Source organism: Hesperophylax consimilis, chromosome 25, assembly GCF_061612785.1.
Source record: "Hesperophylax consimilis isolate HC1 chromosome 25, BYU_Hcon_1.0, whole genome shotgun sequence".
NCBI classification, from domain to species: Eukaryota; Metazoa; Arthropoda; class Insecta; order Trichoptera; family Limnephilidae; genus Hesperophylax; species Hesperophylax consimilis.
This window is the reverse complement of record NC_142860.1, coordinates 23,904,675-23,976,763: the sequence shown is the minus strand read 5'-3', so window position 1 is coordinate 23,976,763 and position 72,089 is coordinate 23,904,675. Positions and strand designations below refer to the sequence as shown.

Sequence of the window (72,089 nt, the reverse complement as noted above, 5' to 3'; positions counted from 1 at the left end):
TGGTGCTGATGCTGGATGATGATACATGCAATTTTAGTAGGGTTTTTAGGTAACAAATTTTTTCCCTACCGAGAAAATACAAGGCCTCTAAGTCTATAAAAGCCAGGTAATATTTGAATAAACCCATATGAGGTAAAAATTGTGAGGCGCATATGACGCCGTTCTATTTGTATAAAGAACATTAACTTTAAATTCAGTAAATTTAAATGATTCACCACTTCATGGAATATAAGAATCTAGAAAAAAAAAAAAAAAAAAAAAAGCTTGGGCCGAAACTATTGATTGACCATGAGATTGGTTGATTGATTGGGTTGAGAACTTATGACTAGTTTGTATTTTCTGGTGGTTTGGCAAGTTTGGTTCCACGGCGGATTGGGACACTGTCAGCACAGAAAATAGACCAAGTTGAAAGGAAGATTTGTAAGGTGGCAAAAACCGACGCTATTTGGTGCCGCAAGGCGCCCGAGGCAATCGGTCTAGCCGACTTTCAAGTCGGCTTTAAGGATCTAACTGAGACTTGCGATTGTTGCGAACATTAACAAATATTTGCGATTAGCCTGATTCTCTGGCGGATTAACAAGATCGGTTCCACGGCGGATTGGGACACTGTTAACACAGAGAATAGGCAAAATCTAAAGGAAGACCTGAATGGTGACAAACCGACGCTAACTGGAGCCGTAAGGCGCTAGGTGCAATCGGTCACTGCCGACATTCAGATCGGCCCAAATTATAATCTTACTGCATTTATTTCAGAAATCCCCCCTACCCCTCCCACGTACGGCAAAATACTCATAATATCGATAAAATGACCGGTCACGCTAAGAGAGCCTTTTTGGATGCCACAATAAAGGAGCGCAGGAACAAATGCTCTAAGAACCTGCCGATGGAATTCCCGGAGGGAGCTACCGGATATAGGATCAACATACTGACAAACAGGCCAGAATTTACATTTGCAACGTCGAGGGCCACTAGCGCTGGATCACGTTCACCGTCAAGGCCCGGCACCAGCGCCGCCTCAGGATCACCGTCGAAGCCCGGCACCAGCGCCGGATCTCAAGCATCAAGACCAACGTCACCAATGGAGGTACAATGGACCAGGGCTACGGCCTCCAAGCGCCCTCATTCGCCTCCAAAGCCCGTATTTCGGCTGGTTCACCCGAACAAGTATGAAACGCTACACGAGGTAAGCGAGCCGAGCCATGAGACAGCGCCGCCAGCCCAAAAGAGACGCCCGACGCCACCAGGACCAGTGGCGTCCTCCAGCCGTGAGCAAACAACAACGAGCACACTCAGAAAGAGTACTCGAGTACCCCCAATCATCATGACAATTGGATCCATGACACATGGACAAATTACCAACGAAGTTCAGAAGCATATAGGAAATGCAAACTTCAACTTCCGCTACAACAAAGGTGGCAAAATTAGCGTTGTGGTGAGCTCCGTAGAAGCCCACAAACAGCTGTCAACAGCTCTACGAGGCGAGGAAAGGCCTTTTCACACCTTTACCACCGAAGCTGACAAAGTCAAGAAGACCGTCATCAGGGGACTTCCGGATATGACTTCAGACGAAATTATGGAAGATCTGGAGGCCCAAGGATTCCCTGCAAGGACAGTCGTCAGAATGACCACCCCGGGATTGGAATACCCGCTATACCTGGCCCACTTTGGCCAGGAAACAAATATGGGCCATCTGAGAGCCGCAGTGGTCTACCTGTGCCATTGCAGGATCTCAATTCGTAAATACCGGAGCAACCACCTCCAATACGGCACACAGTGCCACAGGTGCCAAAATTTCGGACATGGGTCCAGAAATTGCGCCCACGTAGCCCGCTGCGTAAAATGTGAAGGAGCTCACGCCACACCGGAGTGCCCCAAAACGAATAGAGAAGAGCCGGCCGTCTGCTGCAATTGCGGTGGAGCACATCCCGCTAACTACAGTGAATGCCCCAACAGGGTGGCATATGTAGCTGCTCTCCAACGCAGACAGGAGTACACCAACGCCCAGAGGCGCAAAGAGGCAGAGCCTCGTGTACAGATCCCCTCGGCCCGAGTAGACGGCCGGTCCTGGGCCGACGTAGCGGGCCGAAACAACCACCAGCAACAGGCTCCTGAACCTCAAGAACCACGAAGGGCCCCACCGCCCACACCGGAACAACGCCAAGCGCCTCACACACAACGCCAAGCGCCAAACACCGGAAACTCCTCTGATGACGAGGACATAATGTCATTACTCCGCAACCTCATCAGAGTACGTGGAAGACTGGCTTCTTGCTCATCCAAAGAGGATGAGATGACTCTTCCTTTCATCCTTTGAATTTAATTTTTTTTGTAATACCTAAGTGACCTTAGGCCACTGGCATTAAAATATCCCTAGAACTCGTTCTCCCTTCGGTAGCTGCGAAGGCTACTCATGGTTCTCAAGTAATATATATATACATTTATATAAAGACAAATGTACTTAGTTAATTAATACGCCGGTTACGACCTTCAACGTAACTCCCTCGTATTTAGTTGTAATTAAATCCCACCAAACGTTGTGTGATTTTTTGCTTTATGGTATCGGGTTTTTAATTACTTTGTTTGGTAACCCCTAGTTCTCTTTAGGACAGGGATGAAGTCAGAGTTGTTAATTTCAAAGTTAACGAATCGAAATTGGATCAAAATACCTGAAACCCCCGCTTTCTCCATACTGTCTACCTTCCCTAATCTGATCTCCTTAGAAGTTCATCTAAGCCGTCCTCCCGACCTGCCATAAAACCTTAATACACAAAACGAAAGTCAAACATAATTTGTTAGTACATTACAATCATAATTTGTCCTCCGGGACCTCTGGATCGCCGACCTCTCCTACTAGATGGGATAACATGGGACTAATTTTCAGCGTGTTAGTACGATTCGGTTATTGCATATATGACGAACTCGGAATATTACTTTGCTAGCAAAAATCTGGCTCCTTCCTCCTGCAAGACGTGAAAATGATCCGTATCGATCTGGGTTTGGCATGATCACTCGACCCAATCTCCTAGTTGGTGCCTAAGTCACCGTGTCCTAGTTGACCATTCCTGTGGTCGTCACATACTACGTCCAGATCTCAACAGGTTCTCACGCTCCCAGATTCCAACTCCTCCGAGAATTACGTCTACTTAGTACGAACCGGCTTCGTTCTATATGCAAAAATATACTTGCGGTCTTTGTGGAGAGCAGTTTCCTAGGCTGCTTCCCATCCTCTGAGAGGGCGTGTATGCAGCCGTAGTGTATCATCCCGATAGTTACCAGACCACATACATCCCCCCTGCAGACAGTACATATCAAGAAATATATATAAATTTACTTTGTTTTGTTTTTATAATCTGCAATGTACTATTTATACAGTACATTCCAGACCAAGCATCGCCAAGAAGGAGTTGTGAATTCCAACCAGTTCGCTTGATACATAAATACTAATATAAATGCTAATAATTACGATACACATAATATATTATGGTTTTGTTTGTTTGATGATTTTATTTATAGAGATCACCAACTCAGGTATGACCTTTAGCCATGTTCCCAGACTCCTCCGGTCTCCAGTCTGCCGCCCTGTTTATTCAATTTCCCTCAGGCACCACCTGATCTTGGGATCCTCCCGTTAAGTGAATTTAGCTATGCTCGTAGACTTTCAATTGCAGCTCAAAATTTCTTCAATTATTCTCAGACACCGTCTGACCTTGTGATCCGCCCGTTAAATGGTTTTAGCTGTGTTCGTAGACCCTCAATTGCTGCTCAAAATTACTTTAATTATTCTCAGACACCGTCTGATTTTTTGTTCCTCCCGTTGAATGACTTTAGCTATGTTCGTAGACCCTCAATCGCTGCTCAAAATTACTTTAATTATTCTCAGACACCGTCTGATTTTTTTGTTCCTCCCGTTGAATGACTTTAGCTATGTTCGTAGACCCTCAATCGCTGCTCAAAATTACTTTAATTATTCTCAGACACCGTCTGATTTTTGTTCCTCCCGTTGAATGACTTTAGCTATGTTCGTAGACCCTCAATCGCCGCTCTAAATTACTTTAATTATTCTCAGACACCGTCTGATTTTTTGTTCCTCCCGTTGAATGACTCTAGCTATGTACGTACCCTCGAAGCAAGTCTTTATTACCCAAGCCGCCATTCATCCATCCGCCGTATTTTTTTGGAACCAACCCTACATTTCCGACTCAGCTGTTCCTAGTGTCCCATTTAATCTTCCAGGCCGTTTGCACTTTCAGACCCTAATAAATCAACCTGTCCTCCGCCCAACTCGAGTCAATGCCCTGTCTATTTTAAAGCCGGTTTGAAATGGATATATTTTTTTTCTTCCTTTGTATTATCGTGTTGCGAGCGTTGTACCCAATTATTTGAATTATCTCCACGATAAATAGGTACTTTACCTACAATGAGCCCTAATGACGGACTCCGATTACGGTCCTAGTCCCCATAATAATTGATAATTGTTTCGTCATGGAACAAATGATATTTATTTTATCAGCTTATGCATTCATTCGTACATACACGTACATATGTCATTTGATAATACGTACACAATTACGGTCCCAACTGGCGCCTTCAGATAGCTGCAGGAACAGTAACCTCCACCCTTGGCCTGCAAATATATTATAATTGTGCAAATCACTTACCTGAGCCCGCCCCTCCTCTAATCCACCGGGATAATCGACGGCAAAACAACCTGTTCTTTTGTCTCCGTCCACCTATCAATAATTTCTCTATAAGATTGTAAATGTCTAATCTAAACGCGCAACCTGATTATCTCACTGAATTGAGTCCTCTAATCTCAGTAATAACTTTTTTTTTGTTCTTACTATTTGCTATTTTTGGGTTCTTACTATTTCATTATAGCGAGGTATGGTTATTATTTATCGAACGTTAATCGAGTAAGCGATTTAAATTTTATCCTTTTCATACCCGCATTAAATGTATTATTTTTTTTTTTTTATCATTTTTCTAGTTTAAATTCGTAAATCGTCATGAACACCGAATCTGAATAATTCCCCGAGGTTCTAAATTCTCTGGTTCCGATATTAATATTATTTTATCTTTAATTATTATTATTATCATTTTTTTTCTAGTTTAAATTCCTTACAACGAAGGATCGCGTTAGTCTCGGATTATAACCGTTTTCCCTCTCCCTTTCAACACTTCGTATTAACAGCTCGGCTTATAACGCGACACCGTAGTGTCGTTACTAATCTTTTTTTTTCACTGAATTTAAATTAATTAAATTTTCAACCTTAATTTACTATCACGCCAAATACTGTGTTTAACTAATTCTTTGAAGTTCTAAAATTCTCTAAGGTCCGATGCGAATATTATTTTTTTCCAAACACTGAATCTAACCGTACGTTTTTGACTAGAGAATTTCCCTAAGTCCACAAATAATTACCAAGCAGCGCGACGTGTTTGAACGGTTCCCGGCGATTTTCAACTCCCTCAAAATTCACGAAAGGACTCCCCGTTTTTTCTAAATTCAGCTCTTTTATAGTCCCGTTTCCTCATTAATCACGTCAAATACATGCTATTCTAACCTTTATCGACTCGTATGTTCTTTTCTATTTAGTCCATAGTCGCATCATGCTAATTAGGCCATTCTGATCATTTCAAGAAAGTTAACACCCTGGCATTCGTCTCATGCGACAAAAAGATCAGACGCGGACTGGGGAGCGGTCTCGTATTCCCATACGGCGTTTTCTATATTACGCTCTAGCGCGAGCCGTCTTTTTTGTAATGTGAATTCCGGCCTTTTATTTTTAAATGCTACCGTGTCCGCACAATTTATTTAATGGCCGTCGTTTATGGTGTGATACGCTTTGTCCTTAACGCTTTCACGAACTTAGTTTTGGTCTTCTTCCCTATGCCTTCGACAATTTAAACGGTGTACACGTCCGTTTCCCCCTCTCAGTGTGTTAAATCTCCCGCGTACGATCGTCTCCTACTTCTAACATTTAGTTCTCTTCCCTTACAAACGGTCTAATATAGCTATTCTATTTTTTTTTCGATTATTTCTATTTAAGGCTTCCATCGATACTTGTGTTAGTTGAGACGTCCCAGTTTACTTCATCTCGTTTATTTTTTTTATTCCACGTTTTAGTCCGCATCGGTTTGATATCCTGTCTATTCCTTCGACCAACTTTATCCCAAGAATTATTACTGGATTCTTACAACCCCTCTCTGTAATTCTGGGTGTAACTTCGGGTGGTACCTCCAAACGCCCATCTCCTGTCCTTTTCTCCTACTTCATCTCGCATCGATCAGAGGCCTTAATCACCTGTCATAACAAACCCGGACGTACTCTCTCATAATTTCCCCACTAATTGTTTATACATTAATTTTAATGTATTTTCGTCTCCATAAGACGTGGGTTAATTTTATCACCTCGTTGACTCGTTATTAGCGTCCTAATGGCCCAAGACCATGTCCGTATTTTTTCTCAAAATCAGCGCTTTCAAGTGTCTGACATCGCCAACCTTTTTTTCCTTGGTATCCCTTTCATAACTGACTTCGCGCCATCATTCTCTCGTAACCTCAGCTGTTTCTTTGCGGTTCCACGTCATGCTTACGATTGAAGTTCAATGTTTGCCTTTTTTTTTCCACTTTTCTTACGTAATTTGCCTGTTTTTTCCTTTATTTCTGTTGTTTTCTTTTAAGTGACGCGTGTAACTGCCCTCTCCCCCAATGATTTCCACTTCCGGCATGTCTTAACGTAGGATTCTACCAATTTCTCTCAGTCCCCAGTTCGTTTCGTGTGGTGTCCGTTACCCTTCTTGAAACACGTCCCCCTCGTCCGTCGATGGTTTACGATCCCGTTCCGCCACACCCTTGCATTCCAAACCCATGACGTCATCGCACTACCCTCTACCAAGGTTCCCGTTTTTTTCCTGTAATAAATCGAGGTAGCCCCTCCCGGTTCAAAGTCCATTCCTTTGTCTGTCTTGGTAAAACACTCCCACTTGCCGCCCCGCTTTCTCTGGATCCTCTTGATTGGTGGGAGATTAAATCGAGGTCTACGATTGGTCCACCTCTCCACCTCACAGAGACATCTGCCTTCGATCCTGTAAAGCTTCATCCACCCATCCATTTGATCGTAATTACTTATTTTTCGACTCTGCCGCTAGAGGTCTCCGCCTGTATTATCTCAGTAAAAGTGCATCATATCACAAGGAAAAGCTGATCATTCTCATGGAACTTCTCACCGACACCATCAATGGATAAAGAGGGCCCAGAGGTAAAAATCCTAATGTGGAATGCTTGGAGCATCCGAGCCAAGATAGAGGAATTAACTGAGCTCACAAGCAGCTTACAGACTGACATTATTCTACTTTGCGAAACGTACCTCAAAGAAGATGACCGACTCAGAGTGCCAGGATTCGACGTACACAGAAATGACAGATCCTCTACAACATCGACTCGTAAAGGAGGCGGAACTGCTATACTCACTCGCCAGGGTCTCCGGATAACGAGGATACCCACGCCAGTACTAGAGAATATGGAAGCCACCGTAATCAGGATGGAGATAAATAACCAGATGCACACTATTGTCTCGGCGTACTGCCCTTCAAACAAAAAAAACATCACGAGAGGCGATCTTAACAAACTACTGGCACTAGGTACGAGAGTACTCATAGCAGGTGATCTAAACTCCAAACATAGGTACTGGAATAATTTCAGAGCAAATAAGAACGGCAAAATCCTATATAATCACATGGAAAATCACGAATATAGATTACTCGCACCGGACAGGCCAACACGTTACGATAAAAGAAGCAAATATCCTGCAACTCTCGACATTGCACTGGCAAAAAATATTATAAATATTTCTCCCCTGATTACACAGGATAAACTAACTTCCGACCACCTACCTGTGAGCTTTTCGATAGGCGGAAGTCACGTGAGAATAACAAGGACTCAACTCGACTACAAAAACGCCGATTGGAATGGGTTCAAGAAATTTATTAATGAAAAAATTTATCTAACATCCGAGACACTATCAACTACGGAGGGCATAGAAAAAGCCGTGTCAATCCTCACAAAATGTATTCAAGAAGCTCGAGATAAATTCATCAAGAATAAGAAAATTAAACCCTTCCAAGTAGAGCTCACACCTCACATAAAATTCCTGATCACAGAAAAAAATAGACTACGCAGGATTTACCACAATACCCGAAAGGCATGCTTCAAAGTAGCAGTAAATTCTCTCGGAAGGGAAATAAAGGAAGAAATTGCAACGTTGAAAAATACTCTGTGGTCAAAGAAAGTCGAATCTCTCAGTACTCAGGACAACTCAATATGGCGAATGTCCAAGGCCCTGCGACATCAAGATAACAGCATCCCGCCCCTGAAGTGGCCAAACTCTCCGGTCCTGGCACTCTCAGATGAGGAAAAAGCAAATTTATTGGCAGACGGATTCGAAAAAGCATTTTCAACAACAGACGGGATGGAAGACCCGGAAACAAACATCCTGGTGGCAGAAACGGTAGAAGAACTGAACCAAAAAACGCAGACCGATACGGAGGATATAAAACTTTGCACCCCGAGAGAAGTGGCCCTTATCATAAAGTGCCTCAAACCAAACAAGGCCCCAGGCGAAGATCAAATAAATAATATCCTGCTAAAACACCTACCGCAGAGAGCAATAATTTATATTGTAAAAATATTCAACGCCTGCCTTCTACTCGGCCACTTCCCGACATCATGGAAAAATGCGTCAGTCCTACCGTTTCACAAGCCAAACAAAGATCGATCGAATCCGTCAAATTATCGACCTATCAGCTTATTACCAACACTGAGCAAAGTCCTTGAGCAAATCGTCCTAAACAGGTACCTACCTCACCATGAGCAAAATAAGACCCTTCCTGACGAACAATTCGGTTTTCGAAAAAAGCATTCTACAACCCACCAACTTACGCGAGTCGCAGAACAAATTATTAGAGGATTCAATAATAAACGATACACCGTAATGGCGCTATTGGACCTCGAAAAAGCCTTTGACACGGTGTGGATAGAAGGCCTCATATACAAAATGTACATTACCAACACGCCAACTTACATCATAAGAATTGCGCAATCGTACCTAGAAAACCGAACCTTCACAGTCAAAGTGGGCGATGCTACATCAACAAGACGAAATATACCTAAAGGAGTCCCGCAGGGAAGTTTACTCGGACCGCACTTTTTCAATCTGTATACCTACGATATACCTCCGCTAAATGAGAAATGTAACAAGGCAATTTATGCGGACGATGTGGGAGTCTACGCTACCTCAAGAAAGCCTGAAATGGCCGTGAAATACGTACAGAGAGGCCTCGACACGCTCACCGAATACTACAAAAAATGGCGGCTGAAACTAAACGAGACTAAAACTGAAGCGATAACATTCACGCGAAAACTCAAAAATAACATCCCGCAAGCCAAAATTCTCATGGGTGGAAAGCAACTAGATTGGAAATCCGAAGTCAAGTACCTGGGACTCACAATGGACTCAAAACTAAATTGGAAAGCTCACATCGCCATAGCGACGGCGAAAACACAAAAAGCAATAGGATCGATAAGCCCAATATTCAACAGAAAGAGCTCGCTAGCTAAAAGGAAGAAAATTCATCTGTACCTCAGCCTAATACGCCCTGCGCTAACATACGCTTTACCGGTTTGGAGTAACATTGCACACACTACATTCAACAAACTTCAAGTTACTCAAAACAAATGCATAAAAATCGCCTACAACACACCACGATACACAAACCTAAAAAGAATACACGAACGAGAAGATATACCTACATTACAGGAGCACGCATACCAACTCACATCACGATTCTACAACACTCTGAACCCGGATAATCCGTTAATTAAAGCGCTGGGTAATTATAACTCGCCAGCGGATCTCGCATTTAACTACAAACATAGGATGCCCAAACACCTAATCATGAAGTTCCATGAGAATGATGACAGCGCCAGTGAAGAATTAGAAGAAGAAGATGATAATTATTAGCGCAACGTATCCTTTTTAACATAATAAAATGTTTTTATCCCACACGTTTTTTCCCTCAAATGCTTTTTCTCACCGCAGGTAGATGTACAGACCACCGAAGTGAAAAGGACGCAGCCAAATTATGAAAAAATGAAATATTTACATTCAGTAATTCACAAAGGTAAAACAGCGTAAAAAGTTCAGAACTTATTGTTTTTCTTTTTCTTGTCATTTGTATGAGGTTTTTTATCCAGTTAAGAATTTTTCCTCATAAAACTCATTAATGTAATATAAAATCAGTCAAGTAAATACAACCATCAGATGGTAATAGTAATAAGGCCAAATGAGCCGCAGTACTAGTCAGCTAGAAACATGAAGGGTATTGTTATAAGCCCTAGCTAGTTAGAGGATTACGAAAGAATCCATAAAATTTAAAAAAAAAAAAAAAAAAAAAAAAAAAAAAAAAAAAAAAAAAAAAAAAATCAAAAAAAAAAAAGCTTGGGCCGAAAATTGCACAAAATGGCCAGTGGCGGGGAGTGGTGATTTTGCCAGTGGCGTGGAGTAGGCACATTTTATAAAAGTAAAACAATTTTTATGAAATTAAATAATGTGGTCAACTACGTCCGTTACACTCCCCCCGTTTAGCTATGCTAAACTAAAAAATAGGACGTTTGTTGGTACGGCGCAGTCCGCGGCGGCCAGTCCCTCTGGGATGGTGCTGGGCTGGTGGTACTGTTGAGGTTGCATCGGTAGGTGGAGCCGGCAGGATTACAGCGAGCTTCACATCGGGGTGGACGTAAATTCCGGTGCTTGTCTGGATCCTGGCGGTCCTCACTCGGCCGTCTGCAGCAGGGGTGAATGGAGGAACATGGTGGGCTAGCCTTGATGGCGGCAAGGGCCCCATCAGAGGGGGGGCTGGCTTGCTCCTGCGCATCTTGCAGGTGGGGCAGTTGTGGGCGATCTTGCGAATATTTGTTCGCAGTCGCAGCACATGGTAGCTGTCTCGCACCTCAGCCATTGTTCTCTCCTTATTCGGATGATCGTCTTCCTGGTGATGATATCTCACTAGAAGTCGTGCATATGCATGATCACCATCCAAAATTATAGGTGTCCGCACTGCTTGGGGCACGTTACTGAGGGCTCGTATTCTTGAGTTCATCCTCAGTAGGCCGTCAGGTCCAAGGAAGGGGCTCAAGGCTTTGAGCCGACTGTCACTTGGTAGTGGATCTCCTTTCTGGAGCGCATTTATATCATGATAAAATGTTTCTTCTTGACATTTTCTTGCCCATCGGGCCTCTGCTTCCTTGATTTCATCGGTTCTTAAATGTTTATCAGGTTGTTCGTGGCTTTTTCCACGACACCTTTTAATAGAACGATGTATCCGGCAGGTAGTTAGAATAAGATGATTAAATGAGGAAAATTTCTTGATGTCGGGCAGTGTATCTGCCACAGTTGAAGTAAGGCCAACGTTTTGGCGCCTTACTTCAATGTGCCTGGGAGACCCTTTCGCGGGGCCGACTGATTTTCTCGTACCATTTGCAGGCACAGATCCAGCTGGTACTCCTCGTACGGCCGCCTGTATAAGAGGTGCTCGCGGTACGGGGCCAGATGGTCCATGGGGCGTGGTAGAATGCCACCGGGCATGGTGCCTGGGTGGTCTTCTCTGCAAAGATGCTGGCACAGATCCAGCTGGTACTCCTCGTACGGCCGCCTGTATCAGAGGTGCTCGCGGTACGGGGCCAGATGGTCCATGGGGCATGGTAGAATGCCACCGGGCATGGTGCCTGGGTGGTCTTCTCTGCAAAGGTGCTGGCACAGATCCAGCTGGTACTCCTCGTACGGCCGCCTGTATCAGAGGTGCTCGCGGTACGGGTCCAGATGGTCCATGGGGCATGGTAGAATGCCACCGGGCATGGTGCCTGGGTGGTCTTCTCTGCAAAGGTGCTGGCACAGATCCAGCTGGTACTCCTCGTACGGCCGCCTGTATCAGAGGTGCTCGCGGTACGGGTCCAGATGGTCCATGGGGCATGGTAGAATGCCACCGGGCATGGTGCCTGGGTGGTCTTCTCTGCAAAGATGCTGGCACAGATCCAGCTGGTACTCCTCGTACGGCCGCCTGTATCAGAGGTGCTCGCGGTACGGGTCCAGATGGTCCATGGGGCATGGTAGAATGCCACCGGGCATGGTGCCTGGGTGGTCTTCTCTGCAAAGGTGCTGGCACAGATCCAGCTGGTACTCCTCGTACGGCCGCCTGTATCAGAGGTGCTCGCGGTACGGGTCCAGATGGTCCATGGGGCATGGTAGAATGCCACCGGGCATGGTGCCTGGGTGGTCTTCTCTGCAAAGATGCTGGCACAGATCCAGCTGGTACTCCTCGTACGGCCGCCTGTATCAGAGGTGCTCGCGGTACGGGTCCAGATGGTCCATGGGGCATGGTAGAATGCCACCGGGCATGGTGCCTGGGTGGTCTTCTCTGCAAAGGTGCTGGCACAGATCCAGCTGGTACTCCTCGTACGGCCGCCTGTATCAGAGGTGCTCGCGGTACGGGTCCAGATGGTCCATGGGGCATGGTAGAATGCCACCGGGCATGGTGCCTGGGTGGTCTTCTCTGCAAAGATGCTGGCACAGATCCAGCTGGTACTCCTCGTACGGCCGCCTGTATCAGAGGTGCTCGCGGTACGGGGCCAGATGGTCCATGGTGCACTGTATGATGCCTCCCGGCAGTGCGCCTGGGTGACATTGTGGCTCGTATGGCCAATGTGGTAGCTTCATCTACATGTTCAGAGGTCCCTCCGCCATGGGTGGTCCACCCCAACGCCGTTCGTGATAATATTCGCGTAGAATCACGAACGTCGCGCACTTCCCTCGAGACAATAAGGTGAGCATTGTCTTGCCCGATGAGAAGTGTGGGGGTGATGAAGCGACCGTGGTACCTCTGTACAGGAAGGCTGAGCTGCTTGATGGTATTGGCTTTGATGACGTACTCATCAGAGATTCCGGCGCCGCGTAGGGTGATTGGCACGCGGCGGGACGTCATGTCTGTTGAGCACATGTTTTTTGCTCCGTGTAGTCGTAGCTCACGGGTAGGTCCGGTTGTGCCGAGTTTTTGTGCTGTGGTGGCGTCAATAAGGGTGACTGTTGAGCCCTCGTCCAGAAGCGCAAAGGTTTTAATCTGCCGCTTCGGGCCCGACAATATGACTCCCACCACTTTTAACACGGCACTTTCGGTGTGGCGTCACATATTGTGAACATCTGCCACAGTAATGTCATTATCACGATTGTTATTATAGTTGTGAAGAAGTCGGTGGTGGGGGGATCTGCACTCCCCCACGCCGCACCATTCACTAACTTTGCACTGTTTTGTATAATGTTTGCCATTGAGGCACAATCGGCACAAACCGGCGTCGTTCACTGTTTCAAAACGATATTTTAAGTCTTTCGCGGCGAAAGTGCGACATTCGCTAAGTTGGTGGCCATTTTCACCACACTCGACACACCCGGCGCGGTTATCGAACTCGCGAACTTCACCGTAACTGTTTTGCACTTTTTCCCCGCTTCGATTATTTTCTCGATTATTACCAGACAAAATTTGGGGCATTCGATTATTACCAGACAAAATTTGGGGCTTTCGATTAATTTTCGCGAACTGTTGTTTTTCACTAGAATTGTTGTTGTAAACATTGTTTTCCCGCGATAAAAACCGTTCTGACGCGGCAGACGTGTTTAAACTGTTGTCACAAGTGTCACTTTTGTTCGAATTGTTTTTTCGCGAAAACTTTTCTGACTCGGCAGACGTATTTATGAAACTGTCACAGGTATCACGTTTTTTAGCACCATTTTTTCGCCAAAACTGTTCTGACGCGGCGGACGTGTTCTCGAAACGGTTTTCGTCACATGTTTCACGATTTTGAGCACTGTTTTTTCGCGAAAACTGTTCCGTTATTGAGAACGAATGTTCACGGCGTGGGCGGGACCTCGCGGGGTCAACCAAACCGGACTTTGGGATGGCGTTCGCGATGGTTTTCAGGAAGGCGGCAAACTGGCAGATGGTAGCGGAGGCCTCGTAGTGCCGCACTTCCATCAGCCACGCCAACCGCAAGGTGGGCGGCATCTTCCCCGCGATGTCACTGAGCAGCGCTGGATTCGTCAGATAGCCATCATTGTTGAGGGAGCGGAGTGATGCCACCAGGTTTTGAACTGTGCCAGAGAAGTCTGCGATGTCCTCCAGAGAGGCCTCAATTGTGAGGTGGGGCAGCTTCTTCACTTTGTCCAGCATCAGAGCAGCGAGTGAAGTAGTCCCTCCAAATCTCTGCTCCAGGACTGCCAGGATCTCCGGAACCTGGGCAGGGTCCATCAGAAGGGGGCCGACGGCTTCTCGGGCTTTCCCCTTGAGGGCCCGCTGTAGGCGGATCAAGTTTTCGCTGGAGGTCATCCGACATGTGGAGGTAGACTGGTTAAACTGTGCCCTCCAGGTGGGCCACTCCAGTGGATCTCCAGAGAATGGAGGGAGGTCCTTGGCCATAGATTGTCTGGCAATAAGGGCCGCCATTCGTGGATCGTCCTCGATTGTGGGACGGGGGCTGTCCTGAGCCCTTGAAGCTCTGATGGCTTCTGTCAGGACGGAGGCCAGCTGAGCCATGGGACTGCCATCATGCTGAACCCAGGCTCTGGTATGTTGGGCCGTCTCATCCGCCGTAGGTTGGGGCGGGAATCTCGGCATGGAGCTGGTACTGGCTGTGGGCGGGCCATCTGGCCGTGCCGGCACGCCATACTCCTGTTCGCGCAGTGGTACGGGCGGCACATGTCCAGATGGTCCAGATGGTCCAGAGGGTCCAGGTGGTCCAGGCTGTGTCCATGGCACGTCCCACTGCTCCAGCAGTCCGGCAGGTGATCCTGGCGTCGGCGCTGGGTACCCCGGGTGGGGCAGAGGTACGGGCAGCACAGGGCCATGAGGTCCAGGCTGCACTAGTACTGGGCATCCCTGAATGGTCCAGGGTGCTGGTTGCGCAGGGCCTGCTGGCTCTTGCTGCGCTCGTGATGCGTACCTCTGGTCCACCAGAGGTACAGGTCCGGCTGGCACTTCAGGTACGGCTTGCCTCTGTTCTATCAGAGGGGCGGGCGGTACGGGGCCAGAGGGTCCAGGCTGCATCATGTTTGGCCACCCTGCATTGGGCCAGGGTGACGTGGGCGGGGGACCGGCTGGCCTTGGCTGCGCCGCTGCTGAGTACCTCTGGTCCACCAGAGGCACCGGGCTCGGTTGGCCGGGCTGCACCCATCCAGGGCTGTACCCTTGGAAGCGCCAGGGTCCTCCTTGAGCAGGGTACCCTTCCAGGAGTACGGGTCCAGATCGGGCAGGCGCTGCTGCTGCTGGTTCCTCATACCTCTGGTCCACCAGAGGCACCGGGCTCGATTGGCCGGGCTGCGTCCATGATGGTGGTGACCTCTCCAGGAGCTTCGAAGGTCCAGGAGGGGCAGGGGCTGCTGCTGTTGGAGCTGATTGAAGAGCTGCTTTAAGTCTCTCAATGTGCTCGGTTTGACTGCGAAGCTGTTGTCGCAATGACTCCATCGCATCCTCTTGAGATGTGGAGGGCGGTGAGTCATGATGTGCAGGTAGTGCCATGTCAGGAGTAGTGCTGGGCGTGGGCATGGGGGTTACGTCAGGCGTGACGTGAACCACAGCCGTGGCCTGAGACCCAGCGTCCAGGGCATCTGCAGATGGTGTTGAGGATCCATCGTCTTGGATCCGGCTCAACCGTAAGGTTGGAGACATCCTGGTTGAAGGCGTGTGAGAATCTCGGCTCGAAGGACCACTTGTACTGGACGGGAGTCCGCACAAGACTGTAGATTTAGGCGCCGGGTCCAAACCGTGTCTTCAACCGATGAGAATGCTCCTTTACGGCCGATGATGATGATGATAGTTGTATATTTGATGAAATCTGCCTCCCGCACCCAGGCTTGGTGAATAGTGGGCACTGGGTGTGCTGTTGTCTCTGCTCGCTTCTGGTGTTGGCGGTTTTCCAGAGGAGGGCCGGCTGGTCTTGAAGAGGTAACACCAGAAGATCTTGGAGCAGAAGACTCGGCGAGGTGAGGCAGATGTTGGGCAGGAGTCACTTGTAGATAAATAAAACGCTTGGTTTCGGTGGTAAAGATGAACTGATTTATTTTGAATTATGGGGCTGCTTATATTTAATTAGCCTGACTCGTGCCCGACATTGGGCTAGGAGCCCAAAAGTGGTGGGGGGTTGTACCCGCGCCAACAATGCGTTTATAGCCTCCGACAAAATGTTGCATATTCATTTTGTCGATAGCAATGGTGATAGTAGTCGCTTAAATTTGCGAGTTAGAAAAGATTTTGAGCGCTTACATGAATGACAATTACATAGTTTAAATGCATAGTAGTTATAGGAATGTGTATCTTGACAACTAGATTTTTTGTTTGTCAAGATACGACAAAAAATAAGAAATGTTTGTAAAATAAATGTGTAAAAATGATCTCAAGCGATCAAATTTGTAAAACATGTTAAGTTAGTATTTTTCCGAGGTCCCCCGTAACATAGCGCTCAGAAAGAGATAAGATTCACTATGCTACGAGGTTCCTGGATTTTTGTACACGCAAAAAAGGTAAAAAATATTGTTCAAAAATGGGTTTACATATGGGTGAAAAACAGCTTTTTTAATATCTCCTCAGCGGTAGTATATCGAAAATAGTGTTTATTTGACTACCGCCGAGGGGATGAACAAGTAAAATATACATATTTGCAATGTTTAAAAATTGATTTTTCCTAGTAAATTTTACATAGAAAAAATGCTGGACATCGATCCGCGTGGCAGGTATGCGGGCGGTACGGTATCGATGCCATTCGGAGTCAAAGTTTTCAAGCCGCTTGGGCCGAAAATTGCACAAAATGGCCAGTGGCGGGGAGTGGTGATTTTGCCAGTGGCGTGGAGTAGGCACATTTTATAAAAGTAGAACAATTTTTATGAAATTAAATAATGTGGTCAACTACGTCCGTTACAGTACAGATTGTCGTGCTCATCTATGCAGAGGGTCAAAATAGTTTTGTCTTTATATTTTAAATACACTATTTTCTTTGCCCATCTACTCTACTTCGAACTGTACAAACTGTACTCAATATCGCCTTGGTGAGAGACCACCGCTCAGAATCGCTCTAGCAGTGTTTTGTAATCAGATCTGAATAGTAAGGTACTTCTCATCCTTAACTAATTAACTAACCATCACGCCGTTTCTCCACAGGAGTAAGCAGAAAGGAAGAGCCGCTAAACGACTCGATCTTGGCACACACTCCTTGCCTCGTGCACATTCATAAATAGTACATACTCTGATTCTGAATCTTGACATGGCCCGACTAAAGTATCTGATTCACTTGATCGTGCCAACCATTAACATTCGGGTCAACATTCCTTTTACTTTTCCCCTTCCTCTCACCACATTCTTCAGCACATCCTACTGGCTCCAGACATTTGAGATTTTTGTGCAATATTCACATAAAAAATACTGTTGCCGTATTTAATGACCTGATTTAGATAGCCAAGTACTTTTCAACCTTCCCTTTTCAAGTCTCCTTTCATTCCCCACTTCCTATATCCTCACAAAATTCCCTAATTTCGATATTCCATATTCTCACTGACTCCGGCAAGTTAAAAATGACGTAACGATTAGTAAAAAAAATCACGTAGTTCTTTTTTAACGCCACCAGATACAGCGATAATTTCTGATAAAAACCCAAACATTATTTGACTTCTAACCCTGTGCAATAATGATTAAAAAATTGCGAAAAGAATTAATAATTACGGAGCTATGAGTTTGTCATGCTACAGTTAATATCGTTTGTTTTTAAGCAATGAACTTGTATTTTTTTTATCACAAATAACTAATGGGGGATCCTGACATTTGACTTTCTTTTACGATTATTAGTTTTAAAACGTGAGATTTCTTAAATTGTGTAATAACACTATATTATTGAATGCTTTTCTTACTCTTTCTGACAGAAGTTTTGTTCTCTGTAAAAATATTTATTAATTTTATATGAAATTATTAAAAAAATAAATTTACTCCATGAAGTTTCTCTGAGGGCTTTGTCGTATTTGTGAATGCTGTGTGAGGGTCTATTTAAGGAAAGGGAGGAGTGAACGTGGGTCCTACTAAATCAGCCGACAAAAGCACAAAAACAATCAGTTCTACTGTGACAAATTTCAACCATATAAAAAATATGTCACCTATCTGTGCATCGTGAATAATACTAGTTCCTTAGAGTACCTTGCATCTAAATACCCGTAAAACAGACGCAGCTTTCCAACCTGACGTCAATGTCCTAAATAATATTATTTTTTTTATGATAAACTAATGTTTATAAGACAAGGTTTTTTATGAATAGCACAAATGAGAATATTAAATTATTATAAGCAATAATTAGTCGCCTGTAATATCAATATTACAAATTGAAAACATCTCCTATCTTAAGCAGTAATTGTTGATTGAAATACTAGTACATATTGAATTATTTGGCCGGTTGGAAATAAGCCGACGTGGCTCAGTGGTCCAGTGCGTCTGACCGGACGTCATAAGGCGCGGGTTCAATTCCCGTCGGCGGTATTTATTTTTACTCGGGAGATATTTTCAATTTGTATTGATATTACAGGCGATTAATTATTGCTTATAATAATTTATGTGGAGAACCTATATCGGATTGCCCGTTTCCGTGAGCCGAGATTGTTTTCAGGTAGGTTGGTATCTAGGGGGTTCAGACCAGAGGTGGCTGTTGAATTCAACAGTAGAGAGAATATGTGATTTTTGCAGGATCGACAGTTGAAGAGCAAATAATAAGGTATTTAATTTTAGGTGGCTGTTTTTGAATTTTTAAATTATATTGCGAAATTCATCCCATTTCTTGAAATAAAGTTCAGACAGATTTACAGGGCAGATTTAGTGAATTTAAATGGTTTAGTAAATAAGTTTCTTAAAAGAAATCAAAGAGAAGATAATAATAATTGAATTGTAAATATGTAAAATTAGGAAAATTATTCTTAAGGTGATGCCATACGTAGTAATGCAAAATCATGTGTTTTTGGTTTGAAAATTTGGTCGCCTAGAAATGTTTCAGATGCTTTAATTAAATACTGCAAGTAGAATACATCTTGGCCTTTGAAATAATCGAGTATTTTTCAGATAAGTCTTTTTATAAGCCCAGAAAAAAAAAATGTATAAGGCCTATGAAAACTGCTTTAAAGTTCAAAATCTCCTACTTACGAACCCATTTTCGGTTATAATTTTTTTGTATAGTGTGGAAAATTAAGTTATTTATAAAATGATCGAAAAAAAATTAAATATTTATGCCTGAACATCCACAAATTTAAATAAAAGGCACTTTTTAGCCATGTTTTTTTCTTGCATAAATCAAAACAGGTTAAACGGGAATTTAAACCTTATCGCCATCTACGTAAGGGTTGTTATTGATAGCGGCTCAATTTAAAATATTACACAACGTAGTGCATCGCCTTAATAATCGTTGTAATCTTTCATTCACTCGGTTTCGTGGTGTTTTTCAAGCAAAGGTAAGCTGTCAACAATATGACATTTCAGTTTAAAGATGAGATTTTTCGTCACATTTTACTGTACCTATCAATTGACCTAGCAATAAGTTATTTTTAAATAATCGTTTAGCATAATAAATATTACCAACGTGGAATTTTTTTAGTGTTACGTTGGTACGTACTATCACAGACAAAAAATAATCATCTATCGTTTATATCTATATATTTTTAATTAGAATAAATAAGAGATACTGTGTATTTTTCCACAGAATTTTCTCAATTGACCTAAATTATTTCAACTTTGATGATTATTGTATTTTAGAATGTCTGAGAATGTCACGGAACATGTTTACACGAAATAAAATACAGGGTGTTAAGATACATACCTGAATTACTTCGGGGGTTTAGGATCACAGGGGCATATCTAAAATTTTTTTGAGATAAACGCAAATAAAGATTGGAATGCTCATATGCCCAAATGTATGCCAGACTGATATGCCCAACTGTATCTTTTAAACGGTTGTATATACGAGATAGATTTTCGTGTCACTAATAAATATGATTTTCTTTTTTCTCTCTATTCTCAACGTGTGACTGTTTGATGCGGTTTATGGTCCGGCGGAGTCATTAAATCTTACCTTTTCGAAAATGAGGCTGGAGCAACAGTTACGGTGAATGGATTGCGCTATCGAGATATGATAAATGCTTTTTTATGGCCGAAATTGGATGGTATTGATCTGGACAACGTTCACTTTCAACAAAACGGCGCTACGTGCCACACAAGCAACGAAACCATTGATCTTTTACGATTGAATATCAAAATAACACCTCTTATTGGAAAACCCTGTATTATAAAAGTGATGTACAGAGAGTTAAATTAATGTTTAGGGATGTCATCATCTGTTCAAGAAATAATGTCTATATTTTTTAAAGATATTTTCCCGAAGTGAGGTAAAATTGAAACTACTTCGATCAAAAAGACACGCCCATAATGTATTTCCACTGGTTTATCTCTTCAGTGCTTTAAATATGTACTATAAAGATATTTAGTGGTGGCATGTTAAACATAAGTAGGTTCCACACTTATAATATGTAAATAATTTTAAATTGATAGCACAGTAGTTCACCAACTTGTCTGTCGTAGGGAGGTGAATCGAATGTCATCTGAAACCTGTGATAAGAAATTGTCACGAATTTGGTAAACAATTTACTGGGAAAAAAATTATATTTAATTCGGACGAGTATCGCTCATTTAATGCTCATTTGTTAGTCATGAAGACAAATGAAAACCAAACAATTCCTATTTCTTGAAATAGGAATTGTTTGGTTTTCAGTATGGAACTTCCACTCCTTGAGTTATTCATCTTCTTCCTCCTGTCCTATTCGGGTAAGGGACTTATTTGTTGAATGACCCTCTGCCATAGGTCACCTCAAGTGGTTCGTTACGTTAAGTTATTTGGCCTGACTTCATTGGGTCTGATGTGTTCAGGATGAGCCTGCCCATTAGATGCGTGAGGTGCCAGATCGGGAGAACCTGGTTTGGAGATACTTTTAGATCTCTCCAATCGGTCTCCCGAACCATCGCCTTGCGTCGCAGTGGGAGGGATATATTCAGACATCCGTCATTCCTGGACATACCCAACCCTCATACCTTTCACCTTCAGAGAAGTTCCTCTCCAGCATCCCCAAAGATGACATGGTCCCTGAAATATATTATTTTCGTCAGGGCCTCCTGTGTGGGGATAATGTAAAAAAAAAGTCTCCAAAGACGCCTCCAGATTTCAATCAAGCGTACAAATGCGGACATACACGCATTTCTCTGAAATTTGGCGAAATTACAGCAGTTAATATACGAAATAAATGTCAGTCCTACTCGGGAAAAACTTATTGCAAATTGACGAATGAATTGATAGGTATCACGATAAACTTTTTTTTTAATTAAAATGTTTTGTCACGATGTCCAAACACGTGTTAATATGAAGCATAAAATTTTTGCATGTCGTCACGATATGTTATTAAGAAAAACGCAGGTGCATGAACACGTGTTTCGATATTATTACGAATAACTAACACTTTATCAGGAAGCGGCTTGCAATCCCGTTTTCAACAGGATTAACAATAATTTGAAGAGGTTTTTAATAAATCAGCTTTACTCATTTATCTCCATGTACTCAATCGAGATTTGGCCCTGTTGCTAGCGTGATTGACTCCAGATTCTGGGGATGAAGTTTCAATCCTCAGTCAAACCAAAAAAATACTCTTACCGGCTGTAATTTAAGTAATCTTCTTGGAGCTTGCTTTCCATGACTACAAAAAAATGAACGCAGTGTCATTTTCTGGTGTTGTAATAATTGTCATATAGCATTGAAAATGAAAAATCTTACATTACAGGCACGTAAAGCACCTAGGAGAAAGTTTTTGCTGTACTTAGAGAAAGTTTCAGGTCTGTACTTAGACCTGGGAAGCTGCCCAGGGCGGCACGTTTTAGGGGTGCGCCATTACATCGAAGTAATGACTATTTAATTACCATATTTTGTACAAACTTATGCAAATCAAAAAATATGAATAAGTTTATTCTATAGTGCGACCATAAGAAGGAATATCTTGCTAAAATAGTTCTAGATAATAAAAAAATCACTATAATCAATTTGAGTCACAGTAAAAGTGTAATTTAGATAATTCTGTAGTTGGCGGGGGTTTTAGGTGTTTTATATAATTATAGGTCCTACGTGTGGGTTCCCTATCAATTGCAGGGCCGGCCTTATGCGGACGCAGTCTGGAGCAGCCCGCTCCGGGCGGCGAATTGTCAAGGCGCCAAGGAGCTGATAATACCCAACAACTAGAACAGTCCTAATACATCGCCTTACCACGGAAATAAATGAGTATTGCCAATTTATTAAATAACTCTTTAAATTCTTGATATTCCTGTTAAAAACGGGATTGTAGGCCGTTTCCTGATAAAGACGTGTTCATGCGCCTGCATTTGCTTTGATAATATAAAATGACAAAATGCGAAAATATTTATGATCATATGTGATAATATATTCGTATTTTACTAAAAGTTTCAGGAAAACTATTGAATCATTCGTTAAGGGCCTGAAATCCCCTTTTTAAACGGATTACCAATAATTTGAAAAGATTCTTAATAAATAAGTAATAATCATTTTTCTCATATCAATAAAAATATTATGTTGATTATGGCATAAATTTAAGATTAAAAACTATATATAGATACACCTAATTATTTTTTTAATGATAAACTAATGTTTATAAGACAAGGTTTTTTATGAATAGCACAAAGGATAACAAATTATTATGAGCAATAATTTGTTAACCTTTGTGCTATGCATAAAAAACCTTGTCTTATAAAAATTAGTTTATCATAAAAAAAAAAAAAAAATTTTACAAGTAAAAGTATTTCGCCAACAAATGTAGATATAATATGTCTCGACGCCATCTAGTGAGAAATTTAGCATTAACAAAGCCTTTCCTACAAAAATAAAGTTGGTTGTTTACAGGTGAAAAAATATAATAAGCAGTAATTGTTGTTTGAAGTACTAGTACATATTGAATCATTTGACGTTTTGGATATAAGCCGACGTAGCTCAAGAGTCCAAAGCACCTGACCGGACATCAGAAGGTGTGGGTTCAATTCCCGTCGGCGGCATTTATTTTTACTCGGGAGATATTTTCAATTTGTATGGATATTTCAGGCGACTAATAATTAGATATACTTAAATATTAAGGATACGGGACGCACTGCAATCTAGGAAAATGTGTCCAGTTTTCAGTTATGGTTTTCATAAATCTTTCGTAAAGTATTTGAATAATTTTCCATTGTTGACCTACCGGCTTGATATAATAAATTTGTTTAAAATTATTGAACTTGCATAATATTGACACAGCAATTTACGAAAACTTTTCGTACACAACCACGTATTGTTGACTGTTTGTTTGATATCTTTTGTGTCCATGACACAAACAATGGAAAAATTATTGAAATGAATGCATACAATTTGGTGCAAATACAAATTGCCCAATTAAAATTCTGTTTTCGAGTCTATCATATTTTTTGTATGGTACATGCATTCAATAAAATACAATATGTAGGTATAAAATATAGTACCTACTTGGCTGGAGATAAGACAATATTTCTGAGAATTGTTGTCCAGAATTCTGGAGATTGCTCTACATGTTTCTGAACTCCTGATCCTAGATTTTATCCAAATTTGTGAGAGAATTTTTATGTAACTTTTCACCTACCACTGAATTAATTCCCCATAGATTGTGACCATTGTCAAGTTAAGGCGATGCACTACGTCGTGTAATATTTTGAATCGAGCCGCTATCAATAACACTCCTTACGTAGATGGCGATAAGGCTTAAATTCCCGTTTAACACATCCAGCTGTTTTGATTTAGGCGAGAAAAAAACATGGCCAAAAAGTGCCTTTTATTTTATTTTGTGGATGTTCAGGCATAAATGTTTAAATGTTTTCCGATAATTTTATAAATAACTAAATTTGCCACATTACACCATAAAACCATAACCGAATATGGGTTCGTAAGTAGGAAATTTTGAACTTTACAGCAGTTTTCATAAGCCTTATAAATATATTTTTTCTGGGCTTATAAAAACACTTATGTAAAAAATACTCGATTATTTCAAAGACCAAGATGTATAAGTATACTCGCGGTATTTAAAGCATCTGAAACATTTCTAGGCGGCCAAATTTTCAAACAAAAAACACATGATTTTTTGTAGTGCATCTTTCCTTCGCCGCGTCTCACGCTTGTACCGCAAAACACGCAGATTTTTTTTTTCTTGAGTGCCTAAATAAAAAAGTTATGATAAATTTCTTGCTTTTGTATTGCTTACAAAACGTCCGTATACACACACATTTATAATTATTATTTCTTCGCACTCGGTCTGCAGTTCTATTTAAGATTTGAAATGAGAGGGTGGCCATTTTTTTTATTTGAACACGTTCATTACTCGCAAAAAGTAAAGCTGCGATTATACTGGACATTTTTTGGGTGATCAGAATTGCTTCGTTTAAAAAAACTTTACTAGCAATTGATTTTTTGATTATCTATTATTATTTGATTATTGATTTGAATAATCCACAAATTTTCGCGTTATGAGCGTGTAACACGGTGTATATGAATTATGACTCGTAAATAATTTTCTGTGTCTTATAAGTAGGTACTTTATAATTTTGAAAATGACACTAAAATTCATACAATTTTAAAATTTTGAACCAAATCTCACTCAGGACAAACTAACACACAGCATAGAGAAACCAAAAACAGTATATTTGACTAGTTTAATAACGCGATGTGAAAATTGTAGGATTTGTGAATTTGAAGTATTTACAAAATATTTAAAAGGGCTCTTATTAAACTTGAAAAACCACTAAATACATAACACCCCAGTTGGGGATGCCAGATGCCATAGTCTCACTGGCTCCAGGCGTTTGCAAGCAGTTGGAACTGTTGTGCGGTATTCACAAAAAGGGAAGTTTTAAAAAACATTAATTATTTTGAAATAATTAATGTTTTTTAATTAATTAATATTATTAATATTTAATTAATTAATAATTTGTTAGCATTTGTTAGTTGTTTATTGAATTGTGTTCAAGATAAAGTGAATAAATTTAATAAAGAACAAATTAACTTAATTACAACGAAAACAAGTGCTATATTTAACTGGATGGGACATCTAACTCTTCAGTTATCTGAAGCAAAGGAAAAAATAATCGAACCAACATTTGGATACGGGAAAGTAGCTGAAAACCAAAATAAAATATTGGAAAGTGATTACAAATTAATAGTTTCATCGAACAATGCTGACGAATCTTCAGAAAATATACAAAATAAAATCAGGAAGAAAATTAACTTAAGTAAGGTTGGTGCCAAAGTGATTGGTGTTAATGCGATATCTAAAAATAGAATACTTATAAAATGTTCGACAAAGTACGATGCGGAAAAAATGAGTAAAGCTATCGGAGACGAGTTCAAAGACATCAGTGCTACAGAAATTAAAAAGAAAAGACCAACTATAATACTTAAGGGCATTGCTAATGACTATAATAAGGATGATATAATACAAGATATAATCGAACAGAATGAAGATATCAAGGATGTGATGATAGATAAACCAGAAATTGAGATGACGTTAAAAAAGATCTTGAAAAACAAATATAATAACACATCTAATTACATAATAGAAGTTAGTACTGAAATAAGAAGAAGGCTAGTATATACCGGTAAAATCTATGTGGGATACCAGAGAATACAAGTAGAGGATGCCCATCCTCTAGTGCAATGCTATCACTGCCTGGGCTTTGGACATACTTCTGTCAGGTGTCTTCATAAAGAAAAGGACAAACCATTGTGTACACACTGTGCTGGTGATCATTCCTACAAAGATTGTGCTAACAAAGATAAAGAACCTAAATGTAAAAATTGTGATAAAAAAAATAAAAAAATGAACTGGAATATTGACATCAGGCATTCTGCAAACGATAAAACGAAATGTATTGTGTATAAAAAAATGAGCTTTTTAGCAAAAGAAAAAATAGAATATTGACTAGAAATAAGATTAAACCTGTCTCAAAGTAGATTTAATGTTATTACATTTTATTACATAAATATAGTTATAAAAATTATACAAAATCACAAATTAACTAAAAAAAATAACATTATTATATTACATTATTTTTTTAATAGTAATATCATAACGTCACCTTCAACAACATTTTTTTGTTTACTTAAACATGCATTTTTTCACTGTGTACTATATTTCACATTCATAATTATAAAAACAGCTTTTAAATTTTTTTTTTAAATATGACAAATATTCTGAAATAACACTAGATGTGAACATACAGTTTATTTTATATTTATTAAGCCTTTATCAAAAATTACTTGTACAAATTAGCTTCAAATACAATCACTTTTATTTTGTTAAATATTTAACATTAAATTCTTCAATTTATACTAAAAATATGTCTGTTAAACAAAACAAGAAAACAATTAATTACCATCACGAATTAAATGGCGCAGAATAATTTTTCTTATATAGATAATGATAATGAAATAGAAAGTAGTACAGTAAATAATTTAGAAGATTGGATAAAAAAACAAAACATAAATTCGTATGATAATCTTGTTTGTATTCAATTAAATATTAGATCTATACAAAAATATTGGGATATATTGCATATATATTTAATTAATTGTTTGAAGCATATTGACATTCTGATGCTATGTGAAACATCTGTTCAAACTGAAAGTATGTGTATTTACAATATTCCTGGATATAATGCATATAACTACTGCAGGACTGATAGGTCAGGAGGAGGTATTATATTGTATATAAGAAACAAATTTGAATTTAGACTAAAAACATTAAAATTAATACATTTTGAAAATATATCAGGAAAGCTCATACTCCAGGACAAAACTAAAGTCAATATAATAGCTATCTATAGACCTCCTAATTTCAGTAAATCTTCATTTCTGACGGAATTATCATCATATCTTGAGACAATTAATAGTAAGGAAAATATTATCTTACTTGGAGATATAAATCTTAATTTGCTTGATGAACAAGATAATATTGTAACTTCGTATGAAAACTTACTTACTAACCATTATTTAACTAAATGCATCAATGTAGTAACCAGAGAAGCTGTATCAAATGGACAAATTACTCGCACGTGTATTGACCATATATTTGCCAAATTTAGAGGCAAGAAAATAACAGCTTGCGTCTGTGAAAATAATATTGCCGATCATTTTATCACTGCTATTAATATAAAATGTCATAAACGTCAGGTAGACTTTGCAAATAAGTATATTCAAATCATCTCACAAAAGGATATTGATAGACATATCAGAGATTATAACTGGAGTAAACTTATAGAGGATAAGGATTGTATTTCATTATATGAAAAAATAAAATTTTTATTTAATAAATTTTACAAGAGCAGTTCTAAAACGATAGTGCAAAAACCGAAAACACGACCTTATGCAATAAATGAATGGGTAAGCAGTGAATTATTATGTCAAATAAATAAAAGAGATAAACAATATAAAAAATGGAAAAGTACACCAACAAACAAAACATATGAAACAGAATACAAAAAATCACGAAACCTTGTCAATAAACTTATAAATAAAGATAAAACTAACTACTATAATAATAAATTTAAAAACTGTTTTAATGATACAAAAAAAAACCTGGGATGTGATAAATAATATTTTAGGACGTAAACCCAAAAACGATTGTGATGAAATAATAACACGATATATGTTAAAAGATAGAACTGAGGATTCTGTGTCAAATGATTTTGTGAATTACTTCTCGGATAGCATCAGCAACATGTTACATAAATGCAATCACAAAGCTACTAATATTGTACTGGAAGAACTGCCTCACAGTTTATTTATACCAAGAGCTACTATAACTGATATTGAAAACATTGTTAAAAAAATGAAAAACTCTAAAAGCACAGGTATTGACAATATAAGAATGTTTGATTTAAAAAGAAATATAAAAACTCTTGGGCCAATAATTACTCATTTAATCAATACGATAATAAAGCAAGCAAAAATTCCACAAGAATTTAAATGTAGCATTACTAGACCAATATTTAAAGGTGGAAAACACATTGAACTGGGAAATTATAGGCCTATTAGTATACTACCTGCGTTAGAAAAAATTCTCGAAAAATTTTTATCAAATAAATTAAATAATTACATTGAAAAATTCGCTATCATAGATCCAAATCAATATGGCTTTCAAAGAAAAAAAAATACTGAAAAATTACTGCAAGATTTTTCCAATTACATAAATAATCAATTAAATAATAAATTATATGTTATTGTGTTATTTATCGATAACTCTAAAGCTTTTGACACAATTAACTCTAAAAAACTGCTAGAAACCTTAGAAAAAATTGGAATAAGAGGAAATGTGTTAAATTTATTTAAAGATTATCTTAGAAATAGAAAAATATGTACCAAAATAAATAATACTTTTAGTAAAACAAAGAATGTATCTGCAGGAGTTCCACAAGGTTCCATATTGGGACCTACACTATATATAATTTATGTAACTATAATGAAAAAACTTTTCTCTTTTGTTAAACATTTTGTATTTGCAGATGATACGGCATTGGTCATATCACATAAAGATCTAAAAATTGCAATTGAACTCATGCAAATTGACTTTAACCAACTTTGTAAATGGTCACATGATGCAGGACTATTAATAAATGCTAAACAAACCAAAGTTATGCATATAAGATCACCTAATGCCAGATTTCAATTTAATCCTAATATTATTTCTCATAGTTTTAATTGCATCCATAAAAATATCCCGACTAATTGTAAATGTGAAAGCTTAGAATTAGTTACAGAATATGTCTATCTTGGTGTTACAGTAGATTGCTTTTTCAAATGGGACAAACATATTAAAAAAACCTGTAAAAGACTCAGATCAATTGCTGGCAGAATGTACACATTAAATTTTTTCCTATCAATTGAAACACTTAAAATAATTTATATGTCAATGGCAGAATCTATTATAAGATATGGATTAACCATATGGGGAAATACTAGTATAACCAATCTGAAACAAGTCCAAGTTGTACAAAACGCAATTGTAAAATTACTAGTCGTCCCTAATATTTTTAAACAGAGACATAATACACCGTTGCTGTTTCAGAGTGCCAAAATTTTACCTGTTAAGGCTATACTATGGCGAAAAATCATAATTCAGTATATATTTACCCCGCAGCATAAAGAAAAATTAGAACATAAATACAGTACTAGATTCACGCGCAATGACGGGTTAATAGTTCCGAAATTTAATAATAAATACGGACAGAGAACGTTTGAATACAACATACCGAAGATATTTAATTTATTACCTGACACTATAAAGCAATGTAAATCTATGAATAAGGTTCAATATATGGTGAAAAATTGGCTATCGGAAAAAAAATATTTATTTTAATATGTATGAAAAATTGTATGAAAAAATTGTTAATTCTGTAGATATAAGATGTAAATTATAACTTATTTATTTGAAACGTATTTGAAACTAACTTTAAGCACCTGTTGACAAGCCAATTCAATCGGCTTAGCAGGACTTGTTTGTTGATATTATGTATTAACTATTTATTCAATAAATAAAAAAATAAATAAAAATAAAAAAAGCCGCACAAAATTGTCCGCATTCCATGAAGTAGCTATTTAAGTGCTATCAGAACCCTTCGACCAATCAGAGGACATTTAAGTGTCTCACAGTTTTAATAGTTATATTAAATGACGATTTATTATCTCTACGTGTAATCTCTATTAAAGTATATAACAAAGTCACTCTCCGCGTCTGTCTGTTTGTGCGCTTATTTTTTCTAAACTATGCAACGGAGTTTGACAGTATTTTAATTATCAATTAGAGAATTTCTTCCGGATGGTTTATACATATAGTGCATGGATATTATATTTATTGAAAGATCGAGCAAAACCGGGTACAAGTGAGCTAGTTATACATAAATAATAAAACTTATATGTTCTGAATAAGCGTTTTGTTCAAGTACAGGGTTTTCCAATAAGATGTGTTATTTTGATATTCAATCGTAAAAGATCAATGGTTTCGTTGCTTGTGTGGCACGTAGCACCGTCTTGTTGAAAGTAAACGTTGTCCAGATTAATACCATCCAATTCCGGCCATAAAAATTCTTAATCATCTCTCGATAGCGCAATCCATTCACCGTAACTGTTGCTCCATTTTCGAAAAAGTAAGGTCCAATGACTCCGCCGGACCATAAACCGCACCAAGCAGTCACACGTTGAGGATAGAAAGGCTTTTCAACAATAACTCTTGGGTTTTCTGAGCCCCAGATGCGACAATTTTGCTTGTTGACGAAGCCACCGAGGTGGAAATGGGCCTCATCACTCAAGATGATTTGCATTTGATTCACTCAAGTGAATTTTAATAATTTCAATGCGTTGTTGAATCGTGTATCGTTCCATTTTTATAAATGGCGTAGTTTCTACTTGTCAAATGTCAAAAAATGACAGCTTTAAAAGTAACATCTACCGAAATAGCGGGCTATTCAAAATAACACCTTTTATTGGAAAATCCTGTGTGTGAATATATGTTTTTTAGCGATAATATTTTTCACTCAAGCTTCATTTTATTCAAAATAAAGCTGAGTAGAAATTTGTATTATCAAATAAAGATTAAAGCATGAACTTTTTTTAATCAATGGGAATCTAATAAAGATTAAAACATGAATGTTTTTTAATCAATGCTAATCTAATAAAAATTAAAACATGAATGTTTTTTAATCAATGCGAATCTAATAAAGATTAAAGCATGAACGTTTTTTAATCAATGCGAATCTAATAAAGACTAAAGCATGAACGTTTTTTAATCAATGCGAATCTAATAAAGATTAAAGCATGAACGTTTTTTAATCAATGCGAATCTAATAAAGACTAAAGCATGAACGTTTTTTAATCAATGCGAATCTAATAAAGATTAAAGCATGAACGTTTTTTAATCAATGCGAATCTAATAAAGACTAAAGCATGAAAGTTTTTTAATCAATGCGAATCTAATAAAGACTAAAGCATGAAAGTTTTTTAATCAATGCGAATCTAATAAAGACTAAAGCATGAAAGTTTTTTAATCAATGCGAATCTAATAAAGACTAAAGCATGAAAGTTTTTTAATCAATGCGAATCTAATAAAGACTAAAGCATGAAAGTTTTTTAATCAATGCGAATCTAATAAAGACTAAAGCATGAAAGTTTTTTAATCAATGCGAATCTAATAAAGACTAAAGCATGAAAGTTTTTTAATCAATGCGAATCTAATAAAGACTAAAGCATGAAAGTTTTTTAATCAATGCGAATCTAATAAAGACTAAAGCATGAAAGTTTTTTAATCAATGCGAATCTAATAAAGACTAAAGCATGAAAGTTTTTTAATCAATGCGAATCTAATAAAGACTAAAGCATGAAAGTTTTTTAATCAATGCGAATCTAATAAAGACTAAAGCATGAAAGTTTTTTAATCAATGCGAATCTAATAAAGACTAAAGCATGAAAGTTTTTTAATCAATGCGAATCTAATAAAGACTAAAGCATGAAAGTTTTTTAATCAATGCGAATCTAATAAAGACTAAAGCATGAAAGTTTTTTAATCAATGCGAATCTAATAAAGACTAAAGCATGAAAGTTTTTTAATCAATGCGAATCTAATAAAGACTAAAGCATGAAAGTTTTTTAATCAATGCGAATCTAATAAAGACTAAAGCATGAAAGTTTTTTAATCAATGCGAATCTAATAAAGACTAAAGCATGAAAGTTTTTTAATCAATAAAGCATGAAAGTTTTTTAATCAATGCGAATCTAATAAAGACTAAAGCATGAAAGTTTTTTAATCAATGCGAATCTAATAAAGACTAAAGCATGAAAGTTTTTTAATCAATGCGAATCTAATAAAGACTAAAGCATGAAAGTTTTTTAATCAATGCGAATCTAATAAAGACTAAAGCATGAAAGTTTTTTAATCAATGCGAATCTAATAAAGACTAAAGCATGAAAGTTTTTTAATCAATGCGAATCTAATAAAGACTAAAGCATGAAAGTTTTTTAATCAATGCGAATCTAATAAAGACTAAAGCATGAAAGTTTTTTAATCAATGCGAATCTAATAAAGACTAAAGCATGAAAGTTTTTTAATCAATGCGAATCTAATAAAGACTAAAGCATGAAAGTTTTTTAATCAATGCGAATCTAATAAAGACTAAAGCATGAAAGTTTTTTAATCAATGCGAATCTAATAAAGACTAAAGCATGAAAGTTTTTTAATCAATGCGAATCTAATAAAGACTAAAGCATGAAAGTTTTTTAATCAATGCGAATCTAATAAAGACTAAAGCATGAAAGTTTTTTAATCAATGCGAATCTAATAAAGACTAAAGCATGAAAGTTTTTTAATCAATGCGAATCTAATAAAGACTAAAGCATGAAAGTTTTTTAATCAAGGCGAATTTAATCAAGATTAAAGCATGAAAGTTTTTTGCATTCGTTTGATGCGAATCAAATAATATTGAGAAACTTAACATGCAAAAAGAGCGCTAAATAAACAAAAGTTTTTCCAAAAATATGTCAAGAATCTACGAAGTGAGAAATAAAAAAAAAACGTTCCCAAAATAAAAGTTTCGTAATATTTATTATAGTTATCAGTTCGAAACCTTCTGGAACAAAATATTTACATTTAATACCAGATCATGGGCAAGGTTCCTATAAAAAAATATATAGGTCATATTTTTAATTTGTTTATTTATAATTTATCTACTACGTTAGGTTGGATGCGGTATATTTAGTACTTATAATCCGCGAAGGTTATTTAGTATGTTTAAATATAAAATACACGCCGTTCTACGACTTAACTCTAGTTTCAAATATATATTTTTCTTAAGGAACATTTAAAAAATATAGCTATTCTTCTTATTTTGAATTTCTGGAGATTATCATAACAAAGTTTTTCATTGATTAAACATAGATACTAATTTCGGTTGTCTGTAATGTGAAATATTTCTGCATCACGAATTAAATTTACTTTGAAATTTTCAAAATTGGAACAGATTATGGGAATTCAGACAAGCGACAGTACCTACCTATACTCAGAATATTATTTAATTATTCAAAATTTTAAATGTATTTTTTTTGTTAGCCCCTCACTGGAAAATAATTTTCGTCGTGGTCTACGTCATCTTCATGGTGTCATTGAATAAAGGCGAGGAAGTTCTGTGAAGGAAACAGGTATGAGAGGTGTGCAAATTCTCCAATCATTATAATATCCCGTGATTTTTTGTTATTAATAATTATTACGGAAGTCTGAGTACAATGGGATCAGTATACCTTATATTTTCATTTCATTTACTTCGTATTAATTACAACCATTAATTAAGCGATATAACACACTTGGAATAAAAAAGTACAAAACTGCGCCATACAAATAAATGTAACGCAATTATTATTATTGTAATTACTAAATATTGTATAATATTTTTCCTTGACTTATTTTTGACCTACTCCTTTAAAATTTTATCCTCATTTAAAAAGATTTTGTCCTCAAAATAATACGTAATGATACACCGGAAATCATGACAAATTGAAGTGACCTTTAGGTCTAGGCAGACCTAATCAGATGTAGACTATAATTAATAATGCGTAGAAGAAGATTGTATTATTAGGCCCTTCGTACACAGAGATAGTTACAAGCTACGTGAGTGTGATGTATCCACAAGTAGCAAACCGATATGCTACTCTATAAAGCTGGGTTACTCCTGTATCTCCTATCCCCAAGAAGAAGCAAACAATGTCGAAGTACCAACAATAAAGGTGTCTTCCTCGAGGACATACTGAAAGTGCGCATACATCATTCGGCAAGGCCTCCATCTATGCAAATCAATGGGTTGACAACAACACCGCCATTTATTATGTAGCTTCAACAAAATACGGAATGATCAAGGAAGACGTTACTCACAGAAGGAGAAAAAAATACAGTGTGTGGCAAGCCTACGCACGACGGAAGTGAAACTTTTAGTATTCTTCTCTCTCTCTTTTCATTTCATTCTCTCTTTTTTTCTGTCTTACGTTAGTTTGAAGATAATCCAAATCGAATAAACCACAATCAATTACGTATTTCACTCGTATTACACTCACCGCGCAGTACACGAAGCAAGCAGCTGATGCCTGGCGTGGCGTCGTTGGCTAGAGAGAGAGGAAAAGAGAGAGGAGAGAGAGAGAACGTTCGTCAGTGGCTCCCTCACCTCAGTAAGCGACTACGGTGAGAGAGCGACAATGAACGGTGAACGGAACAAATGATCACTGTTTTTCGTGACGGTCATGAGTCGGTTTTACTCCGGTCCTCGAAAATGCATGACGCGCCTAAAGAAGTTTCACTTCAAAAAATGATCAGTATTCAGAGTCCATATGGAATTTATCAATACAACACAAACATGGGAGGAACTGAGAGAATGCACTAAAACATTGCATGTGTTCACCAGCAGAAAAAGTGGTGCTCCGTTTTTACCTGGACCATCGATGTAACTATTGAACTACCGAAATTGTTGGCTTCTGAACCGCACAGCCACGGGAAAGTTCAAATTGGAGCAGTTAAAATTCCGTGACGAAATATCAAAACATTACTGTGAGAGGTATGCTACCAAGAAATATTTCAAGGTACCCGAAAAACTCACCAACATAGGTCAAACGGCGATGCAGTACGACAACTCTATCCGGATTATCCTGGGTCAATTCCAGTAAATAAGACTAACAAGTGTGGAAAAATGTCTTGTGAATCTTGCAAAAGAAAGCCTCGCATTTGTTGCATCACGTGTAAGGTCGGACTATGCGTGAAATGTTTCGAGGGCTGCCACACTAAATAATGTTGTTGACCAATTTAATTTCTGTAAATAAAGTTAATTTCCGACTAGTTATTTGCTGAAAGTTTCACATGGATCTCAGGCTTCTTCTTCTTTTCTCTTCTACTCGAGGCTCCTGGGGAAGGAGGAGACGGTTTTTTGAAAAATTCGTTATTTTTCATTTTTCTCCTTTCAAAACCAACCATCCTTTGAAATTTCAGCACCTAACTCCATAAAAAAATATTACGCCATAAATGGATTCCAAATACTGCATAAAGTTTCACGTAACATATTTTCAACACTTTTTCTTCATACCCTTCATGATTTTGACACCACTAATACATATAACTTTTTTTTAACAGTATGTAAAATAAATGCCGTCTACAAAATTGGACACCGTGCATATAATATAGTATGTTTGTACGAACAATCATAAGGACGGGTTGTTTCAAAGAATTTGGACAATTGATTTGATTTGATGATTTGTTCAAGTTCTGTGATTATTTGATTTGTTTTTATTTTAGGATTTTGAATTGGATTACGATTTGTATGAAATGAAATATTTATTTATTTATTATTTTAACCCAAAACTTACTACTTACATAGTCGAAAACTAACAGAAAACTTATACTAAAAATACATTATGTGTGATAGTCCCTAAAACATTTTGGGTAGAATCCAATTTGGCATACTCCAAATATTGTGGCTTTTCCTGGACAATTCGCATATTGTCTCATGGTCTCATTAGGTATGGGCCAGTGATCGTTTTGCACCACGGGTTCATCATTTTGTCGTGACCAATACCTTTGGTGTGTACTTGGCATAACCAGACCACCACCGTACCACCAAACACAACATACATTTCTTCAATCGTCATATTTAATTAAATGTTCTTTTGGATGGCATAAAGATTTATTATAAGTTTATCGGCGAAGGAACAATTTGACAAAAAAACCCAATGGGTTCCTGCATTTTTTAAACCTTATTTGAAGGTAAAATTAGTATCGATGTTAAATACATAATTATTATTTTAAGATGTCCATTGGTTTTTACAATTGTTTTTACTGCCATTTTTATTGGCTTTTACTTTTTGTACAATAATACTTAGAATGATCTTCATACTTCCGCTCATCATCTACAGCCATACTTTCTACTTCATACTGAGATGAGAGTGTCAAGTTTCCCAAGATGATTAAAATTGGCTTCATGTTCATCGTATGATTTATCACTGTCTTTAATAGTTTCGTTTCTGTCGTTGTTCGAGTGAATTTCTTATGTAATTGTCGTCTCCTTCCCATTGTCATTATACCTCCGCCAGTATTTCATTTACTGAACGTCTGCATGCAAAATACTAAACGTACAAGTGTGTTTAAAGATGACAGTAGGCGCCAAATATCAAAACAAATATTATTTTAAATAACTTGCATACAAAGCGCTAGTGAAATCTTCAGTAAGGAGAGGTCCGAAGACTGGAGAAGAATGGCTAGGAGTGACAGAATACGGTGGAAAGCATCTGTGGAAGTCATATACACCCAATTTTGTTTTGATGAGATGGAGGGAACACATTTGACCATATTAAAAAATATACCTGTAATTTATTTCAGTTAATTCCTGCCAATATGTATTGATATTGATTTAATTTGATTGTTACCGGGTGGGAGTTTGTTGTACAACTTCACAGCTAAAATTCAGAGGTTCCTTGCCCAGAGGTAGCATTACACTTATAGGCATATTTAATTCTCTATTTGATTTCTTTTGGTTTTATGATTCTGTAAAGTGTTGGTCTTTTAGTACTATAATTTTCGACGTAATTAAATTGTATGCTTTACATTACCTATTTCACTGCATATGACGTGTTCTGAGGTAGATGACAGAAATGTACTTTAAAATATTTCTGCAGTGTTATTAGACTGTTACTACATACAGGGTGTCCGAGGATAAAGTGCACTTACTTCAGAAGGTGATTATACATGATTTTAGAAGTAGAAAAGATCAATAACTTTTCGAAATTCACACTTTTTAAAGCAGTTTTTAGGAAAAAAAGTTGAATTGTTTGTATGAGAAAATAAATATTCTTCCATGGAAAATTTTAGTATGGTAAAAAAGTTGGGATTTCGAAAAAAGTTTTTTTATCTTTTTAATTCTACTATCATGTAGAATCACCTCCCGAAGTTAGTGCACTTTACCCCTGGACACCCTGTGTATCTCCAGTAGGGACGAACACGAAACTACAACTTTAACTTCTTTTCAATATTTTATAATAAGCCATATTCAAAAACTTCCGGTAATTGTTTGGTTTCGGTTCTCTCCTTATTGTACCTTTTTAAAATGTCTGCTCAGAAAATTCTCATTTCTGAGCACAAACTGCCTCTTGTTTTATATTATGTTTTAGTTTTAATATTGTTGTTTTGTCCTGTCCTTCTGCTATTGTTATTCTAAGTTTTGTCCTCACTTTCTATAAACAGTGTTTTTAGTGTTATACTATTAGATCTGTATTGGGTAAGGCACACTGTAGGAATAATTTTATTAACCACTAATAGTGAATTATTATTACGTTTTTTTAGTTTGTTATTCGAGTAGTTAAGCGCACTTGAAGTGAAATGACACTAAACTGCGCTATATAAATGCCATGTTATTATTATTATTACACAAAATATATTTTTTTTGTTGAAGCCAACACGTAGGCAAAAGACAAAATAAACGTTTAAGGACGACACTGCGTTTGATTCTCTACCACTGTTAATACAGGGCTCCGCCCCCTAGGGGTTGACATATGTTCCTGCATTCCTCCACCCAGTTTCCTGTTATCTAATTACCTGCCCCTGTCTGACAGTGTGGAGAACCTACACACCTACATTAACCCTAGATTCATAACCATTCGTCCCACAGACCGCACAAAACGTAAATTTGTTTCTAGTGTCTCGAGTGATAGAGATAGAATGATGACCTCTCAAGTACCTTCCTAGATCGCTTGTTCATTAGTAACGCGGGTGTGCTTGCCTGACAGTGAAGGCTCGTGGACAAGTTATAGACCTTTGAACGTCTGAGAGACGAATGTTTATGAATAGTGTAACTTTTGACGAGACTGCAAGTTATTTTGAAAACATTGTTTTTTGATAAGTTCTGGTTATACAGAGTAAAAGTAAGTAAATGATATTATTCTATACGAGTTATTATTTATAGTTACATCTTATTTTATCGTTCAAAATGTATTATTGTGTGTATTTTACATCAAATCTTATTATTTTATTTTATAATGGATGATCGGCAAATTGATGACTATTTGAATCGTTTATCTGTTTCTGGTGATGATGATTTTACCAGTCAGCAAAAGGATGTGGAAATCAGTGATGTCGAAGATCATGTGGAATTAGATGAAATGGTCCCGACAGATTCCGACAGTGATAACGACATGGTTACGTAAAAGACACGAAACGCCAACTTTGAAGAGATGCCTAAAAAGGAAAATCACAGAAGTTTTAGATGAAATGCCTACAATTGCCACAACTGGTCCAAGTGGTACTCAAAAAAAGGTTTTTCGTTATTATGATTATAAAAAACAGCATATGACAAGGTTCCAATGCAAGCAATGCAAAAAGTATATGTGCATGGACCATCGCGGCCTCATGTGTGTGGAATGTACCGATGAAATTTAATTTTAACTCGTTTATTATATTTTTTGCTACCTAATTAAACATTTTAAAGAGTGCCATACTCCATTTATTTACGAGATTTTATTTACAAGTACCCCAAAACTCGTCACTTAAATTTAGTCGTCTGTGAGATGAATGTTTATGAATAATGTTCCTCTTAGATAAGGTTATGAATCTAGGGTTAATAAGGTTGTAACAATTTGATATACATTACCAGTCTGTTAAAAAAACATGTTAAGTGTTCCCTCGGTGCGTTTAACTCGAGTATATTACAGAAGCTTGTGCAGTGGTCACCGCGATGTCCCTAAATAAAATAATGTAGATTTTCTACAAGATTTATACCAAAGACCAAGGGTATGTCAGAATCATTTTCTAACTATTAACCAATGCTTCCCAATAGGTGTGTCAAATATTAATTACCGTCCATAAACAGAGATAAGGAATTGTTAAAGTATTTGAAGGAAAATCACAAAATGATATTCGAAGTACATTGTGCTAATTTAAATACAAACAATAATTCAAAACAAACATAAATTTAGCGTATTTATATTATTATAAAACAGATGACATTATTAATTAAGTACTAAATGTATAAAAGATAAATAAATAAATATTTTACCTATAAGTTATGAAGTCTTTTCATATTACCTCCAAACAGAAAAAATAAATTCATGAGGAAAATAATATTCCTCAGGGCCTATATCTTCTTTGGGGATGCTGCGAGGAGGGTACTTTTAGGAAAGGGAGGATATTTTAGGAAAATGAGGGTATTTTTTAGGAAAAAAGGTATGATGTGTGGGTAGGAATCTGGAGGTCAGCGTGACCGAGAGTGACGGACATATTAATCTATCCACTCTAACTGCGAGTCTTGTTTGAGAGCTCAAAGGTCTCCCTCATTCAGTTTATCTGTAAATCTTGTTTGAGAGCTCAAAGGTCTCCCTCATTCAGTCTATCTGTAAATCTTGTTTGAGAGCTCAAAGGTCTCCCTCATTCAGTCTATCTGTAAATCTTGTTTGAGAGCTCAAAGGTCTCCCTCATTCAGTCTATCTGTAAATCTTGTTTGAGAGCTCAAAGGTCTCCCTCATTCAGTCTAACTGCGAGTCTTGTTTGAGAGCTCAAAGGTCTCCCTCATTCAGTCTAACTGCGAGTCTTGTTTGAGAGCTCAAAGGTCTCCCTCATTCAGTCTAACTGCGAGTCTTGTTTGAGAGCTCAAAGATCTCCCTCATCCAGCCTAACTGCGAGTCTTGTTTGAGAGCTCAAAGGTCTCCCTCATTTAGTCTAACTGCGAGTCTTGTTTGAGAGGTCAAAGGTCTCCCTCATCCAGTCTAACTGTAAATCTTGTTTGAGAGGTCAAAGGTCTCCCTCATCCAGTCTAACTGTAAATCTTGTTTGAGAGGTCAAAGGTCTCCCTCATCCAGTCTAACTGTAAATCTTGTTTGAGAGGTCAAAGGTCTCCCTCATCCAGTCTAACTGTAAACCTTGTTTGAGAGGTTAAAGGTCTCCCTCATCAAGTCTAACTGTAAATCTTGTTTGAGAGGTCAAAGGTCTCCCTCATCCAGTCTAACTGCGAGTCTTGTTTGAGAGATCAAAGATCTCCCTCATCCAGTCTCTCCTCTGGGACAAATCTTACTCCATGTAGCCGGGCACCCCTGCTAAGTCACAAAAAATTGGGTGAAGTTAATTGACTTAAAGAAACAAAACAAAACAAAAGTGCAAATACATTTACAAAAGCACAAATAATGACAAGTTAATTTTAAGAAATTTATACCTAAATAGTGGTCGGTAATTTAAAGCATGCTTCTGATAGCTTGGTTTAGCTCTCATGTTGATTATTCGTCTCAAATTATGTAATGCTCATCTTTTGGCCCATTTTTTGCCTGGCATTACATAAATTCGCGGAAATACAATTAATCACTTTGCACAAAAGTCGTTGTAACTGGTTTAAAAACCTTGCAAATAATTATAAAAATACGTCATTTTGATAATGAGTGTTAATGAATGAAGTAAGTCGATGTAATTAAAACAGAGTGTGGTAACGAAACAGATAAAAACTCGTAAATAAACAAAACGAGTGATAAAATGTAACAAATATACAAGAGAAGCAGTTCGAAATGAGATTGCTTAGGGTCTAGGAGAAAAATCCACTTTTAACTGGATTTCTGGTTATCTTTAGGTGTCTATGGCAGAAAGGGTAAATATTAAATCATGACTGATTACATTTCTAGAACAACTCACCAGACGGATCAATTGGTACATAGCTTGTTTCTTGATTCCAAGAACTGAAAGAATCCAGACGAGAAATTATTTTATTACGAGCAACAAATATGTAAAAACATGTGTTTATGTTGGACAAGCATGAGTGAATCACATGTCCCAGTTGGGGTCAATCAATCATGGAAAAAACCACATTAGGCAACTTGCACAATTCGTACATGATTCAGAAGTTTTCTGGTATAAGGGTTTTTCTGAAATAGTTTAATAATACGTTAAGGCTTCGTAGTATGCGTTCAGAAAGAAGAAGAATATGGTTTGAAAGAGAGATCATCTCAATCTCTCGTCAAATGTCTAAATCAGCATTTAAAGATACGCTGTGAATTTTTTCATACTTATAACATATTAAATATCAGAACAAAATGAGTTTTTATTAATTTTCCGAGCATATTTTGCGATATTTTTTATCACGGAATTTATTTAGTTACGGTTCGGCTTTGCAAATGTATAGATATTATCTTCAAAAATGACATATTGTCACAGACATAGGAATTAATAGACGAGAAGATAAAGGCGAGGGGTAAAATCAACTGTTGAAGAACGAAGGGAGTGAAGCTGACTGTGATTCGTCAATAAATCAATCTGACAGTAAATAGGCATCTCGCATTATAATATCACCATTTACTTCTTAAAAGTAAAATCTGCTTTGAATGAATAGACATTTTTACATGGGAGCGCAAATTACTCGCCACGTTATGAACAAATTTGCGAAGTCCAAATTCGGCAAAGTAAGGCAGCTTCTATATTCAGAGTCGTAGTTAGTTTCAGAGTATTTAGTTAAGACACTTTTATAAATGTTCATAATTTACTTCCCAGCAACCAACCAGCTTTGTGTTTCGCGTCTAGACGTTTCTCGATTTGATAGTAACAACTGATTCATATTATACGATGTGAATATGCTTAAAATAAAATAAAATAATGCTTATATATGGAATGTAATACGACAATTGGGTTTATTCTCTTTTTTCGCATCTATTTTTACCAGTTTTCATAGTACAAGTAAACATTTTGCCGTGTTATTTCGTAAAATGAACCGATGATGCCTCGACCATAGTTCGCACAAGAATGATGACGTCACGTTTTCAAATTTCACTTGAGGCCGTACGCGAGCCCAGCCGGCTCAATGGAACCGGTATGGGTAGTGGGGATAATACGCTTTTAATCACTTAGGGCAGGTCTACTAATATTCATATGTCTATGCATATTGTATATTTTAAGAACTTTAAAAGTTCAAGTGCTCAAGAGAAATTCTTAATGCGGGGGTAAATAAGTACTGTTATAAGTATTCATTTAAAAAATATATATTTTTAGATACTTTAAACAAGTGCATTATAAATATATATATATATGTGTGTCTAACTGAGATATATATGTAATAAAAAATTTATAAAAAAGTTATTTAGTTTCCAATTGAGCAAAGTAATCCAATTTTAAACAACATTTCACTTTTGTAAACTTTGCATATTCTTAATAAGAAACCTAGCATTCTTAGTAGGATTTTGAAATAATGTGTTCAATGTGCTTGTCAAAAATTTATTTGCTATCTAAGTAAACACCTAGATCTTTACACGTAGATTTAGGTTGTAAAGGTTTGCTGTTCAAGTTGTATGGATAGATGATTTTGTTTTTATTTCTAGTAAACGTAATCGAAGGACAATAAATTTGATTCACAGTATACGCACAAATTATCAAGATCGCTTTGCAATTCCATACAATCGGGTAAGCACTGTATAGCTTTATAAATTTTCATGTCATCCGCTTATAAAAAAAGTAACTATTTTTAAACCATACGTAAATGTCATTTATATAAATATTAAATAAGAGTGGTGTAAGTTTTTAGATTCTCACGGCCAAAAGCATTTTTGTTGTTTGTTTTTGGGGTGTTATGCCGTGTTGCGCTAACTCCTTCTTTAGCCGACGTTTCGGACAGCGTTGCAGTGTCCATCATCAGGGCAGATCCGGTAGATCCGAAGATGTGTAAATTTTGGTTGTCGAGTTTGTGCTTATTTATTTGTGGCCTAGGCCCGTCCAAGTGCGAAATGCCAACGGAAGTGGCGACATCTTGTGGCGAATTCTGAAAGCACAGTATTTATGTTAGCCTGGGGCCCATCCAAGTGCGAAATGCCAACGGAAGTGGCGCCATCTTGTGGCGAATTCTAGAATTAGAAAACCGATTGACAGCGGTTAGAGTAGATGTATCCAGTATCAAGGTATAAATGCAATGGTTTTATATTGTATTATTATATGGTATTGGAGTATACTTAGACATGTTATTTGCGTTTAGCTTTGGTGTAGCCGTCAATTACCGGATACCAAGAGCTGTTGAGCTTAGCTCCGTCGTCTCTATTGATATTAAATGGATTTTTGTAGATTTCAATTGCCTCCATAATCAGGCGTGATCTATAAGTTTTGGGTCTTCCCAGGACCTCGGGAGCAAATCCAAAAATACTCTAACCGCTGTCAATCGGTTTTCTAATTCTAGAATTCGCCACAAGATGGCGCCACTTCCGTTGGCATTTCGCACTTGGATGGGCCCCAGGCTATCATAAATACTGTGCTTTCGGAATTCGCCACAAGATGTCGCCACTTCCGTTGGCATTTCGCACTTGGACGGGCCCAGGCCACAAATAAATAAGCACAAACTCGACAACCAAAATTTACACATCTTCGGATCTACCGGATCTGCCCTGATGATGGACACTGCAACGCTGTCCGAAACGTCGGCTAAAGAAGGAGTTAGCGCAACACGGCATAACACCCCAAAAACAAACAACTTAAATAAGAGTGGTCCAAGATGCGACTCCTGGGCACACCTGAGACGATTTCCGTTAAGCAAGATGTAAAACCATTGACAACCGTGATTTGGTTCCGATTATTGACGTATGATGCGATCCATCTATAGAGGTCACCGTCAATTTCTAGACCTAATAACTTCTGTAAAAGAATATAATGATTAACACGTTCAAATGCTTTGGAATAATCCGTATAAATGGCATCTACCTAGCATCGCATATCCATTTGAGCATGAAGAAAATTTGTAAAATATGCAAGATTTGAAGTTGTGGAGCCATTTTTCATGAAGCCGTGTTGATGATTTAAGAGTGAGGGTGAGATAGTAGAATATAATTGATCGTAAACAATTTGATCCAATACTTTACTTAGTATCGGTAACTAAGATATAGGTCGATAGTTCGAGACATCATTTTTACTGCCATTTTTATATATTGGGGCTGTATTAAGGCTGTTTTCCACTTGTCGGGAAATGTTCCTTCAGATAGCGATAGTTTGAAAATAACAAAATGGGGGGTTTCAATTGTTTACTACAATAATTTATGAAGATCCCCGGAAGTTGATCATCCCCTTGTCCCTTTTGATATCGATGGACTTAAGGTATTTGAATGTTTTTGACAAGCAGATTGAACACATTGTTTCAAAATCCTAAAGAATGCTAGGTTTCTTATTAAGAATATGCAAAGTTTTCAAAAGTGCTAAGGCTCTAGAAATGTTGTTTTGTTCATTGGTCAGAAGTCCACTGGAGTATGCTTCCAAAATATGGAATCCTCAATATAAGGTATACATAGATTTAGTAAAAAGTATACAGAATAAATTTTCTAAACATTTACTCAAGAAATACAAAACAAAACTACAAATAATATATTAACTTTACAAAAAAAGACGCACATTGTCAGACCTGTTGTTTCTACATAATCTGCTAAATAATAAAATCGATGGTCCCGAATTGCTATCCGTTTTTTGCTTAAATGGTCCAACGAGGCGTACCAGGAACACTACACTTTTTCATATTGAAGCCAACAATACCAATGCAGCAAAAAACTCATTAAGGCGACACAATACCCTGATAACGGGGATTTGCCACGACGCTCACATTTTAATTATTTCTGATGAGCTTATTACTAAAATCTTAAATGTTTCTAGAGGGATTCGAAGGGATGCAAGTTATTTATATTTAAGATTAATAAAAACAGGACCTTACAATTAAATATATTATGTAAAACGATAAGTACATTTTATTAAATGTAAAATGTTGTAAGATAAGCGGCAAGTACCAGATTTTATTTTTCTAGACGATGAATTAGTAACTTCCCGACGACTCCCTCACAAAAGATTAGAGATTTTATTAATGTATTCATAAGAATTAATTAAAATAAAAACACTCGCGAAAATCCAATTTCTGGCCAGATACACGAAAAACGACCGCCAGTACTTCAAAACTCTCTATTGTGCGTAGTATATTTGTGTGCGGGTTGACAAGGAGTTACTACGTATTGATTCAGACGCCGCGAAAGTTCCGGCCTGTAAGGTTGTGTGTCACCCGGCCCGTCGCTCTGGTCATTTCTTTTACGTATTTTTTTATTTAATCAAACGATTACTTTGAAATCTATTAGTGAAATTTTCTGTTTTTTATAATTTAACTTCTTCCTCAAGTGAGTAAAGGTTTTTTATATAAATAATAAATATAAATATAAATAATAACCAATACAAAAGAATACATTGTTAAATGCGTAAATGTGTAGGCACTTGAGAAAAAAGATGACACTAAAGTATTGTCGTTATGTTATTATATATCATTTCTAGCCCAAGTAGACTTTTTTATTATTAATCTTTTTTTTCACGCGACGCGGCTGTCTGTCCGGTTGTCACAACCAGCGGCACAGAATGTTATAGAGTGCCCCTTCACTAGAATCGTTTTCCTAGTTTTATTTATTTACGCCCTACTGGGCTTTTACATTAATTTCTAATTATACAGTCATGTTAGTTGTAACAATGGAATATCTAATAAATTATGGTAAAATAAAAGGAGTTTTTTTACTAAGGAGTGGTATTCTCTTATATTTCAATAAAGTGTTTGTGAAGAGTTCGTTTCATTACTAATACTCCAGGGCAATTACCGATTCGCGATCGTAATTATTCCGGTAGTCCCAATTTTTTTATATGTTTTATAAACTGGTCCCCTGATGTAAAATCTGAGTTTCCGACCTTGGCACACCTGTGCTCGCGCCGCCATTTTGAAAAAAACCGGCCGAAATCGGTCCAAAATCTAGTTTTTCCAAAATATCTCATTCCCAATGCAAATTTCGGCTAAATTAGCTAAACAATTAAAGTAGAACATAAAATTACTTACTACTTTTGTGTAAACAATTTTCTTCAATCTCTAATAGGTACCGAGGTAGAAAGTCGTAAAGGTGCGTATATTTTTGAAAAAAACAAGTTTTTTGCGCGACTAGCTTTTGGTTTTTGTAAATATCTCGTTTCCAGTACAATTTTGTGAAAAAATTATTGATACTAATTTTGTAGAAAATAAAATTTCATAAAATAAATAGGTATTTAATTTATGTGTTTTAACTCTAATATGTATCCAAGCTCTTATCCACCAAAACCAGTTAAATTACCCAACAACAAATTTTTGAAATTCGAAAGTTTTTTTCCATAAAACAAAAACTCTACATCGAAAGTTTTTCTCCATACAGACAATTAGACATATGTCACCTATAAAGTACCTAAAGTCATTCGAATATTAAAAAGAGTCATTAATCTTTTAAGTTTAGATTGTTAGATCATTTGTTGTAGATAGAATTGTGCAATTATCTCCCCAAGTTACTGCACTTACTTACGTTGAAATGATTTTCAAATTTAAGGTAAAATTGAACCAATTTATAATAAATCTCTTGGCTAATATATACTTACGTTTCAGTTAAATATGGGAAAACAGAAGACAAAAGGAGTTTTATCCCGAACAAAATTACGGCACCAAGGAAAATGTTTAACGGAATGGAGAAGGTACTACTTAAATACACACATAAAAATAGATCTTTGGGATACGTTTTTTACAGAACATAATTGTACAATGTCAGCTGAAATAATTTTATATATGTAAATATATACATATATACGCAGTCGATAAACTTCTGAGCATATTAAATTTGGAGTATAAGAAGTAAATTAATTTTGATTTCCGGTGACATATTTTTATTTTTACCGAAATGCATTTTTTACACCAAATAAGCTCAGGAATTGTTGGTGAAAGTTTGTCGGGCATGTCTTAATACATCTCTAAATAATTAGGGAATAGAGACGTATAAATAATTAACAATATTTCTCATTTTAGGAAAAATTCCGCAAGACTTCATCCAGATAATATTGCAAATAATAAAGAAAATACGAGTATTGTGTTAAACACTATACCGACACTCAACATGGTAATTTTTTCACAATTTCTGTAAATATAAAGTAAATAATATTAATTTTATATGCTTAAATAAGCGCTCTAAAAAAATTAACAAAAACTGACATTATTTTTCTGCACGGACCAGAGATGAATGAACCTGAAAAGTTTTCACTATTTGCTGGCTCTAGTTCTTATGACACTAACGTGCATGCCGTTTCCAGCCCCTTATAGCTAGGTCTGACGCAGGCATGACGATTGTTGTCAACTGATATGTTCTCACAACAATAATTGTTGAAGAAAAATAAAATTAAGGAATGAAATTTAAAACACTTTACCTCTGTTTCAATTTTTGGCCTGGTTTTGGTGGATTAGAGCTTGGATACGTATTAGAATTAAAACACATAAATTATATACCTATTTATTTTATGAAATTTTATTTTCTACAAAATTAGTATCAATAATTTTTACACAAAATTGTACTGGAAACGAGATATTTACAAAAAATCAAAGCTAGTCGCGCAAAAAACTTGTTTTTTTCAAAAATATACGCACCTTTACGACTTTCTACCTCGGTACCTATTAGAGATTGAAGAAAATTGATTTCACAAAAGTTGTAGGTAATTTTATGTTTTACTTTAATTATCTAGCTAATTTAGCCAAAATTTGCATTGAGAATGAGATATTTTGGAAAAACTAAATTTTGGCGCGATTACAGCCGTTTTTTTTTTAAATGGTGGCGCGAGCACAGGTGCGCCATGGTCGGAAATTCAGATTATACATCATGGGATCAGTTTATAAAACATATAAAAAAATTGGGACTACCGGAATAATTACGATCGCAACCCCCTTTTTGGCGCTATGTGTACTGGCCTATAATACGGAATCCCCAAATATATCGACAACATTCTCACATTTATAACCCAGATAACATGTAGGTACGTTTATAATCAACAAATCAATACAAAAACCGACCAATATCATATAACAACAAAGGCAAAGGCATATGGCAACAAAGAAAAAAAGAACAGGTATCCGCTAGTAAGCAGGGTGAAAAAAATCAAAGGCAGAATAAAGAACACAGAAAAAATGTGCAATTAATGCTTGCTTCTAGACTCAGCAATATACCACCTCTATCTATATTACAGCAGGTAATTTATACACTTGTATATACCCGTCTATACGTACTTATACGCTCGTGTGTATAATTCCAAAATTTGATTGAAAAGTGAATTAACATAATGTGTCCAATATTGTTTTTATTTAATCACGAAAATACTTAATATATCAATAATCCGATGCCGAAAGGACCGATTTCACCGGAGAAAAATTCTGATTTAAACATATAATTTTATTATGAACGTATTGAAGTCGTAAAAAATTTTCAAATACATATTTCCCATACATATTGTTTTCAATTATATATCCGTAATAGAAATTTTAAACCGTTAAATATTTATGTTATAAACAGAAAGCCTACCTCAAACATTAACGAATTCTTAATGTATCATGAATCTATTTTAAATAACTGTATAGATGATACCCTTATCTTTGGTGATTTCAACATTGACATTCTTCAAAAAAATAATACATCTCTTAAATACATCAACACGCTAGACTCATACAACTGTTTCATATGTAACACATCCTATCCTACACGAGTAACAGATACCTCTACTTCTCTAATAGACCATATCATCTCAAACAGACAAAATATTGCCTCAACTACTGCAAATATAGATGCCTACCTAAGTGATCATAACATTTTGATATTAGATTACCAAAACAGCTTGAAACATCACACTAATAATAGAATACATTCTTTTTCAACAACACCAAAACCGATAAAAACATGTTAAAAACATATGTAGAATCCCACAACTTTCCACACGAAACCACCAATAATGCCAATGAAATCTATAATAATTTTAATGAATACATCAAAACAGCAATAAAATCATCCCAACATAAATCTGAGTAACGCATAGGAGACCAACGGAGGGGTAATACTCCATGGTTTGATGCAAAATTAAATGCACTTATCAAACAGCGCAACAATGCGTTTAAAATCTGGAAAAAAATCAGCAAAGTGATATATTCACAGCACTGAGAAATAAAACAAGAAATCAAGTTACCAACTATAGAAGATATGCTAAAACCAAATACTACACGACTATATTTAAAGAAAACCTGCGTAATCCGCGACAGACATGGAAAATAGTAAATGCAATTCTAACAAATAGCTCGACACCCCATAAAGATGAAATTGAATGTCTTCTCATTAAGAATGAAGAAATAACATGCCCAACACAGATAGCTTCAACTTTTAACAACTTCTTTATATCAGTTGGGGAAAACTTAGCAGCTACAATTGCATCATATCCAGATGATTCTATCACTATAAACACGGATCAAAAAGCAATCCAGTCCTTATACATGGCCAAAACAAATAAAACAGAAGTTCTCAGTATCATCTCTCAACTAAAGTCTAATGCATCTCCAGGTTTAGATGGAATTACACCAGTGTACCTGAACTTTTGCAAAGATATATTAGCTGACCACCTTGTTTTTCTTATTAATCAATCCCTGAATAGTGGAATCTTCCCAGATCAACTAAAGATAGCAAAAATAATTCCGATTTACAAAGATGATTGCAAAAAAAATCCTTCTAATTACCGTCCTATATCCATCCTCTTTGTCGTCTCTAAAGTTTTTGAAAAGGTTATTAAGCTTAGGCTCACTAAATATCTCCTATCAAACAATTTACTCGCATCCCAACAGTATGGATTCAGAAACCAATCTAACACAAAATGTGCTGCCTTCGATTTTGTATACGCCCTCCAAAAGCATATAGACCAGGGTAAGCATGCTGCAGGCTTATTTATAGATTTAAAAAAGGCTTTCGATACGGTTGACCATGGGATACTACTAAAGAAGCACCTAGGCATAGTAGGCACTCCCCTGAAGTTACTGTGTAGCTACCTCTCTAACCGACACTGTCAGACCTTTGTTGGAAAGGGGACAAGCAGCATGGGAACGATAAAATGTGGCGTGCCTCAGGGCTCCGTACTTGGACCATTACTATTTTTAATATATATAAATGATATTGCTAAATGGGGACTTAAGGGTACAATACAACTCTATGCAGATGATACAGTGATTCTTTATCACAATAATGATTTAAACGAACTTGAAAAGGAAATGGAAAGTGATGTAGCTTGCCTGGCAAACTGGCTGCGATTAAACAAACTTAGCCTAAACATAAAAAAAAACACATTACATACTGTTTGCAAATAAAAAAATGTATGTCTTAATATAAGTCTTGATAATAACCGCCTTGAAAGGGCTGATGTTACAAAATATCTTGGCCTTTTCATTGATTCACAACTCACATGGAATCACCAATTTAAACATGTTCTATCCAAAATTACTCATATAACTGGTGTTTTATATAGACTTCGCGGGTTACTTCCTCCCTCTCTATTAAAATCGATTTACCATGCTATGATTCACTCACATCTAATATATCTCGCCGGAATCTGGGGATTTGCTACAAAAAAAATGATTTCAGAAGTCCAAGTCGTCCAAAATAGAGCCCTGCGAAATATTTTCAGTTTACCTTGGGACACACATGTCAAAGACATCTACAGAAACACCCAAATACTTCATTTTAATACCATTCCCACTTTTGAAATAACGAAAACTATATTAAAAGTAATTCAACACTCGGCACATTCCAACACTACACTCTATTACAATTACGACGTACACCAACACAACACAAGAAATCACAACAAACTACATATACAAAAAATCAAATCAACAAAATATGGACTAAGATCCCTGGAATACATAGCTCACACAAAATATAATCAACTACCCAACGAGATCAAATGTGCAAGTCAATGTAAAAAGACCCAAACTAACATGCTCAAACTTCATCTTATTAATGACTATCTGAAATAATAATGTTGTGTATGTCCCATCATATGTCCATTTAATACATACAGCTATATGTTTCATGTAATGCGTATCATTCCCGCAATGAGTTTATTAACTCCTGGGAGTACAATGCTTTATATAATATACTATATTCTGTATTGTATACTTTTAATAAAAAAAATTAAAAAAAAAAAAAAATTGACGTAAATAAAGTAAAAGTTTTGTTTACACAGGAAGAGAAGAAACCCGTTATTCTGGAAGGAAGGAGAATAGAAGACATATTTTTTCTTTAACTGTATTAAATAGAATTTCGCAGCACGACTCTTTTTATGATTGTAATTATCTAACTTAGAGATAGTTGAGCGTATACTTCGAGATGACAAGTTCTGGGAAGAAAAAATGCTTATTAAATTAACTAATTTTTAAATGGATTGCATTCTTGTCGAGCTTATCGATCCTGGAGTCACAAGGTCTATGAATGTTCGTGATCCTCCACATATCTTAGATATTGTATGTAAAGAACGTCAATTTGGAAATCGTCGTTTAGATTTCGACGAAATGCTATTTATTGAATAATTATTTTCGTTTTTTATATAAAATTATTTTTACTATTTCTAACTTATATTATAATAAATGATGGCCTTTATACAAAAAAAGTTGCATCTTATGCTTTTTACATTACATAATTATTTGTTTTATGTAACTTTTTGTAAACGATAATAATAAATATTGAAAATGGCTGATATTTTATTTATCTTGTCAATATATTCAGATATAATTATGATCAGATATTATGAAAATGATTCGTGATTGAATACCGTATTGCTTTGACATCTGTCAATGAAGAACACGTCGGTTACGAGTCATAAGTTACTGCCTACCGTCTAGCAGTATGGTTACAGAAATCTGATAAGAATCATAAAATCATGAGCTCCTTCTGCAATAGGTAACGTTTCTATCGAAATTTGCCTAAAACATGCACATTCAACTTAATATTACTATTCACATAGTTTGAAAGACGCCCATTATTAAGCATTTCATGTTCAAACCTTACTCATGGGTACCATCTAGTGGATTTCATCGCTGCTCTGACTTCGAACTGTTCGTGGTGTCGGGTGTTCCCCATTGCAACGTACTTCATTCCTCTGCACCCCGAAATATTATAATAGTTAATTCGAGCGGAGCGCGTGTGAAACTAATTTGCTTCGCCCACTTAAATCGCGTTCACGCCCATAACTGATATTTTTTAGGATCTTATTTCGTCTTAATTACTCGCATCACAACATACAGCCATTACAAAAAATTACAAAATTTAGACATCTTTCATGATTCCTTTCTAACATACAAAACTAACTTATTGAATTTCTTAGCATGACATATTTCAAAAATATTTTCACATCATATTTCAAAACTTCTATATATTAACAGTCAATTACAATTCGTGAGCTTATTATAATTCTTGTTTTCAATTCATTTATTATTATTTATCCACACACTTCCTTCCTTTTATAACAATCTCAGGCGAAATTACGTAATGATTTTTTATGGACACACGTAATAGGTACTACAACTATGTAATAACGAAAAATATTTAACTGTATCTTATTGTACTGTGTATGTCTTAACAAATAAATAAATAAATAAATTTGATTATCGATGGAAGGTTATGCGATTGCAGAAATTTTATGTTCAACATATTAAACAATGGATGAGTGTAGGTTCCTACATAAGTTGATATGATCTTTGTCCATCTGTACTACGACGTTTTCTAGAGGAATCACAAAAGCAGCAACCTCATTGTTAACATTCTACTTTCATGTGCCTAGTAGAACGGTTCGTCAGAAGGTACCTTACCATTGTAACATTGCAGGTACCAAAGCAGAAATAAATTCAGTAATGAACCGACTACACAGTGCAGGAAATAAATATTGCGTGAACACTAACGGTACTGAATGTCTATCAGCCTATAAACACATTATTATTAAATCTGTATGTCAAATATGAACTTGACAAACATTAAACGGGGTATGTGCGAACTATTTCTACTACTCTGCAAACTATTTTTATACTTTCCTATAATCATTACCATTGATTTGGAGGATTTTGGCAGATTCTCTATTTTTAATCTCAATTATTTGTACCTATATTTTGTTAACTCGGATATTTTCTTATATTATTTTGTATAACATATATTTATCATATAAGATCTGTATAATTAAAAAAATATAAATAAATAAGATGTATATTTATTTTTCGGAATAACTTTATTGAGTAAAACCTCAAATTGTAATATTTAAATATTGAAGACAATATTAGTGATTTCTAAACGAAAATCTGAAACTTATTCTTATTCGAAGTATGATACAGTTAAAAGTGACCGAGGGGAATAGGGTCCCATTAGCTCAGTCGGTAGAGCACTGTCCCGGAAAGACAGGAGTCCTGGGTTCGAGTCCCAGATGTGACCGTTTCCTTTTCTGATTTTTCTGTTTCAGATTTTCGTTTAGAAATCACTAATATTGTCTTCAATATTTAAATATTACAATTTGAGGTTTTACTCAATAAAGTTATTCCGAAAAATAAATATTTATTCTAGACTTGCAGAAAAGTCAACAGATGTCGCACATTAAAAAAAAAAAAAGATAAGTTTATCTAAAAAGACACTGTCTGGATTGCATTTAGTTCGGGTTGAATCTTGCGATCATACATAAAGATAGTTGCCAATAAAAATGTGCGGTGAAAAAATGAAGACAATGTTAGTGGTTCTTATTCGAAGTATGATACAGTTAAAAGTGACCGAGGGGAATAGGGTCCCATTAGCTCAGTCGGTAGAGCACTGTCCCGTAAAGACAAGGGTCCTGGGTTCGAGTCCCAGATGTGACCGTTTCCTTTTCTGATTTTTCTGTTTCAGATTTTCGTTTAGAAATCACTAATATTGTCTTCAATATTTAAATAAGATGTACATTATTATCTGTAAAAGCCCTATGGGCGTTTATATAAATAATTCTACTTAAGTTCTGTCATCATTTTATCTTGGTTAAGCAGTTTCATAATATAATAACAAACTACAGGCGGAAAAATAGGTATTTAAGGTTTACTCGATAAAATATGCCGAAAACTACCAATTTTGACAAAAACATAGCACAGCCGCATTTTTTAAGGATATGCCAACAGAATAAGATATGCTCACAGAAACATCTGTCACAACTGACCTCCAAACGTTGCGCGCAGGCATCGCCAGGCATTACCGGCCATTTGGTCTTTTCCTAATATTATGTCATGTACACATTATTATCTTTTTTTTCTTTATAAAATTGTTAATAACATGTTAGACTCCCCTGAACTCCTTAGGCTGATTGACTTTCATGTGCCTAGTAGAACGGTTCGTCAAAAGGTACCTTACCATTGTAACATTGCAGGTACCAAGGCAGAAATAAATTCAGTAATGAACCGACTGCACAATGCAGGGAATAAAATCACATGAACACCAACGGTACTGAATATCTATCAGCCTATAAAAACATTGTTATTAAGTCTGTATGTCTATCTTGATAGCTTTGTAATGATTATAAGTTTTCAATGTATCCAAATTTATAGGAATGTGCATCCTATAGTTTACTCTGTTTGTTGTTTTAAGTTAATATTTCTATATTTGGTACATATTTTAATTGTTATATCTCTTTTACTCTCTGATTATATTAATGTATTTTTAATTGTATTATATGTAAAAGCCCTAATTGGGCGTGTACAAAAAAATAAATAATTATTATTTTCATTTTGTCTATTTTTTCGGAAAATACGTCGTACTGTCTAAATACGTCTGACGGCCGGCATAGTCCAGTGGTAACGCATTGGACTGCCATTCCGAAGGTCGCGGGTTCGAACCCGGCGTGCGCAAATAAATTTTATTTGATTAATTTGTGTTATTTCACAATTAATTAATTAAAATAATATATAGTATATTTGCGGCACGTTCCAGAGTGGAAGATACAACCAGTATCGCCCTGGTGTAAGACCACCATTCAGAATTGAAACGTTGCTCCAAATGGCTTTAGCCGTGTTTAGTGACTAGATCTGAATAGCCAGGTACTTCCCCACCTTCCTCTTTCTCTTCCCCACTTACCTTCAGTCTCACAACATCCCCCAATTGGGGATGCCATAGTCTCACTGGCTCCAGATGGGAGCAGTTGTGACTCTTGTGAGGTATTCACTATAAAAAAATAAAAAAAAATAAAACTTCAGGGTCTGATAAATAATTAATTAAAAATAGAATTATTATTAATTAATTTATCATATTATGTTATTTATTAATAGCTAAAATATCATTCTTGAATTGCTGCATACGTAAAATAATCAGTATTGCTGATTTGTTAAAGTCCTGTTAAAACGGGATAGCATGCCATTTTCTAATAAACTTTTAGTACATTAATAATATATCGGAATCCGTGTTCAGGCACTTTCGTTTGTCATGATAATATACAATGACGAAATGCAAAAATATTAGAAATATTATTTATTCACCATAGCCATAACACATTCGTGTTTTCCGGATAGTTTATGAGGAAACCTGTAAATTTATTCTACAGGTTTTCCAATAAGAGCTGTTATTTTCATATTCAATCGTAAAAGATCAATAGTTTCGTTGCTTGTGTGGCACGTAGCGCTGTCTTGTTGAAAGTAAACGTTGTCCAGATCAATACCGCAATCTCGATAGCGCAATCCATTCACCGTAACTGTTGCTCCAACCTCATTTTCGAAAAAGTACGGTCCAATGACTCCGCCGGACCATAAACCACACCAAACAGTCACACGTTGAGGATAAAGAGGCTTTTCAACAATAACTCTAGGGTTTTCCGAGCCCCAGATGCGACTATTTTGCTTGTTGACGAAGCCACCGAGGTGAAAATGGGCCTCATCACTCAAGATAATTTGCATTCGATTCACTCAAGTGAATTTTAATGCGTTGTTGAAGCGTGTATTGTTCCATTTTTATTAATGACGTAGTTTCTAATTGTCAAATGTCAAAAAATGACAGCTTCAAAAGTAATATCTTCCGAAATAGCGGGCAATTCAAAATAACACCTCTTATTGGAAAACCCTGTATAAAGGCCTTCAGTCCCGTGTTCAAGAGGAACACGAATAATTAGAAGAGATTTTAAATTAATTAGCAATATTTAATATCAACAAGCTTTCTCCGTGTATAACTTCTTGGCCGGATTCAGCTTTTATCATGGTGAAAAAAACATAGTTTTAATCTATTTAAAGATGCCATTTAGAGGTAATGGGTTAAATAGTGCTGCGTTCACTTCGGTTAGAACATTTCAAAAGTGTGTTGATTTGTTACTGTCTCAAGTTGTCATGGAACCGAAATAGGTGAATCTGATACCGCATAAACTAGATTACTGAAGGTTCAAGGGACATGATGTGTGTTACCTATTTACAGGCATTATCTCTCACTCTCCTAAATAATTTAATAATGTTATTACTTGTCAGTGGAAATATACCGCAACGATACATGCCAAGAACTGTGCTAGATCTTCTTCTGTACTATTTCGGGTTCTATGTTCCATGACAATTCAGGACAATAAATGACTAATAAACACACTTTTGAAAATTGATATAATTTTAGTAATGACTTAATAAAAAGTGGTAAAAAACAATAGCTTATAAACTGAACCTAACGCAAATCTATTTAACCATAGATAAAGAAGAACATAAGAAATGCTCTGAGGACCTGTTTCGTGATCCAAATATTGCAATTAAATTTGCAATTCAAAACTGTGTTTACGAAATTCAAATAGGATGGAGATCTACGATGTCAGGCGAGTGTAAGTGAGACAGAGAGCTAGGTTATTGGGCTAAGTATAACACTTTTTCCTTCGATTTCGTATGGAAGACACTTCAAGCTTTCTTCTTTGTTTTATGTCTTTAACCATATTTTTCATCACTCTTCACGATTTTTTACCACTTTTCCAAAGAGGCCAGGAGTCATTTAATTCAGCACAGATGTGCGTACAGGAAATGCGAGAAAATTCTTCGAAATATTTTCTAGCATTCATAAAAAAATATTTCAAACTAGCTGAAGTCACCGGTGTTGCCCGGGCTTTCGAAATCATACGTATATAGTGCAGATCACAGAGATTTTCGAAATCAGATGTACCTAGTTAGTGACCATTCTCATGTTTTGAAGGTCAATTGTGGAAAGTTACATCAAGCTCGGAATAAAACTGTAGATCTGGATAAAAATCAATTAAAAAATTAGAGAAAATTAGAAACATCATTTTTGGACGCGAGGTTTACTGTTCAAAGAACTACTAGTTATAGTGGTATAGCTCGTAAGTTACAGAAGGACATATCTTTAGAAGGAAATCTATGAATTTAGGCAACTTATTCATAGAATTAATAGCGATAAAATTTTTATTTAAATTTTTGATGGTAGTAATGCATATTCTTTAAGAAATTTCAACTAGATTTTTGTTAACAATGTTTTATTGATGAAAAATAATTTACAGGAACAAACAAAAGGGCAAAATCACAGAATTTAAAAAAGCGTTTTTTGTGTTGAATATTCAAACTGAGAGATTCTGGATATCTGAAAAAAAAACATTTTTAGGTAAAGATTTAAGTCTTTGGAAAATGTAAAAGGTTTTAAAATGATTGCATCATTGTAAATTAGGTTTGTATTAAATGAGAAGTTATTTTCTTCGGAGGCAAAATTCAAATTGACATACTACAAGTGTCAATTTCTTTGATTTTATGTACGTTGTATGTCTTGTTGTATGTTTTTTTAGAATTAATTGCAATAAATTCTACTTTCTAGTTTCCCGAACAAGAATATTATTTAAATTTATTCATTAATTCTTTATGTTATAGAAGAAGAAGATATCGTTTTTATTTTTCTGTGTCTTGTTCTGTTTGATGTTTCATTTACATGTATAAGTATTATCTTATTCTTCTATAATATATATATTGCATTGCTGGTATAACCTTCAACAATAAGTTAAAAATATTTTTTAAAAATTTATTATTTGTTAATTCACGTTCTTCATACAACGGTTATGTACCTTGTTTAATTGTAACAATTCCAAGACTGAGCATTTCAAACACTCGCTTGTACCTAGATTACATGAAGTTAGTAATATGTACGCAGATGTAGTGGATCTGTTTAACTGCACAGAAGCTAGGTACAAGAAGGCTATACTATCATATCTTCTAAATCATTACTAATATAAGGTAAGTCGACTCATAATTGTTGATAATATTTTGTATCTACTTGTATCTCCTGCTAGTATTAAATTTATACTTTCTGTCGTCATTTTATGATCAAATGCCACAGTTAATTGTTATTCTGTGACATTTAATTTGGTGTATGGTTTATTTATACCGTTGATATGCATTAAATAAACAAATATATTACGGAGAAGATTCCAAATTTGAGGTGAATAAAAGGTACAAAAGGTCATGGGGCAGTTTGGCAGAGTACTGTCTGCAAGTGTCGATAAAATGTCGATAAAAATGTCGATATTAAATTAAGAATTGTTAAGCAGTGGATGCGCTCTGTTGATTGGCGCGTTCTGTTAAGCAGAAGTCCTACTTAAAAAAAAACAATATTTTCTTTTTTAATAGTCCAAAAACAGTAAATCTATTTGAAATTGAATGTTAAGCGGGAATATTTGATGACATCATATTTTTGTCTAGACCCGAGGGGTTGAACCGCCTTCATCCTTCAGGCTTATTATGGAAGAGCCTCTTTGGTTGTTTGATATTTCCCATCCTTGCTACTTGTCCTGTCCAGCGGAACCGTTCCTGTCTTATGAATGTTGTCATTGGCGGCTATTAAAATAGTACGTAACATATACCAAAATTGTACCTTGCCCATCAGATAAATTTTAATAATACTAAATTAACTTTAATAAATAAAAAAAATACCTTTGATCATTCCTTATCTCCTGGACCGACCACACAAGAAAACAAAATAACCAAACGACTCAATGAAAAGGCAATGTCCACTTCGGGTTCGGTCATTTGCAGAGTTTGACGTAGATTTCTTCTGATGTCACTACAATTAAAATTAAAGAATAAAATGTTATCATTAAATCATGCTATTTACAGTTCTTTGTTAAATTATGTACAACATTCGATGATGCTGTGGACCAAATAAACACTTAACACATGTAATATTCATAATATACTTCGCTGTTGACCCAGCACTTGGGCCGCACAAAAAAGATAAACTGATTGTAATAAATCGAATACAGTTATTATTATTTTTTAATATTTTTATTTTTTGCTGGAGTAATCCCGATGAGTTACAAAACTCATTGTAGGAGGAGAGGAACTTACAATACACAGGTGGAAGTTAATAAACTTCTCAAAACAATACAAATTTTTCTAAACATAAGAAACATATATAAAATAAAACAATTGAAAACAATATATTTTGCACTTTGCCAATCAATAATAGAGTATGGAATTATTGTTTGGGTAGGAGGAACAAACTCGGATATCAATTACATAGAAACCGCACAGAAAATGATTTTAATGGTAATACTAAAAAAAACATAGACTGACTGATACAGACCAAATATTCAACAGCTGTGACGTACTAGATATACGCCAATTATACGTTAAAACACTACTAAAATACATTTTTGACATTTTGACATTTTTGAAAATAACACTAACAGACCAGTTAGACAAGCGTACAAAGAAAACATAAAAACTCCGACAGTAAATTCAAGCTTTGAACAAAGACACTACCAATACCATATGCTATAAAAGCTTTCAACAATGTAAAACTTTAAATTAAAATTGAGGAAAGTAAAAATAAATTCACACACAAAATTAAAAAATGGATTAAAGAACAAAAAAGAAAATATTACCAAAATGTCATAGCATAAAATAAAAATAAAACATAAAACACACATCACTCACAAACACACAAGATCATATTTTAAATAAATTATTTTCTCCTTAAATGTATTATGTAGATTATATTTTCATATTATAAAATGAAGGCCTCAGCACGGGCAAGCCACCCAGTGAGGCCAACATTACTGGAAAACTTTGAAATGTTAAAAATATTGTACCAAATAAAAAAAAACAAAAAAAAAATAGGTACAATTTTACATTAGAATTTCGACATCAAAATTATAAGTTTCGCATACGTAACAGTAAAAAAATGGAAAAATTATCAAAAATTACAAGTTTAAAATACAAAGCAGTATAAAATTGGAAAAGTAGGTAATACTAATAAGTCTTGCAATATAGGTCTTGCAATAGAAGACTTCAAGCGGCATACCGGATGGGAGACGACATCTTCGTGCAAAGGTATTGCACTTTTTTGCAGCGCCTTCTTTTATTCCCTCAGTGTTGCAATTTCTCACCTGATGTTTGGCGGGATTATGTTTGCAAGTACGGGGAGCCAAGGGAGAGGAGTAGATTACCTCTCACCCCAGAAGATAGGGGCAAACGGCCAACGTGGAAAATGCCCATCTCATACAGCACCCCACCGAGAGACAGCCTGGGTTCTCATTGCCTCGCAAAACCTGGTCCGCCATCAATAGGTTAAGGTGATCCCATAGCCGCTGTGCCCACATCATGCACAGATGGGGCCTTAAAGAGTTGCAGACCACTGGAAATGTGGTCAACGAATGCCCGCTACATTCATTCCCAGGTGGGATTGATGAGGTTCACATGGCGACGCCTGAGGCCCTAGAATGACTTGCAGACCTTGGCCGTGAGAATGCTCCCAGAAAAAACTTACTGTTATCAGATCTCAATTAGCCAGCTTCTAGTTAGGTCGACTATCGATTCACCATTGTAATACGCGTATTAATAAATCCCTGATTTATATATATATTTATATTTATTAAGAACCAATATATGATACAACAAAAATCTTACCTGTCAAACTCCCACATTACAGTATGATTCCTGTTATCCCAGCCCTTCATTTTCTTCTCACAAATATCATCCCTTTTTATCGCAGCGACATTACATACAAACGGTTTCTGAAATGATGCAATCAGACAAAATATTTATTAACACATTTTAATGTGAGAACTTTTACAATATTTCAACAACATCACGTGAAAATAAGCCTAATGCATGCACATTTCGAATAAAGAATGAAAATATTCGAATATTGATTTTATTTTGAGGTGTGATGATGAAATACTCTTTTATACAAGATAAGATTTAAAAATAGAATGTTATAATTTTATTTTTGCGGTGAGAATTGACCCGTAAGTAACTTTTTAGTAAAACGTTTTGCTGATTGCAGTCCGAAAAATTTCTTTTGCGATAATTTTGTAACAATCTGGTCGTTTCATTATATCTACGCATTTTAACATTTATTTATTTATTTATATTTTTGAATAAACCAGGCAAACGGCCTATTATGGTGGTAACATAAATAAGAAAATATAAAACAATAATACAATGTTGTACATATATCGTAATACAAATGGAAATACGAAAACAAAAATAATAAATATATACATATTAGACATACGCAGAGGCGGTTCCTTGGTACGTGCATTTGTGCATTGCACTGCTTGTCTTCAATCTCCATATAATAAATTACAAAGACATCTGTGCCCCAGTGATCGATGTAAGAAATTCGTAATTCCCGTCGGGTCATTATTTGAGCTATCTTCTAGTAAAAAAATCCCGCACAAGAGCAAGCGGTCGTGCATACCCAGATATGCACAGAACCAACTTTTACCATACTACTAAAACAGCATCGGGCGGTATCGAGACAGCCCGAAGTAGCCGAAACGGTGACATGAGCGAGACAGATTACACTCTTGACGTCAAATTACGTGTTAGAGCAGTGCAGATACATAACCCATCCGTGCATTATCGAAGTGCTTTGACGGCGAGTGAATTTTGCATCACTTTGATCATGCGTAATCCAATGCGTTTGGAATGGATTCGCTTAGAAATACTAATGTTCAATGTTAACGCAACAACATTAACACATTGGAACTCGTTCGCGGTGAAATCAAACGGTTTCGCTATATTTTCAACGATGAATTGAGTGTCCTTTATTTTCGAGATAATTTTGTATTTTTGTATTATTTAATCAGTTATTTTACAAATATAACTTAGAAGATAGAATGAATTGCAGTAGGTGTTCCCATTCATTAATTTGCTCCACCTAAATTACAGACTAGGTACATTTTAAAAGTGAAATGCACTGCTGGTAATTACAGTCACGGGCCGCCTCTGGACATACGATAATAGGGATAAAGCAAAACCACGTACATCACAAATCCGGGACACTTATTCAAAGCAGCCTCCTAATTTGTATGGGATTTTACAAAAAAAAAAATATTTTTTATTTTTTGCAATTTTTCCTTAAATATTAAAACTTCTTAAAATTAATTAAAAAAAATAATAATAAATGTATTTTTTGGAGGTTCCCATAAGTCATAAATTAGGAGGCTGATTTGATTCAGTGTCTCGGTCTTGTAATGTAGGATGTTTTGGATAAAGTCGGAATGATTTCATACATAAATAATGGATAAAAAATTCACAATTTGCATAATTTCTTAATCTTTGGTTTAATAGTGGTGTTCATTTTAATACTTCTGTGTTGACTTATAGGTTTGAATACAAAGCGTGGTATTTTTTCTTTCTAACTCCGTTGAGAATTATAATAATTATTTTAATAAGATATATCTCACCATGACAGATAAGGAGACACAACTCTTTTAATAAGACCGTATCAGCTGTTCCAAAAATCGAACAAACAGGTAATAGGTGTTTGTACGCAAAGTTACTCAATAAGCTTATCACCGATTTTATTTTAACGTCTATATGAATGATTTGATCGATAAACTCACCTCGGCAAATGTAGGTTCTTACCTGGGAAACATTTGCGTATATGACATAGTTATTTTGTCTCCAATAATTAAAGCATTGAGAAAGCTGTTAAAGATTTTTTTATTACAAGTTAATACATTACAAAATGATAACAAAGTTATAATGTATTATTGTCAGTGATTTTACAAAACTCATTTCGGGAAAGACAACATTAGATTAAGGACAAGACAACATAAATACATCAAAATAAATAAAAGCAGAAGTTATTATAGAGTTCCAAAGAAATAATGTGTCAGTCATTAATAAAACTGCTGAGGAAATAGCTTTCAAGAGCTTTTGCCAATGTTTTTTTGTTCGTTGCCGGAAGTTTTAAATTACTAGGTAATGCGTTATATTGCTTATGTGCAATGTATTGTAAGGAGTTAATTCCAAATTTGGTCGTGTAAGTAGATGACGATAAGTGTATTTGATTTTATAATCGTGTTTTGTGCTGGTGTATGTTGGAATTAAAGACTGGCTTAGTGTTGGTGTGTGAGGAGTGTTGAATTATTTGTAGAATGGCAGTTGTGATGTTATACTTTGGCAGGATCGTAAAAGAAAGTATTTGTGTCTGTGAGTATATATCTTTGATGCATGCATCTCTGATGATCTTATATGCGTAGAATATGCCGTTGAACATAACATGGTCTTCAACCCAACTGAATCTGTGTTAAAGTATTGAAATCAGGCGCAGGCCCTACAAAAGTACTACCAGTCAGCCTAAACGGCACAAAAGTAATTGAAAAACCGGAGGTCAAATACTTAGGACTCATGGTAACATCGCAGCTCAATGATATGGACATTTGGCGACAGAGTAGATCACTGTGCGTCAGAGCAAATATGATTTCTCGACGATTTGATAAGTGTAGCCCAAAAGCAAAAAGGCAACTTTTTAACACACTGCACGACCCTATATACCTCGGAGCTGTGGACCAACTTCAACAAAGCATCTCTAAAAATAATGGAAGTACAGTACAACAATTCATACCGAATACTTTTTGAGCTGTCCTGGTACTGTAGTGCCACTGAGATGTTTGTAGAAGGGCGTGCTCTCGGATTCCGAGCACTAATGAAAAAACGGATCACAAGCTTTCGAACGCGACTAGCTACGAGCGAAAGCGGTCTTTTGATGGTAGCACTGCACTTCTGGCAGGGATCCATTTACAAGCGATGGAGCCAATTCCCGATGTCATAGATTAAACAAATGTAAACTTATATTTTTTTTTTCAAAACTTTAGTCTCATTATGTTTTTTTATATTATTATTATTATTATTTTAGTTTACTGTGTATGTATTTTCTTACAATATTTTTTACATTTACTTTATATATTCTATGTATAATATGGAGCTCGTGGGATTGCACCACCCTCCCCGAGATCTGGAATAAACAAGGAAAAAAATAAAGTTTAGGATTATAAAGAACTAATTTTACCTTATCATAAATAAGCCTTTCTGCAGTTTCCAGCGAAATAATCACATCCTTCCTCTCTTTAGGCATTATGTGCCCCAGAGAAGGCGAAAATGAGACACATTCTGTCGGCTCAAACTCAAATCTGAACATGTCGCTCGTGGAATGGTTTACGATCACAATATTTCTCAGAATTGTGGCATTTAGGTCGCAATATCCTACAAATAATACCAAAACATACCAGAAAACATATATTTTAAAAACTATAGGCCTTAATCATAGAATAAAGAAGAAAACTAGCAGCGACTTCCATACAAATTTGAACGGAAACAAATGTTCTATTTAGCCCAGTAGCTCAACTCTTTGTATCAGCTACACCAAAACCTTCTATGTGATCTAGGAGGTTTTGGTTACACTCACCCGACATTGTAGATTTCTATCCCATTTAAATTTCGTAAACACAGTTATGCGTTGGAAATTCAAGCCTCGATTTAGGCAAATATTTGGATCACAAAACAGGCTCACAAATCTTTGATTGTGTTGTTATGTATTTATTCCCTGGCTATAATCCATCGGGGAATAAAAAGATGCGTTTTGAAAGATTTTAAGTCTCTAAGATATTTGACATTTTTAAAATTATTTTCTTTATAGTTTACACAACATACAGAGGGTTTAAAAATATTATAAAGAATAAATACCAACCATCCAACAACGTTGTACAACAATATGTAAGAGTTACAATAATCCCCTTACTAATAAACGTGTTGTTTTAAACAACCATTTGTCCCACAGTAATGGATATTTATCAGTTGGGTAAAACTTAAAAGACGTTTATTAGTAAGGCCCAAAGTATGTTCAACAACAACAACCCCAACAATAACAAAAATCAACAAAACAAGGGACAGAGATATTTGGGTCAAGTGAAATTGAGTGAGAAGATAAACGAGACATTTAGTGAAGTTCTGGGGCAACCGCTAAATATGTTCTGAATCTTTCCACTACAAAATAAACAACCAATTTTATCAATTTGTTTCTGGCTTTTACCCTTAAAGGGTGTTCTAGGCCATCATTTAAAATTATGGAGAGATGGAAGGTGAATTTATATATTCATTTTGTTTAAATTGGTAAATTTTAAAAGTACATGGAAGATTGGAGTCGAATTCGACTTATGTAGAAGAGATGAGAAGTTGAATGGAGGGGAGGCAATTTTAGATAAGGCTTGATAGAAGAGAGGATATTTGTGAGAAGGACAACCAAAAATATATTATCTAAAGTTCCCACTTCTAGACCACAGAATGTACAATCTGGGGAGTCAAGGACGTGATTTTTAAAAAGGTGAGAAGGAACGGAACAATGACCAATACTAATTTGAATAAGTAAGGAAATTTATTTTTTTGGAAAAATGGGAGAATTGTTGAAACCACGGTTTTGATGGCATAGTCCTTTGTATTGAGGCATAACAGGCTCCCTTGCACTGACTAGCAAAGTGCCAATCTCTGACCAAACGTTACGGATCTATCTTTGTGGATGGAAGAAATGTCAGATAAGGAAATGTGGTTTACGAGGGTAACAATCGAAAATATGTGATGGATTTATTATAAAAATATTTTTAAAATATTTATATGGACTGTATTACACATAAATAACTATGTACATATTTAAATTACCACTAATACATAATTACAGTGGATGTTATATAGTTGAAAGTTGGATAGTTGAAGTGGGAGAAGGTTAAATTAGCTCTTTGGAAAGGAATATAGAAAGTTTTGTGGTTTCGATTGTGGCCAAGTGCGAAGATAGAAGGCTATTTACAGTTCGGAAATGAAATTTTAAATTGTCAAAAATTTTTTTTTTACCAATATTCATGTCATAGGTTATGATAACGTCATCTGCTGATTCTTTTATATCGTCTTCTACCGTTCTAGATGATTCTGATTTGCATTTTGAAAGGATCTTAATCTTCTTATTTCTGGAATAAATTTGAGCATTCATAAGTTTGAGCCTTTAACAGGGAATCCTACCAACCCAAAACTAGATTTCATATATACTCACCCTTTATCCTTCTTACACACTTAATCAATCTTAGGACGGGTTGTTTTACGGAATTTTAACGATTCATCAAATTTCAAATTTGATATTCAAGTTCTTTGACGATTATTTTCAAGTTATATTATTTATTTATTTAAATATAAACGTTTTGGAATCATTCACATAAATATAAACTTAAAAAGTATAAGGTATGTAGTGGTACGCCACCCGAGTCGGACGGTGTCAAGTACTACTTATTACACAGTGCCAAGCGCTAAAGTACCTAGGCCATCATAGAACATACTGGAAATTTCGGCCGTTGCTCAGCGTTAAGGGTGGCAATGTTTGTAGCCATTGCAACTAGAATATTTGGGAACGTTCTTAGGTGCAACTTGAATCATATTGGGACCTTATATTCGCGACAGAGGGAAAATACTCAGTCAGTATACTACACGCTACGTTTTAACGCGCTAATAAAAATAACTTACTTCTTTCGCGCCGCAATTACTTAAATAATCTTTGATGTAATAAATCTATTATAAATCATGGCTTACTTTCAACATCGAACACATCTTCGACCTTCGCAACAGGTATAAAGTATACAGCATAAAGTATAATATACAGAAATTGAAAATCGACTTTGAAATTTGATGAATTGTTCAAATTCTGTGAAACAACCCCCTTTAATCTTTCAGTAAGACACTTACATCAATGCTTTAGCAGCGCTGGTGATGGAAGAACCGGATTGCCTGCTTATCCGGACACTTTTTGGCCTTTCTTCGGCTTGATGGCAAATTTTCTTACATGAAACTACATCGATCCCGGCTATGTTTATGAAGGTGAAATAACTCTTGCCAACTACGGACACCTTAAACAAAAATATGGATCGCCAATTACTAATGCAGTACCATATATTATTCCGAATTTGTTCTTCTTTATTCTGGAATTTAACATTGAACGTAATTCTGTCAAAATGTCTTCAATTTTGCCTAAGCATTCGAAACTAGCAGCTCTTCGTTGGTGAACGATTTCTGCTTCTTTTCGAAGGACCCCGTTCGAAGTCGTTCAATTTCCAATGGTAATTTGTTGGTCGTACCACATCATCACATTCCTAGTATAGTCCCACTTAAGGTTGAATATTTTTATGAAAATGTCGTTAGTTAACTTTGACTTGTTACTATTCAATTATTTGATAAACGAGCTTCCAAAACAATTACAACGAATGACGTTTCAGTACATATAAACTTGTTTATCTCACAAAATGTCGCAAGAAAGAAAGATTCTTATGTTTATATAGATATATGACAAAGATTAAATATAAATTAAACAAAGACATTCAAAGAATATTTGTGTGTGAACGAAATAAACAATAGGACCGGGTGGCGTTTTCGTTTTCAAAAGTTGTTATGAATACCACATTCTCCATCACTGGTGTGACTGAAATGACAAGATATGCTTACTCACTTAAACTAATACGAATACGGAATACAGTATGAGACGACATACTTACTGCCAGTAGATTTTCCTTATTACACTTATGTGTTGTTACGTTCACTATCTCAATATCTCTAATGGCGTTGAAAATCTTCGAGAAACAATCAATATAATTGTATTTTTATAATGATAAATAATTTGAATATATTTACGAATACAATATTATTCGACACTTTTTAACACTTTCTCGTAACACACGACGGTATTTTGAAAAAAAAACAACGAAATTAAAAACACTACAATTAGCGTTTCTTTTGGTTGCCACTTTAACAACTCTACAGCGTGTATATTTTTATTGTAACGTCATTGGTTACAAAAGTTTTTCGAAACAGAGTTAACATAGAAGAGTAACGAAAATTTTACCACATAGTTATTGTATGGATTATTCATGATATTGAAGAATATTTGACAACAGAAGCGTCCTTCTTCAGTCGGCTTGAAATGGATTAATATTTTGGAAGATTCATCTTGCTTTAGAATCTTGGTGCACTCTCTCAATAAAGGTTCTGCAATTAACCAAATAATAAAATAATTAACCATCAACTTTTCGCTACTATATACACTTATGCCCGTGTAACGGCAATGTGCTGTATTTACGGATATTGTATTTTGGATTTGCAGCGACTAATCAATTCCATTTGTCGAGTTACACCATATGAACCGACTTTTATTTGTCGTTTGTGGTTACTTTCCAAGGAATTGATGATAGCACAATGCTGTTACATCAAAAAATAATTCTCTTGTAATGACCGAACATTGCAACATAAAATACAGCATTTTGCCAGGACAACCTCACAAATACGCTGTTTCGCCATTACAACGCAGTTGTGGTGCGGGAGACAGGATGTTTGCGTTACAAAGTATCAGCCTCATGTATCGGCAGTTTTGCATGATGTTTCAATGTGCTGTATTTACACAAAACAAATTTTGAGATTAATAGCTATTTTATTTTTTTATATTTTTTAAAAATGTTATTTTCTTCGCGTAACAATGGTAATAACAAGATAATATTCAATTCCAAATTCATGTGTCAATTCCTTGGAAAGTAACCACAATCAACAAATAAAAGTGGGTGCATATGATGTAACTCTAAGAATGGAATTGATTGAGCGCGGTAAAGCCAAAATAATATATCTGTAGATATGACATATTGCCATAGGTTCCATGATAACTCAACACAGAGACAATTCAACACACTTTTAAAAAGTCATTATAAACGACGAAAATTTTTTTTTTAACCTAACCTAACCTAACCTACTTAACACAGTTAATAGAGTTTTTGTTTCATCACTTTCCGTGACTTTATATAACTTTTTAAAGATGTGACGAATTATCATTGTGATGATTTATCCGGTCACCATTGCCACAATAGGGCGCACAATGGTTAGTTAGTAATTATTTACCTTCTGGATTCCACTTCTCAAGTGAATCCTTCTTCGGTCGTTCACTCATTATATTAAACATATCCTTAGGTCCGTTATCCTCTGTAACTGTCACCCTAATCTTGCATATAATTGGAGAAGTATTCCAGAAGCGTATTTCGCACACAGAAACATCCTGCAAGAACGTGGGAGGCAAACAAATCGTTCCCCGATTCGATTCGTCGAACTCTATCGGACTGAGGAAGGTTATTTCGGGTGTTATGCCTTGTCCAACGAGATCTACGGAGTATATCTTTGAAGGGAGATTGTTGGGCATCTCTATGCTGATTTGTAAAGCTGCTTCATAGATCTGTAAATAAAAAATGTATTTTTAACTTTTCATTACATTTTTTATGATTTCCATGTCCAAAAGCAACATTTTGTATGATGAGGAGATAAATGTATCAGTTTTATTCAGCCAGTTTGATCCTACATCATTGTTCCAATTAAAAGATGGATAATTAAATAAATATATAAATTGATCAATTAATATCCAAAATTAGACACTTCATTTGCACAAAATTACTAAGCATATCAAGGAAGAACCTTTTTCAATCAACTCCCTGAGGAAATAAGAATCATAAACGACAAAAGCCAAGCTTTGAGCATTTTGAAAAAATATTTTAAAGATAAATTATCAAAAAAATTAAAATTAAATATTCTACTTAAGAAGCAATTTCTTCTCCAAATATAGTATACATATTAATAAAAAAAAATAATTGCCTTTATCCCAGAAACTATTTTTTTTATTTTTTTTTATTTAATACATATAAAGTAGGATATAATATGAGTACATAAAGAATATATTTACATTACAAAATATATTTATGTTCGCAATCTCACCAATGAAGAAACTGGTTCTTGTGATTGGTGAGAGAGTTACACTAATTATAAGGAAAATAGAATATCATTATGCTATAAGTAAGTATATATATGATAGGAACAATATATAAAGAGACAAAATCTAAATACAGTGGAGATGAGTATAGACTGATAATAAATATCAATGAAGGGAAAAACAGGCAATTATTTAGTTGATTATTTCTGAAAGAGTAACTTTAGTTTTAGTTTAAGTATGTTAATATCCCCTAAATTCTTTATTTCAATCGGAAGGTTGTTGAAATATTTTATTGAAAATAACATCATATTTTTATTTATATATTATAGCTACTAGTAGTACATTTTACTTACAATATATTTTTTCCTACTTCTATGATTTGATTTTATGCGTTAGCAAAAAACGTCCAATGAAGCAAAGCTGACAGTCCACAATGGAGTGCTGATACCTACCCTGATGTATGGCAGTGGTGCATGGAATTGGAAAAGGAGGGATGAAAGTAGACTGAATGCTGTGGAAACAAGATCCATGAGGCATAAATCAAGTATGACGGCGTGAAAAATAATGCGGAGATTCGCAAAGAAAGCAAGGCTGATATAAGCGTAATGAAAAAGATTAAGAAAGGAACGTCTATGTGTTTTGGGCAGGTAAAGCGAATGAACAAAGAAAGGAGTATATGGGAAATATATGACCCAAATGTGAGTGCTAGAAGAAGTCGAGGAAGAACGAGAAAGACATGGCACGAACAAGTATACATTTAAACTGAATATTAGTCAGTTTTGTAAGACACTATGTACAATACAAATGTAAAAACAACTGAATAAATAAATCATTTAAAAAAAATCAACCAAATACTTGTGTCGGACCATGTAAAGAGACAGAATAACAGGAGAGTGTGTATGAGATGATGCATGAATGTGAATGAGGCAAGGAGTGTGAGCCAATGCCGAGCCTTTATGGCGGCCTGTCCTCTCTGCCTACCCCTACAAACGGCGTGATGGTTAGTTAGTTAGTTATTGATAACTGACTCAATCTCAAGGCCAGTTATTTCACGATGAAATAATATCAGAACATGAATAGAACAGATATTGAATATCAAATTTGAAATGTGATTATTTGTTCAAGTTCTTTGAAACAACTGGCCTTTATAGAGTGATTTTCGTAATACTCCATGCAAGAATTTGGTTGTTACTTTGGAGGGAAGTTGACATATATAAAAAGTTGTGTTTCGCATCTTTGTCTTTCTTCAGCCAACGTTTCAGTTGGCCTGGTGGTCTCCATAGTCAAGTCAGATGTGTAGAGCATTGGAAAATGTAAGCTTATTTGTGTGGTTAGCACCAGAAATTGGTTCGTGTTTCTCTTTTTGGTCATCCCTTTTAGAGACATATTATAGATGTTGCTACGCAAAAAAATACTTACGTAAGCAAACGATTGAGGTCAAATTAAAAAACTATTGTTTTGTAGGTACTTAAATTTTTATTAAAATATCAATTCTTGAGAATTAAACAAAAAACTTAATGCTTTATGAAAAAAGGTAATCTGTCCAAGTTTAAAAATACGAGGGGGGCATTTAGGCGGGTCAAGAATCATGGGTCATGACTTTAATAAGGTCAAGACCCACATAGATTGCCCAATAAACGGATAGTGTAATACAAAACAAATATATTTTTTTTTAAATGAAGCATAACTGTATATTTGGAAAGTATTTCATATTACACGGAGAAAAATGAGTGTGGCTGATTTATTAAAAATCTGTTAAAACATGATGGCAGGCCATGTTCTAAAAAAATATTAGTACACTCAAAATATATTGGAACACGTGCTCATATTAATAATATCTCTAACTTCTGACATTTCCCATACATTCTAATGGCAACATGCTACACTACCGCCTTCTAGTTCGTCAATAATGGTTCGTACTTTCTTTCTCAGGAGCGTAACTTCGGCCTCCAGTGTTTCGACTTTTTGCA

The 72,089-nt window shown here is 35.9% G+C and overlaps 2 long non-coding RNA genes and 1 other non-coding gene across 3 annotated transcripts; 1 reads left to right on the top strand and 2 right to left on the bottom strand.

Moving 5' to 3' along the window:
- Window positions 1-53,869: 53,869 nt before the first annotated feature.
- Window positions 53,870-53,942, top strand: TRNAY-GUA (transfer RNA tyrosine (anticodon GUA)). Its single transcript has one exon. It is a non-coding gene; the product is annotated as a tRNA-Tyr (tRNA).
- Window positions 53,943-57,568: 3,626 nt separating this feature from the next.
- Window positions 57,569-61,122, bottom strand: LOC149411693 (uncharacterized). The gene is made up of 3 exons (XR_016304809.1): window positions 60,966-61,122; window positions 58,989-59,118; window positions 57,569-57,651 (listed from the first exon to the last, which is right to left on the bottom strand). It is a non-coding gene; the product is annotated as an uncharacterized LOC149411693 (long non-coding RNA).
- Window positions 61,123-64,434: 3,312 nt separating this feature from the next.
- On the bottom strand, window positions 64,435-67,190 carry LOC149411692 (uncharacterized). The gene is made up of 3 exons (XR_016304818.1): window positions 67,074-67,190; window positions 66,195-66,307; window positions 64,435-64,556 (listed from the first exon to the last, which is right to left on the bottom strand). It is a non-coding gene; the product is annotated as an uncharacterized LOC149411692 (long non-coding RNA).
- Between the last annotated feature and the right edge of the window lie 4,899 nt (window positions 67,191-72,089).